Source organism: Nicotiana attenuata, chromosome 1 (assembly GCF_001879085.1).
Source record: "Nicotiana attenuata strain UT chromosome 1, NIATTr2, whole genome shotgun sequence".
Taxonomy (NCBI): Eukaryota; Viridiplantae; Streptophyta; class Magnoliopsida; order Solanales; family Solanaceae; genus Nicotiana; species Nicotiana attenuata.
In genome coordinates this window covers 59041881-59113969 of record NC_031989.1, presented here as the reverse complement: position 1 = coordinate 59113969, position 72089 = coordinate 59041881, and the positions used below count along the sequence as shown (strand labels likewise).

Below are 72089 nucleotides of genomic sequence, written 5' to 3'. Positions count from 1 at the left end.
TGGAACTACGGGATTGCACCCGGTAGATTCCCCAGTACTGAGTATTTTTATTTGGGACGACGAACTTGTATTTCGGGAGATCCCCCTACACGTTTATGAGTTGGACTACAGGACTGCATCCAGGAGATCCACCGGATATTATATCTGGGGACTACGGGACGGTATCCTGGGAGATCCCCCGGTTGTTATTTTTGCGTTGAACTGTATTTGTTTACCGTGATCACTTGTTTTCTGTTTCTTTACATCATGTGTTGCCCTTACTGCTGCACTCATTTATATTGCTCTATTTTACACTGTCGAACTTATATTATATTTAATCTCAGTAGAGCCTTGACCTTCCTCGTCACTACCCAACCGAGGTTAGGCTTGGCACTTACTGAGTACTGCTGTAGTGTACTCATGCCCTTCCTGCGCATGTTTTTCATGTGCAGATCCAGGTACCTCTACTCAGACTTACCATCCTTGAGGCGAGGCGATCTTTCGGAGACTTCGAGGTATATCTGCCGCGTCCGCAGACCGAAGAGTCTCTCTCTATTCTCTCTTGGAGTTACAGCCCTTCTGTATTTACTTTGTTTAGACATTCAGGAGTTAGAACACTATGTAATATTCTTAGCTTGTGATTCATGGGTTTCCGGGTTTTGGGAATATGTATTAGTTTTTGAGAGTTAACGATGTGTATGCCGAGCGACACTTTTAAACGTTGTTTTACTAACTCTATCTCTGTTTTAACTTGTTTTTTCCGCAAATTGGTTTATTTTCCGCATTTTAGGCTTACCTAGTCGTAGAGACTAGGTGCCGTCACGATGGTTCACGGAGGGCGAACCGTGGTCGTGACAAGTTGGTATCAGAGCTCTAGGTTCATAGGAGTCATGAATCACAAGTCGATTTATTAGAGTCTCGCTGATCAGTACGGAGACATCTGTACTTATCTACGAGAGGCTATGTAACTGTTAGGAAATTTCCACTTCTTGATTTCCTCATCGTGCGACTTGATTCCTTCAGGCTTATGCCCTTGTTTCCTTCCTACTCAATCTTACGCGATACGAACCGCTTGTTATAAATCGAGAATTGAAGAATTGTAATGGTACTACAGATGTGGTGCGGGATGTTTCTCCCGGTATAGTTGGGTGAGCTATTGTCGTCGCCTTGCGGAAGGATTTTTTCTATCATTTCAGCTCGATAGTTGTGCTTCTAAGAGCTTGGAGGCTATGCACAGGTTGCTATGATGCTCGCGATTGGTTATCGCACAGTATTGACTTGATGGTAGGAGACTTGCATATGTGTTGGGGCAGTGAATGAGTTGAAAGGAAATCTACTCAGTGCATGATTCAGAGATATGATATTTCACTTCCGGCGGAGGAAAAGCAATTGGCCTATGAATGTCAAGATTTGGGGTGATGGAGTAACGAGACTTGGTAATTTCGAGCGTGGTGGAATTTTTATCTGCGATGTAGTGTCGTCGTCCTCGATTGTATGTGTTAAGTTCGCCGGTGTTATGGTCTTGTGCAATTCGCCCTTGGGGTAGGATATTGTGAAATAATATTGGAGAAATGACTGTTGGATATCATGGGGTGCGGTGGTTCAGGATTGAATCGGTGCTTCTAATGTCGATGGCTCTAGAAAGATGATCTCCGGAATGATTTAAAGTTAGTAGCGATTTGTGGGTTCAAGTGCTACGAAGATAGATTTTATTAAGGCAACAACTGAGCAGCAAAGGATGAGGAAGGACATGTGGCGAGTGTCAGGCGGTGGTTAAAATTTCTAGAAGGCCAGGTATAAGAAGCAAAGGTCGAGTGGTCAATTAGAGGGGTGAGTTCCGCCAAAGTGGGAGAGTAGCGGAGTTGCATATGGGCATTGTGTTAGGATGACTACGCACCTTAAGGAGAGTTTGGAACGACTTGGGAATTTTAGTGATTGATGACTGGGGACTACGGATCTAATTTGAAGTATGCGCTATTATGCGGCAGGAGAATTGATATAACGGAAAGGAGCAACTTGAAATGAAGAAGGATATAACGTAACTTTGAATTGGAAGGGTGTTGCTGCACATTTAATTGATGTCCACGAGGGGTGAATGGACTTGTGCAGCTAGAGAGTGAGCTCGGACTCAGGATGGGTTATTGATGTCGTAGTGATTGTACCCCGTGTAGTAGCGTTAGAAGATGCCAGCACGTAAATTCCACAGGCGGGTTATCTCCAGTGAGCAGATCGGCGGTCGCATGGTTGGCAAAGCTTCTGCAAGAATTCTATTGGTTATACCGCAAAGAGGTCGGTCGTGCGAATGTGGTTGATGATTCAGAGTATAAAAAGGGGTTTTAAAGAAAGATTCCGAGAAGTATGGCGGTTGATTGTGCAAGGTTATGTCAATAAGAGATAAAGAATCCTGATGAATTTCATAGTTGTGTAATAGTGGCTTCAAGCTAAGTGGTAATTTCAGCAAAGGGATTGTTAAAGGTATGCTATGGTTGGCCTTATTGGCTCATGTTCAGACTTGGGGAAGGATTCAGGATTTATGCCTTGTATAGATGCGGGATTCAGGATTTATGCCTTGTATAGATGCGGGTTTCAAGGGAAGTGATTCTGCCGGGTGCTTCGTCGAGAGGGTATTCATGTGCTAAAAGATTCATGGAGTTGATTATATTCGGGGCCAAGTCAGAGCGGGTGGCTCTCAACAATGGTCCTAGTGGATTCAAAGGGGCAAAGCGTGGTGCCTAATGATTGCGAGCCTATAGGTACGGTTAAGAATCAAGCTTTGTAGTAGCTTGTGAGAAGAGGCACAGAATGTTCTATGATGTTTTGACTTGCAGTGTAGCATTTGGGAGGTATGAAATGGTTCGTGGGATTTGAGACAGCATGGTCTCGTGATTCAAGGTCACTCGGGATGAGTGCGGAAGGAGTGTGTTATGTGTTGAATGGAGTTATTATTATTTCTAAGGAAATCAAGAATTAATTTGGAAGAAGATAGATTGGTTAGCCATAGTTGAATTGGCATATTGGTGGTAGTGATCAGTTCCTTCAACGTGATCAAGTTATGCAAGTGATTTGTGACGGCACGTGTGAGGCTTGTCGACCGCCGTAATTGATGTTATTCAGAAGTATTCCACTGTTATGGCCTGTCATGTGTAGGCGGATCCCGGAAGGGCTATGGTGGCTTAGACCACTACTTAGAGATTTGCATATTCTACGGCTATGAGAATTCACCTGTGTGTTGCTATGGTTCTCCTGAAGTGAGTTAAGTAAAAAGTTTTATATGATGAAGTGTTAATCTATTAGTGGTTACGGAGTTATGATGAAAATCGCGTTCTATCGTATATTGGCATGTTGGGTGCAGTGAGTGGTATGGAATTTGAAGTGAGGATCAAGGTTGCAGTTCGGTGTTTACAAGGATGTCACGAGCTCGGATGAGTAGTAAAGGAGTTTCGATGTTCAAGTAAGTGGGTATCGTCTTCAGCGTCACCTGAGATCGGTGTTTTGTGAAAAAGGCCTTGCATCCTGGTTATGGATTCTTGAATGCTTTCTCAGCGTTAGTGCGGCTGGTGGTATGGATGCGCATACTTGTTGTCTGTTACGGAAGGTCGTGGGAGCGTGCCCTGCAGGAAGATTGTATAAGTGTGGCATGTAGTCACTTGATTGATTGAAGATTTAAACCAAGCATGAAGACGGTGGTGATATCATTAATTTGAGAATTTATGCTTGGAGGGCACTCGACTATTGGTTTGTGGACCCTGGAGGATTTCCCCGGTTATGATGGTAGTTCTCGTGTGTTTTCAGAAAAAGAAAGTTATTATGGACCTTCGAAAAGTTATTCGCCTAGTTCAGTGTGATCAGAATTAGCTTGAGGTCTGTAGATGGATCTAAATGTGAATATGGGCTCTATATCAGGCCAGATGTGTTCATTCCAGCAATGCGCTCCTTTGGGCAAGTAGTCGGGGTACTATTTCGTCGTCAGCTATTTCATGTAATGATATATTGCGCTGTATGAGTTGTGAGACGGCTTGGTGAATTTCTTATGTGTTGAGGTTCCGCGTAGAGATGATGTTATATGAGCAGGATGGCTCTCGAGATTCAAATCGTATATCGCACCTCAGTTGTGCTTGAGTTTTGTAGCCTATGGCACTATATGTCTCCCCAGGGATGGTGTTATGCACTTAGCGTGCTTGTGACCGATATTCGGTATTTTGTTGTAATGAGCAATTTAACTCGATGTATATCTCCTTATGGGAATTCTATGTGTAGATCAGGTGGCACGCCGCCATGGGTATGTCATTTGAATTGGGTTGCACGCCGCAACAGTGTGATGTTGAGTACAGTTCTCTATATGATATTTTTGTATGCCTTGCTTCCTATTTTCTAAGGAAAGTCCATATTAGTGCGTGAGTTGAGTAGTTCCTTCTAGAGATCGTTTTCCTTTTGTCACGTTCGAGTTCATAGCCTATTGGCACATTGTGGCATCATATGAGACTTTTGATCATGTCCGGGGTGGCTTATTGCCTGAGCGGTTCGTACTGGGTGAGACGAGATCATTGGATTTAGGATCAGTGCAATCTGATTATATGAAGTATATTAAGGAGCTAAGACCATTATTTGGTTCAGAATGAGGTGATGGTTCTTGTCAGGAATATAGACCCAATTATTTGTTGATTCGGCAGTTGGGTATGAATTTTTACACACCTCTTTCGTCTTGGCGGTATTGTAAGAGTTAGGGTAAGACCTATGTAGGTCATGAAGTGCAATGGGAGCATCAGATTCGTGGAATTTCGACTAATTTGATCAGAGAATGTTATTGTGGTCCTGTGAGCAAAGTGGTGCAAGGTGTGAATTCAGCTAAGGTATGCAGTCATGTTTTGGTGTTGCGGGTAGTTATTGATACGGTGAGCGTATGTTGGAACAGGCCTGGTAGAGAATTCCGGATGTAAGAATTGGGCTCTAAGGCTTATTTGCTTAAGTGAAAAAGGATATCTTCAGATTGATCGAGCTAGGGTACCCAGCTGAGTTGTGGTAGCACGGGTAGGTGCTGAAGGTGTTAAACAGTGATTTCGGACAACCCCAACACAGTTCTTAGCACGTTCGAGGACGAACACATGTTTAAGTGGGAGAGAATGTAATGACCCGACCGGTCGTTTTGAGCTCTAGCACGTCGCTCAGCAGTTTAGGGCCATGAGCAGCTTCACTTCAGGTATTATGACTTGTATGCATGGTCGGAATTGAATTCCAGGGAATTCGGAGTTGATTTGGAAAGAGAATTCTCAGTTCGGAAGCTTTAAGTTGAAAGAATTGACTAAGATTGGATTTCAGAGTAAACGACCTCGAAATCGGGATCCGAAGGTTCCAGTAGGTTCGTATGATGAGTTCGGACTTGGGCGTATGCCCGGATCGGGTTTTGGATGACCTGGGAGCGTTTTGGCGCCTAATGCAGAAGTTAGAATTTTGGAAGAAATTTCATAAGTTTGGGTTGAAGTGCTTTTCAGTGTTATCGATGTTCGTTTGGGATTCCGAGTCTGGGAGTAGCTCCGTATGGTGATTCTGGAGTTGGGAGCGCGATCGGAAGTGAATTCGGAGGTCCATAGGTAATTTTGAAGTCATTTGGCTAAAGATAGAAATTTGAAGGTTTTTGAGAAGTTTGACCGAGAGTTTGACTTTTTGATATCGGGGTCGGATTCCAATTCCGAAAGTTGGAGAAGGTCCGTAATATCGAATATGACTTGTGTGAAAAATTGGAGGTCAATCAAACGTGATTTGACGGGTTTCGGCATCGAACGTAGAAGTTTAAAATTTCAAAGTTCATAAAGTTTGGATTGGAGTACGATTCATGATTTCGACGTTGTTTGATGTGATTTGAGGCTTCGAACAAGTTCGTATCATGTTTTGGGACATGTTGGTATAATTGGTTAAGGTCCCAAGGGCCTCGGGTGGATTTCGGAAGGTTAACAGAATGAATTTCGGACCAAAGAGCTGCTGAAATTTTCTGCAGAAAGCTGTTTTGACAGCAACTAGTGCAATCACGGAGCAAAATTCGGAAGCTTATATCTCGAAATCTATAAGGAATCTAAACATTTGCAACACATAAAAGTTGTTGCCCTTGCATCCTATTTTTCAGAAAGTTAAACCATTCATGATTTTGACATTTTATCAGAAAGTTATGATCGGTTGAAGATGGCTGGTGGAGCAGTTTTGACAAAATTTTCTGATGCATGGAGTCGACTTTAGAAGCTCATATCTCGGAATATATAAAGAGTTATATGGTGTGCAACCTATCAAATGAAAGATCTTCGAGTCTAATTTCTAAATCATGAATCAGTTTGTCATTTGGATATTTCCATAAGGAGTTATGGGCGTTTTAACAGAAGGTGTACAGCAGGGAAAAATTGTAATAGGATGTACAACCTGCACAGCGCAAGGTACAACTCGATGAAGCCTGAGCAGACTGTTTTAATCACGGGTTTTTGCCCATTTCTTTCATTTCTTTCATTTGGCTTGGATGATTTTGGAGAGCTCAAGGAGGGATTTTCACCAAGCAACACTAGGTAAGTGATTTCTTCCTATTTTTGAGTTAAATATGTGATCTTACATGGATTTAGACATGGAAAATTAGTATAAATTTGGAATTTTTGGGGAAGACCTAGAATTTGGAATTTTGGACTTTTACCTTGAATTTGAGCATGAAAATTAGAGCAAATTGTATATTTGAGTTAGTAAAACTATGGGTAGAATTTATCTTCGAGAAATTTGTGAATCCGAGACGTGGGCCCGAGGGGTGTTTTGGTCATTTTACCTAATTTCGCGTATTAGCTTAGAGTTTATTTGTAGAATCAGTTACTTGAAGTATTATTTACATTATGCAATTGAATTGAATAGATTTGGGCCATTTGGAGTCGAATACTCGTGGCAAGAACGTGGTTTCGGGTTGATTATTGAGCTGGTTCGAGGTAAGTGGCTTGCCTAAACTTGTGTGGGGGACCTTCCCCTTAGGATTGGTATATTTGTTAATTGAAATGCCTTGTGCGTAAGGTGATGAGTGCGTACTTGTGCTAATTGTTGAAAAATTCGGTTTCCATTAAGAACTTAGAATTTGTTGTTTTCCTTTCCTATTTACATTACTTGCAAGTTAAGCTTGTTATTAGCTTAGGAAAGCATGTCTAACTGATTTAACTACTTATTTGCTCTACTGTCCTAATTGAATTATGTGCAGCATGCTAGGTTAGAAATACCTGCTTTACCTTGGTGTGAAATTGATTGATTGGGTAACTTGTTGCTGCTGTGTATTTATTTTGGGACTACGGGACGGTATCCCGGGAGCTCCCCTGTATGTTTACTTTGGGACTACGGATTGGTATTCCGGGAGATCCCCCTGTACTTTTACATTGGAACTACGGGATTGCACCCGGTAGATTTCCTAGTACTGAGTATTTTTTTTGGGACTACGGACTTGTATTCTGGGAGATCCCCCTACACGTTTATGAGTTGGACTACGGGACTGCACCCAGGAGATCCATCGAATATTATATTTGGGGACTACAGGACGGTATCCTGGGAGATCCCCCGGTTGTTATTTTAGCGTTGAACTGTATTTGTTTACCGTGATCACTTGTTTTCTATTTCTTTACATCTTGTGTTGCCCTTACTGCTGCACTCATTTATGTTGCTCTGTTTTACACTGTCGGACTTATATTATATTTAATCTCAGTAGGGCCCTAACCTTCCTCGTCACTACCCGACCGAGGTTAGGCTTGGCACTTACTGAGTATCGCTGTCGTGTACTCATGCCCTTCCTGCGCATGTTTTTCATGTGCAGATCCAGGTACCTCTACTCAGACTTACCATCCTTGAGGCGAGGCGATCTTTCGGAGACTTCGAGGTATATCTGCCGCGTCCGCAGACCGAAGAGTCTCTCTCTATTCTCTCTTGTAGTTACAGCCCTTCTGTATTTACTTTGTTTAGACATTCTGGAGTTAGAACACTATGTAGTATTCTTAGCTTGTGATTCATGGGTTTCCGGGTTTTGGGAATATGTATTAGTTTTTGAGAGTTAACGTTGTGTATGCCGAGCGGCACTTTTAAACGTTGTTTTACTAATTCTATCTCTGTTTTAACTTGTTTCTTCTGCAAATTGGTTTATTTTTCGCATTTTAGACTTACCTAGTCGTAGAGACTAGGTGCCGTTACGATGGTTCACAGAGGGCGAACCGGGGTCGTGACACATCGATAGAAAATGTTTGGTGTTACCCCGTAGTTGATATGAACGATGTACGAACTTTCTCGTGTGTAAACGAACTTTCAACTTACCTTTTTTCACATAAAAGCAATAGATAATAATTTTGTTAGTCAATCTGAACTTTAAGTGATCTAAATTTGCTCGAATTGATGTATTACCAATATAAATTTTCTTTATGTCATGTGCTTAGCATTGGAAAGAAACATCCGTAAGCACACTTGATAAATTTATAAATTTTGCCCACCCAATCCAAGATTTATATATTAAGAAGACTGGAGAAAAGTTCCAATGATTCAATAATCAAGATTCCTTTGGTTATCTCCTTATACTAACATATTTTGAAGGTGAGAACTTGTTTAGTTTTTAGTTTCTATATTCTACTAAAGTTGCTTCCTTTTCTCTATGTTATTTTTCAATCTCATTTTTATACAAACGTCTTTTTGCCAATCATTTGAACTGAATAAATTTATATAGGCTATTAAAAAGGATCGAGATCCAACACCAAGTGAGATACTTTTGCACGTCCATACACATGGTAATGATGGAAAATCTTTTGTTGGTGAGAAATCCCGAATCGTACATGTAAGTCAACTTTTTAAATAATTTTATTGACTTTACTTTCATATCTTTTTTCATTTTGTAAATTGAATACTCAATATTCTTGAATGTTTCAATTTCACTAATTATTAACTCTTCTACAGGAAAAATATCAAGAAATATTATAGCAACAAATACAGTGTCAATCTGATATTGATCAGTGTAAAGCATATTACAAAGCTGCAGGAGGAAAAAAGAAAAAAAGAGTATATGATCTTGGATCTCAAGCAAAATGCTACTACATGTCGAATCTTTGCGACTCTTTTGGATCTGATGCAACATCCTCAGCAGCACCTTCAACTGCTCAATCAACACTGATAGGGAATCTGGATGAGTTAGTGACACGATCGATTCCTGTACTGACGGATCATATAGTTCATGTAATTGTGGAGAGGGTACGCGAATGAGTTTCTTTACCCTCGCATTAGCCAAATATTGATCTTACCAACCACCCATCAGATGTGGCACCTACAGTTCCGACCTCTTCTACTGCTGCTAACATTGATGAGGTTCATGCATTGGGTTCTGATGATGACTGTGATTCTCCAGCCTCGCATAGTTAGCCTATTTTGTATAGACTTTATTGTTGGTGCTTGTGGATGTTTTGTACTTAACGATACAGTTATATGCATTATACTATATATTTTGGACCATGTTGGATGTTAATTTATATTAATATCAGTCACTTTTAATTAAGTGTATTAAATAGCATTTATGTAATATGCTTGAACAAGGTAAATTTAAAATAATAAATAAATAATAATTAAAAAAATTAGCGATAGTTATTTTTCATAGCTAAAATTAACTCATAAAATTAAATCTTACGACGGATTGGCGACAAAAGATTTTTATCGCTAAAACAGGAAGAACTAGGACGGATCTTTCTTTGCTAATAAGAACAATCGATGAATCTTGTTATGAATTGTAGCGACAAAATTAGTCAAAATAGCAACGAAGACAAGCAAAATAGCGACGATTTTTTGCGTCGCTAAACTTTGCTACGGATATATTTTGTCGCTAATCAGTCGCTAGACCGGTAACGGTTCTATATTTTTCGACACTATTAGCTTATCTACGAGCATTTCAGAGACCAACTTGAATCTGTCACTAGTTTACCGACGGAAATAAGATGTTTAGCGATGGAATATGTCCATCCCTAAACACTATTTTTTTGTACTGATAAGAACTTCTAAAAATACAATCGCGCATTAGATTCCTATCAAATCAACTCGGAATGATGCCAAATATTGTGGACAAGTTTCAATTAACAAATGGACCTATTCCAAGTCCCTAAATAGAAATCCAAACACGATAGCTATGAAGTCAAAATAGATCACTCATTAAAATAGATCTTGAAACATCCAAAAATCAAATCTGAACATGTGCGCAAGTTATAAAACACAATAAGATGCCACTCAAGACCTCAAACCATTGAACGGAACCTTAAATCTCAAAATGACCAGTCGAGTCTTTACAACAGCTCTTGCAACTGTTCCTTCAACTCCGTTGGTGCCATATGATATGGTGGAATAGAAATGGGCTGGGTGTCCGGCAATAAATCAATACCAAAATCAATATCTTTATCGGGCGGCATGCCCGAAGGTCTGCTGGAAACACATCAGGGAAATCTCTCACTACCAAAATCGACTCAACGGTAGGAGTATCAACACTAAATCCCTCACAAAGTATAGGTATGCCTCAAATCCCTTCTCAATCATCTGTTGTGCCCTAAGGAAGGACACAACCCTTCTAGGAATACAATCCAATGTACCCCTCCACTCCAACTGCGGCAAACCTGGCATAGACAATGTCACAGTCTTGGCGTGACAATCTAGAATAAAATGATAGGACGACAAATAGTCCATGCCCAAGATAAAATCAAAGTCTACCATACTGAGAAATAATATATAAACTCTGGTCTCAAAACCACCAATAACAACAAAACACGGCCAATACTCATGGTCCACAATAATAGAATCTCCCACATGCGTTGTCGCGCCCTTTTTTCCTCGCGGAGTCCGGGTTTCTACATTCGTGGGGGAACAACTCGTTTCCTTTTGGGAATTGGGTATCTGAATTTGAAGAGTCGCCACCTAACGGATTAAGGTGCGTTAGGGCACCTAGAGCGATTAACTCATGTAACTAGTTTGCATTACTAGAGATTAGGGTAAGGGCTCGAAATAACCTTGAGGGGAAGGTGTTAGGCACCCCTCGCGGTCCACAACGGTGGGTCCCGGCCAAACTTAAACTATGCGAATTAGTCAAATAACAAGTAAGCAGAATTTGCAAATGAAGGTAGTTTTCACAATCTCTATGATCAAGGAAATTTAGATAATGAAAGTAAAAGAGGTTTGGACAGCTTAAACACATATATATGTAAAGAAAAGGAAGTTTAGATAATTTAAGCACATATAGGAATTGGGAAAGGGAAGTCCTATGTTGATTAGCCTACACGATCAATTTGTGCAATACCTGGTAATCCTTCTCAACTAGAGGGGCTACACGTGACATTAGCGCGCAGGTCATCATATCCTTTTACTACCCATTACCCCCCCCTCCCCCTTAATAATCATATAAGCGAGTTTGATTAACGACCTCTAAGCGTGCTGCTACCCGTCCCTTCCTTGTGGCCCCGGAGGAGTTTAGGACCTCTAGACATAAGCAGTTCTAGACAATCCTAAGGTGTTTAAAGGGAAAGTCTAGGTGACAACGAATAACATATAGGACTGTCAATTAAAGAAGCAGGTAAAAGGCTCATGTTTACCTCCACATATACATAGGCAAATAAACAGCACGTCTCAAACAGCTGATTTTGAAAAAGTTCAGAAAGCCTAAGAGATATCTAGATGAATGTTACAGATACAGGATATGCAGAGTTTGTTTTAAGGGAGGAGGTAGAATCCTAACCAGTTTGCCTACTAGTTTTATAGCCTATGAAACTTAAGCAATTTAAACACGATCAGAACACAGTTTCTCATTTTTACAAGGAGATTAATTACCTAAGACTTGCCTAGGCGTGGGATTCTACACAATCACAGTCGCAGGAGCTGTTTGAACAGTTTGAGATTATTCAACCTATAGTCATGCTGGATCTAGGTGATATAGATTATAACAAGTGATTTATCAATTCGAGTCTAGAGACATGATATCGATGCATGAGTCTGTTTTTAAACCTTTTCATGGGCAGCTATTCATTTAATTGAAATACATGTGATTCAAACAGATGCAAACAGAGTTCCTAAGAACATGGTATCTAATGCATACAGGAATGACAGTTTTTATTAAGATTACTTAGTAGCAGGATGTCTATGTGACAGTACTTGCGAAGAACTAGGAATTGATGCATGCATGTGAAGGCCCTAAAAATAGGATATCTAATGCAGAGGTTCAACATGGTTTAAATGTAAATGAACACATCAATCCTAGAACATGGCTTCTAATGCAGATTTGCAGAATATAAAGCTTATAGCATGTTTTCTACCCAGTTTTACCCACAGTATCATACAACTACCCTCCCTTTCCACTAGCTACCCCAATATCTGTTTACAAATGATTATTACAGACTAGAATTGAATAAATTACATAAATGCAATATAGATTAAGCTATAGGGAGCCTGATACTGGCCCAAAGTAAACCTGGGGTACCAGGCCTTCAATAGTCTCAAATGCCAAGGGTTTCATTGCCAAATTTGTGTCCAGGTGTGTCAGAGTTCCCTAAGGACCTCAAGGATCCAGGGCAGTGCTCACACCCAGACTTTTCTCAAATAGAGACTGATTATGTGCAGTGTGGAAGAGCCAGCCCTGATATGCCAAAGTTCAGAGAGATCTCAAGGATCCCTAAGCAGTACACATACCAGAGGGGCAGAACTTAATAACCTAAGAGTAAGTGAGAGTGCTTGACATAGTTTGAAAGTTTTAAAAATAGTGTAGAGATGACTTCTTAGGAGTGAAAAGATTTTCTGGAATAGACCAGTTTTGAGAAAATACTAGGAATGGAAGCCAGTTTTTTTTAGAAGAATATCATATAGCATTTGAAAACAGTTCAGAAGAGAGCAAATTCAGTAGACAGTCAATAAATCATAAAAGGTTCAGATTTACAGGTACTATAGCAGGCAGGTTTGCACAGAGGGGTGAAAGGGATTGGGAACATATAGGAACCTCATTGGGGTACATGGATGGGGTGCAGGGAAGCATGTAGACAACAATATGCATAGAACACTTAGGAACTTCATAGCCTTAACAAACTAACCAAGATGGTAGGCAATTAAGGCATGGAGCAGAGATGTAGAGGACAGAATCAGACACACAAGTAGGATTAATCACATGCATTAAGTAACCAACATGATCATACAGTTAAGGGATTAAGCATAAATCAAACAGGTTGTTTAAGCATCAGATAAACATGTAAAGTGTAGACATACTAGTTGCACATTGAACAGGGCAAGAATTGAGACATGCTTTAACAAAGAAGTAAATAGGAGGATAGGTCAAATTCATGATCAATGAATTAATGCAGGAATGAAACACATAGAGTTTGGGTTTCAAATTTAACTAGAGACATACCGGTTGAGGAAAAAGAGTGCAGAATATAGAGCAAGTATAGTCTCACTATCTAGCCTTGGCTTTCAGCCGGCTAGACCCACAATAGCACAAGTAGCAAAGAAAGAGGAGAGTTTGAGTGTATGTGTGTACTGTGAACTGATGTTCGTGTAGAAGTGAGAATAAAGGAGAGTATATATAGTAGTTAGGAGCAAAATAGAATAAGGTAAAGGAGATCAATCAGTCAGCAATTAAGGAAGCTTACGGAATCAATTATGCACAAAATCAGTATAGTCGAACCAAGCCATTAAGGGGTAATTACCAAACGGTAAAGGGCAGGACAATATTTAAGGGAAGAAAATCGAGTAAGACTTAAGTACAAAGTGGGAAATTAGGGGTAAATAAGCAAGGGTTCAATTAAAGAAACAATCTTGAGAAATCAGTAAGTATCATGGTTAATCAAATAAGGTAAGAAACTAAATAAGGTCGCAAATAAAGGAATAATCAAGAATCAGCCCCTAGGTTTTTACGGAGCAAATCAGTGAATCAGGAATCCAAAATAGGAGAATAATATATGTTTCCACAAATACACAAATAGGCTAAGTATAAACACACAGAATCAATCGAGAAATCAAGTCAGAAACCTTAATAGAGGCATACTAGGGTAAAAATCACAAGACGTTTAAATTAGACTAAGGAGAAATCATGAGAATCAAAGCATAGAATGAAACGGTCCACAGGTAATACGGTAAAACTCAGAATCAAAGCAAAATGTCAAAAATTGGGGTTTTAGCATGAATCAACTAGGGATAAGGCAAACTTAACATAAATCGACCAAACAACGCATAAGAACAGAAGTTTAAACATTCAAAGTCAGAAAATGTTTGGAGAAAAGAATTTCCAGGAAACCCTAGCTTTAGCAAAAAATGGAAAATCACTCGAAAAAACAGAAGATTTTTTATGAAAAGCATGTGAAATAGGTCCAATTCTTCTCAGATCTGAGAAGATTAAAGACAAAAATTAGGGTTTTCAGAAGTAAATCAGAGATGAGAACATAGACATAGGAACCCACGGATTTAAGATGAAATAAGAAGTTCTTACTCAAAATCGAGCCACAACGGCCTGAAACAGGCAAGAAAGACCCAAAGGCGTAAGCAGACAGCCCTGGTCCCTTGAGAATCTTCTCAAGGACCTTAGAGATGGAAGTACCCAGCATAGAAGAGGCCATTAGGGGCCTGGGGTGGTAAAGAACCACCATGAACGGCAGTAGGTGAGTGACGGCGGTGGAATTAGGGTTAGAGTTGGAGAGCATCTGAGAGACGGAAAGGAGAGGAATTTAAGGCGGCGGATGTAACAAAATGACTAGGTTAGGGGGGGTCATTTGAACTAAAAGAGATCGAAGATCAACGGTCAAGATTGAAAGGGGTCTAGGTCGGGTTGTATTTAATTGGGGTTGGGTTAATGGGTTATTTGGTTTGGGCTCTGAGAATTGGGCTAGGGATTTGGGTGTTTGGGCCATTAATTTGGTCCGAAATTTTTGCTTATTTTGAGCCAGCTCTTGAAACCCTTGAAAATAATTAAAATAAATTATTAAAATTTCTAATAAATGGCAAAAATAATATTTACGCTGTGAAACTATTTTAAAATAGTAACTGATATTATAAAAATATAAAAATGATACTTTGACATAGATAATATAATAAACGCAACTACTTGTAGAATATAGGCCGTTATTGCAAAATTAGTTAAATAGCTTAATAATGCTAATGCAACTATAAAAATAGGATAAAAATATGTGAAACATGTATTATGGATGCAAATAATAATTTTGGGGTAATTAAGTCATCACAAAGTAATTTAAAGGATAATTACTAGATATTTATACAATTTTAAATATAAGAAACATTAATTTGAAGCTCTAAAAAATTATGAAAAATTATAGAAAATGCTTGTATAGGTTTGTAGACTATGTGATCATGCAAATATGCTATTTTGAAGTATATATGTATATTAAAAATATATGAGGGCAAAATTGGGTATCAACATGCGTGTACACATATACAGGAGAACTCAAAGAATCATGAGATATATCCAAATACGGAATAAAGTAAGATGACACATATGAGTAAATGGAGACTGGATCACATAAGACTAATGCGACTTTATGTAAAACTGGAACAATATCTGTGATGACTGTCTGATGCGACCGCCTCCGTCCTACCCGGAAAAGCATATAATCTAGCATGGCCTCCCCTTCTAAGGCAGCCCTACCCACCTGACTTCCATCCCTAGTTGGTTGTGCAGGTGGAGCGGCAACTGGAGCAACAGCCACGGCCTAAGAAGTCTGTGGACTTAGTGGAATACGTAGAGCCTGAGTAGCCTGTGGAGGTACACCCCTCCTGAGTCTGGGGTAGTCCATCACCATATGTCGGTATCACCACACTCAAAGCAAGCTCTCGGTAGGTGTAGTTGCTGAAACTAGCCCTGGGTGGTCAGCTAGACTGACCGCTGAAGGCACCCCGTGTAGGAGGTGAGCTAGATAGTGGTTGAGCAAAATAGGCAACCTGAGACCTCGGAGTAGCCGGAGCACCACTAGAAGTTGGAAGTGCTGAATGTACTAGACAGCTCACACAGCCTCTACCATGACGGGCTATAGCTGCAGCGTGGCCACCAATAAATCTTCCAGTACCTCGAGGTCTTTTGGCCTCCCTGTCCTCTCTCTCACAGGCCCGCATACCCCCACACCTCTATGCAATCTCTACCACCTGCTGGTACAGAGTATCTATCTCCAACTCTCGAGCCATACTGAATCTAATACCATAGTTGATCCCCTCGATGAATCGGCAGACTCGCTCTCTAACTGTAGGCTGGTGCATGTCTGGAAAACTTACTAAAACTGACAGCATACTCTAACACTATCATAGTACCCTAGTGTAGTTGCTCAAACTTCGTGCGCCATGCATCCCAAAGGGTATGGGGAACAAACTCACTCAAGAACATCCTTGAAAATTGAGTCCATGTAAGTGAAGTTGAATCATCTGGGTTACCCTCCTCGTAGGCCCACCACCACTAATACACTACTCTTGACAGCTAAAATGTAGTAAAAGAAACCCCGCTCGTCTATACAATACCCATGGTGCGGAGAATACAGTGTCACTTCTCTAGAAAATCGTGTGCATACTCTGTAGCTAGGCTACTATAAGTAGGAGGATGATACTTCTTGAACCTCTCAAGTCTAAGCTGCTCCTCCTCATACCACTGCCCTAACCTCGGGCTGAATCAGAACAACAGGCTGCGATGGCATAACCCTTGGCACCTGATCAACAAGGCCCCGCTGCTCTTGAGTATGGGCCACGTGAGTCTGAGCTCCTCCCCCAGCCTGAGATGTAGCTGGAGAAAGTGGAATCAACCCCGCCTGAGCTAGAGTACTGAACATGCTCAAGAACTGTGATAGGGTCTCCCGAAGTGCAAGGGTAACAACAGGCGCTTCGGGTGCCTGTCCTCCAACTGGAGCTACTGGTGGCTCCTCAGTCGCTGCTTAGGCATGTTCTCTAGCTGCACTACATGTCCCTCCTCGTCCTCTTCCTCGGTCCTGGCCACTCACGGCTCTAGCAGGGGGCGCAGATGTCTGATCGTCGGATCTAGCAGTGCGTGTCCTCACCATCTGTGAGAGAATAGAAAGAAAAAGATTTAGATTTTAAAGCCAACAAATTCGCACAATAAGGAAATCAAGAAGTGGAGTTTTCCTAATAGTTTTGTAGCCTCTCGAATATAAGTACAGACGTCTACATACAAATCTGCAAGACTCTACTAAACCTGCTTATGACTCGTAACACCTATGAACCTAGAGCTCTAATACCAACTTGTCACGGCCCTAATTTCCCACCTTAGGATCGTGATGACATATAGTCTCTAAGACTAGGTAAGCCTAATATCATAAATACTTAACAGAATTTAACAGTTTAGATAATAAGATAATTCGATAAACTCAATAGAACATCTGTAACCAAACTCCAAAAACAAGTGGAACTGATTCATAAGCTCTACACGAATATACTGTAAAATCCCTAGTACAACATTATCTAGAGAAAGAGTAAACAGTAGCAGAATAAGGACAGAGGGTGACTCCGAGGCATGCGAACATCGGGCAGGTATACCTTGAAGTCTCTGAACTGAATGATCCACTCACTGATGCCTAGCCTGAGTCGAGGTACTTGGATCTGTACAAAAATGTGCAGAAGAGTAGTATGATTACACCACAGCGGTACCCAGCAAGTATCAAGCCTATCCTCGGTAGAGTAGTGACGAGGCCAGGTTGAGACACCTACTAGTATAAGAAAAACTGAACAAGTTCAGTATAATCTAATAATGAAAATGAGGAAATAGTGGCAATAAAGCAATACAACAAGGTAAACTACAATTGAATTTAAAGCAATAAAGGCAACAAGAATATTCCAAAAATCATTAGTACCAAAGTTTCCATAACATATATCCCACGGCTCAACCATAATATGAACAAGATTTCTCAATAATAACAAAATAAAAGTGAATAGCTCAAAAATAAAGCTATCTCAACAGTTAACAACTTCGCCTCAATGTGATAACGACTTTTACAACTTCAACACCAATAGCTCAACAAGAAGACATTCCACTAAATAACAACTTCAAGTGAGTTTTTCAACAATTAAGGAAGTAACAAGACAATAAGAAGGGCAATAACTTCGACTAAAGCATATAAGAGCAAAATAACAAGTAAAGGTGGAACAAGTATTAAAAATGTCAAATAAAGCATGTAAGGGTAGATTAATGCATGTAAGGGTAGGCTAACAATGAAAGATATAACGTCTTATGACAATTCAACTAAAGGCATAAAAATAGTCTAAATAGCCTAAACTGATCAAATACCACATATAGCTCGTGTGCCCACTCATCACCATGCGTACACGACTTCCACATAACACAATCAACCCAAATCCTAATGGGTAGTTCCCCCACACAAAGTTAGACAAGATACTTACCTCAAACAAGCCAAAAATCAATCCTCTAAAAAGACCTTCCCGCGAATATCCAACTCTAGACGGCTCGAATCTAGACAAAATAACTAATACCATCAATAAAAACCGTAGAAAACTATTCCGGATAATAAAGTTGCAATATTTAAATAAAATCAAACAGTCAAGTCAACCCTAAGCTCGCACCTCGAAACCTGACCAAACATACAAAATCCGAACACCCATTCAATAATGAGTCCAACCATACTTAAATTATCCAGTTTCGACCTCAAATAGACCTTCGAATCTTCAATTTGTAGTTTAGGAAGTTCTCAAAAAAATCCCCAATTTTTCCAATACAAAACACTAATCAAATGATAAAAACAATGATGGATTCAGGAATATAAGCCCATCCAAGTTAAAAATACTTACCCGGATCCAATCCTTGAAAATCCCCTCCAAAATCGCCCAAAATCGAGCTTTTTAACTCAAAGTGTGAAAAATAACTCTAACCCTCAATTTTTCTCTATTTCTGCCCAGTTATTCCGCTTCTGGGAAATATTGATCGCTTCTATGATGCCGCTTCTATGGTCAAACATCTGAACCTGCGGATTCCACTTAGTCACCCGACCAAGCGCACCTGCGGCACCGCTACTGTGGTCCTGCCTTCGCTCCTGTAAGTATGCTTTTGTGGAAAGTCCACCTTACTGCGAAACCTGTGCACATGGCCAAATCTCGCTTTTGCAGCTCGGAGGCCACTTCTGTGGTGCCACACCTACGGCTCAAAGTGCACAAGTGCGATTGCACTAGAACTCAGCAGGCCTAAGAAATCCATCAAGTCTCCAATGAGTCCGAACTCAACCTGAATCACGCGCGAGGCCGCCGGGACCCTGTTCGAGCATACCATCAAGTCCCAAACCACATAGCGAACCTACTCGAGTCCTACAATCACATCAAACAATATCAAATCTATGAATTGCACCACATTTCAAGCCTATTGAATCAATGAACATTCAACTTCTAAACCTTTGTCAAATCATACCAGACAAAATCTAAATGAGCTAAAATTTTGCATGCAAGTCCAATTGACACAACAGACGTATTCCACTCCCAGAACCAAAATTCGGACAAGATATCAATGAAGTCAACTTTCGGTCAAACTTCTCAACCTTCCAAACCTTCAACTTTCCAACTTTTGCCAATTCAAGCCAAAACAACCTACAGACCTCCAAATCAATATTCGGGCATAATCCTAAATCCAAAACCACCATATAAAGCTACCAGAACCATAAAAACTCTATTCCGAAGTCGTCTTCGCAAAAGTCAAATTTCGGATAACTTTTTCAACTTAAGCTTCCAACTTTGGGACTAAGTGTCCCAATTCATTCTGAAACTTACTTGAAACCAAATCATCCGCCCCGGTGAGTCACATAACAACAATTTAACATAGAGGAGGCAATAAATAGGGGAACATGGCTAAAATTCTAAAAATTACTGACCGAATCATTACAGTGAATGAAAAGAGAAGAGGTACGGAGTGGAAAAGGGGTAGTTAAAGCCGGGATGAAAAACACAATTGTTCAAACGCATGATATAAGCGTTTAACTGCTAGGTCCATTGCATCCCAACATGCGAATTCCTATTCTGTTAAATGCTTTGAACTAATAATTTTGTTGTGTGTGCCCAAATTCAGGTTCTGTTTTAGGTGGTTGGTTTTGCTGGTATTCTGGCTTCTCATCCATACTTCACCCAATCAAAGGGAAAGATTCCAGTGGCCTCTAAAAGTAATCTTCCGATTATTAATCTTGAGGATAGCCAAGCACCGGCTATTCCACCGCCAGATTTAGCCGCGATTGAAGAAAACAGAACGGTATGCCTCCGCATGTTGGAAATATAGGATAACGGGAAAGAACCACCAAGTGTCATGCCTGGCTTTCCCGAGCTGATTTTTAGAACCGATGGGGCCACTAATATCCCTATCCCTATGACAAACCCATTCATCTCATATGGATACCCGCCTATCCCGACTAATAGTCCCCGAATGCCTTCTATGATTCACCCCCAGGCACCAATTGCAAGAGCACTACCAACCATGTTCTCTGCAGCACCCGTCTTTACTACAACACAACCAACTATACCCCGTGAGTATGTCGAACCTCCTACTTTTACATTCCTGGGTCCATAATTTCAACCAAAAATAACCTGTCACCCCTAGACGAATTTATTCAACCCCGTAATATGACTTCTAGGTGAACATGAAAGCGTGGTAAAGAATCCCGAGTAGGAGGAAATGGCTCGGATGATGAAGAGTTTGGTGCAAAGCTTGAAAAATATGCAAGGGCTAAGCGGCCAAAAAAGGGTCTCATACTATGATCTTTGTATGTTTCCTCACATACATTTGCCGGCAAGCTTTAAGACACAGAAGTTTGAAAAGTACGACGAGCACGGAGACCCGATCGCTCACTTAAAATGGTATTGCAACCAGCTGAGGGGTGCTGGTAGGAAAGAGGAGATATTAATGGCTTGTTTTGGAGAAGGTCTTGAAGGAATGGCTTTTGAGTGGTACATGGATCAAGAGATCGCCCATTGGCATGTATGGGATGACCTGGCCCAAGATTTCATCCGTTAGTTCCAATACAACATGGACATTGCTCCCGATAGAAATTCTCTGTCTAACTTGAAGAAGAAACCCATAGAAAGTTTCCGTGAATATGCCATCAGGTGGCGGGAGCAGGCCGCCAGGGTAAAACCTCCAATGGATGAGGAGAAAATGGTTATGGTATTTTTACAAGCTCAAGAGTCAAACTACTTCCAAAATATGATGTATGTTATGGGGAAGCCATTCACGAATGCCATTAAAATTGGAGAGATGGTTGAAAATGGTTTGAAAACAGGAAGAATACTGAGTCAGGCCTCCCTCAAAGCCACATCACCTTCCATCCAAATGGTCAGGGGGTACGGCGAACAGAAACAGGAGAGAAGAGGGAGCCATGATAGTGTCGAGCTCAAGGGGGCCCGCAGGTCATTCAACCAATCATATATGCTACCCAGAACCTGCAACATTACTACGCACATCATGATGCTGCATACGCCGTGGCGCCGCCCCACTATGTGGTTATGAACGCGCAACCTTATACATGGCCACAACATTATACACAAAATCGAGCTCTACCTCCCAGAAATGCCCATCCCTACCAAACTCCATACAAAATGTTCCCCAATACAACCACCGTTAAAGGGAGCCCCCAGGAGGAACCAGTTTACCCCTAATGGTGAATCATACTCAAGATTATTTCAAAAGCTAACCAAGCTAGGTTTGTTGCAGCCAGTGGCCCCGAACCAAACGAACCCCGAGTCCCCCTCACGCCGAGCTAATGCTAGGTGTGAATACCACTTTGGAGCAGTGGGACACGATACTGAGGACTATTGGACTCTCAAAAGAGAAGTGGAGAACCTCATTGAGGTCAATGCAATAGTTCTTAGGGAAGAAGAGTCCCCTAATGTGACGAATAATCCTTTGCCTACTCACAATAATAGGCCAATCGTTGGAATGATCTGTGATGATGGGAAATTTGATCCGGCGATGAAATCAATATTCCATCATCCATGAATGTCTCTTTTCTTAATCTTGTCAGTTTTCTTACTGTCTTTTCAATTATGCTAATGCAAATTTTAATAACATGACATGTTTGCAGACTTCATGCCCAGATCCTAAAACGCTGTCAGACTCTGAAATAATAAATCAAGAAGTAGAATGTGATAAGGAAATAAACAGAGAATTGGAACAGTAAGCCTAAATCAAGTCCAAATGAAACCGCCCTTACTTGTTGGTTTATGGCACTGAAGCCGTGATACCAGCAGAAGTTGAAATTCCCTCTCTTTAGATCACTATAAAGTCCTAGATTGAGGACGAAGAATGGCTCAAGATCCGATTGGAATAATTGACTTTGATTGATGAAAATCGATTAGCCACAGTTTGTCACCGGTAGTTATACCAACAAAGAATGGCCCGTCCCAACAAAAAGGAAGTGCAGCCCATGAAGTTTGAAGTGGTGCAACTCATTCTGAAACGTATCCTCTCGCATCGTGAAGAAGCTAAACAAAAAATTTCTCCAAATTGGAAAGATCCATACATTGTAACAAGAGTATTACCAAAAGGAGCGTGGTACTTGGGAGACATCGAAAGAAATGTCCTCGAAATAACTGTCAATGTAGATACAGTCAAAAGGTACTATGTTTGACCCATTACTTGGCATTCAAATTCTCTGGTTAGGATGATGGAAGCTTTCACTCCCGCTATCCAAATACCATTAACCCCCTTTGCCAACCCTTTGAGTCCATTACCTTTCTTTGATCACACTCTTTGGAACCTTGTATTTAAAAATAGAAACAAAAATAAAATAAAAGAAAAAAAGAGAGAAAAATAAAAGAAAAAGAGAAAAATAAAAACAGAAAACAAAAACAAAACGAAAAAAAGAGTTCATGTTAATTGAACTACGTCCGACCTGATTCCGAAAGGATACGTAGGCCGCATCCCTCTGGGGTTCGGTCGCACCAAACGAAATCCACATTTCCCAAAAAGTAAAACTGGGATAGCTGTTATAATAGCTCGGCGATAATTTTGGCAAAAGGTTCCAAAGTTGTAGTTCAATTCAAAATTCTTTTTACCCAAATCTCTTTCGAGTCCTTCTGATCAATTATTGTGAATGATAAGAATCAGAGGTCATGAGTCTTTGGATCGAATATTGTAGAAATGAGAGAAACAAAATGAGAAAATCGTATTGGTGAAAACCCTCACGGGCACCGTAAGGTGATGGTGAGCAGACAAAATAAACATGAAAGAGTCTTGTTAGTGAAAATCCGCAAAGGACACTATAAGGTGAAGGTGAGAAGAGAAATGAGAGAGATCAGCTAGTGAAAACCCGCAAAGGGCATTACTGATCGAAAAGAGGAGTCACATTGTCACGACATTAACACAGTCTTGGGCAAGGTTTCTCGGTTTCAAGATAAGAGTTGTGATGAGTTTTTGAGGATCAGACAGTTTTAAATGGATTGGGCATCTAGTCCAAGAGGCATGTCCTGCTCATTGAAGTCTACATTAACTCCTAGATAAGTCCTTCTTTCCGTTCTCCAAAAAGGATGCCTCTTATTTAAACTCTTCTTCTCTCCATTTGTATATTCACCTGAACAACTAATGTTTTCTTGAATCTCTTTCGGTCTAACTCTGTGTCAAAACAAGGCAAAGAAAAGACAGCAAGGCCGATTGCAGGGCTCTCATTTGAAGCGAGCTAATATATTCAAAAGGCACCCAGCCTCCACAAAGGCATCAAGTTGATCCTGACTGACCATGATTAGTTGATGCTCTGAAATTGAAAACTACGGAATAAGGAAATCAAATTGAAAGGCCCACAAAGGCAACATAAAATTGGAGAGATTAAGTCTCATTGTGTGACTAACCATCATGGTAAAAGTTTGAAAAGCCAAAGGTTCTCCGAGGCTAGAATGCAAGTGGTATTCAGGAAACAATCAGCCGTCGTTGAAATCATTCAAAAGAAAATGGGCCGCAATCAAGTGACTGAAGCACTCAAGTCCACAAAACCAACCACCAATTCAAACTAACAATTGTTTTTTGTTGAAAAATAGGAAAACTCACAATGTAGGAAAAACAACCTCGCAAAAAGCAGGTACCACCGAAAGAAAAATCCTGCGGAGACTAAAAACAACTCTGTAATAGCAAAAAACACTCAAAAGGGGAAGTCTTCTCAAAATTATTTCCCGCATATAGGGTACACCACTCCCTAATTTCCTTAGCAATATAGGGTACACCAATCCCTAACTGCATTTTCCAACATAGGGTACACTACTCCTTTGTTGATGATTTTAGGAACATAGGGTACACCACTCCCTAGTGTCATTTACTAGTATAGGGTACACCAATCCCTAGCTGTGTTTTCCAACATAGGTTACACCACTCCCTAGTTGATTGATCTTAAATGCAGGGTACACCACTCCCTGATATCTTTGCTAATATAGGGTACACCACTCCCTAATCTCCTTACCAGTATAAGGTACACCAGTCCCTAGCTGTGTTATCCAACATCGGGTACACCACTCTGTAGTTGATGATTTTTAGGACATAAGATACACCACTCCCTAGTCTCATTTATCAATATAGGGTAGACTAATCGCTAGCTATGTTTTCCAACATAGGGTACTCCACTCCCTAGTTGATGATTTTAGACATATGGTACATCACTCCCTAGTCTCCTTGCCATTATAGGGTACACCACTCTCTAGCTGTGTTTTTAAACATAGGATACACCACTCCCTAGTTGATTGATCTTAAATGCAGGGTACACCACCCCTTGATATCATTGTTAATAAAGGGTACACCACTCTCTAATTTCCTTACTAGTATTGGATACACCAATCCCTAGCTGTGTTTTCTAATATAGGGTATACCACTCCCTAGTTGATTGATCTTAAATGTAGGGTACACCACTCCTTGATATCATTGCTAATGTAGGGTACACCACTCCCTAGTTGATTGAACTTAAATGCAGGATACACCACTCCCTGATATCATTGCTAATATAGGGTACACCACTCCCTAGTCTCCTTACCAGTATAGGGTACACCAATCCCTAGCTATGTTTTCCAACATAGGTACACTACTCCCTAGTTGATTGATCCTAAATGTAGGGCACACCACTCCCTGGTATCATTGCTAATATAGGGTACATCACTCCCTAGTCTCCTTACCAGTATAGGGTACACCAATCCCTATTAGTGTTTTTCCAACATAAGGTACACCACTCCCTAGTTGATTGATCTTAAATGCAGGGTGCACCACTCCCTGATATCCTTACAGTAGACCAATCCCTAGCCTTGTTTTCTAATGTAGGGCACACCATTCCTTACTCGCATTTTCCCAACATAAGGTGCATCAATCCTTAGTTGAGGCAGCATTTTGACAATGAGGGTACACCTTCCTCAAAGAACCATGATGTTCCCAGGGTACACCATTTTCGACATTTTATTGATTTCAATAAAGAAGTAGTTGAGAATTTTTGTTACAATAACTCACGAAATTTTCCTAGTAACAACTAGAGCAGAAAATTTTGTTCATTTGTCTGTCTTGGTGTCTAGATAGGTCTTACCTCAAGGCACAAGGTTTGAGATGACCAAAAGAAGTCTCAATCTAGAAAAAAAAAAGTTGATTCCAGATGAAAGGCAGATAAAAGAAGAACATGACTCGCTCAAGACATGACTGAAGTCACGAGCATTACATCCTCTATTTTGACCAAAAGAGAAGCCATAGAAGGATGAACTAACACCTGCAGCGAACAGGTATCGGGGTTCAAATCACAAGTCTGTATGAAGAACTAGTCAAGACTCAAAACCGAGCTTCATAGAAGACTTGTAAATAGGAATTTTGTAACTCTTAGTTGATAGGTATGTTTAATTTATTCTGATTTTTGGTGTAATAAAGAGTTCAACAAGCAGTAACAGCAACAACAGTGAAGTCACAGCTTTTCGGAAGTCCCAGCTACCAAAACTTCCAGAACTATACTGACATGATTCCTTTACAGCCATGGATATGTCGGCAACCTCGGAAGCAAGGTTCGGTCAAACTTGTTCAGAGTGATTCTCAAGGAGTATCAGATGGGCGAAAGTTGACTTATGATTGCTCACTTTATCTTTGCCCGATAACTCTTCAAGTACTCGAGCAAAGAGGGGTGATGTGAGCACATATTTTTTTCCCTATGATTAAATTACTCCTAAAAATTCAAAAATAGTCTTCTAATTAGTGTTGATATTTTTTAAGGATTTTTTAATTAGTTGTTTGCATTTTATTGCATTTACTTATATTTTTAGCTTAATTAGGAATATCTGAAATCACAAAATGTCAAAATTACTTTTATATTTTATTTTTATTGTATTCTAATATTTTAATTATATTTTTTAAGGTTTTAATTACATTGTTAAATTCATAGTTAGTACATAAACATCACAAAAAATCCATTAATTATCTTGTTTTGGCAATCTTAGGTGAACTAATTAGTTAACTAGTTCATTAGTCAATCATTAGGTAAAATAGATAAATAGGTTAGCCGTACAAAAATTGGATTTAATTAGAATTTGAGTGGTTAATTTTGCAAAGGCTAATAAAGAAGGAAAAAAGGGGACATTTTCTTGCATTTTTGGACTGGGCTAAGCAATTTTGGCAGCCCACTACACTAAACCTGCCCAATACCCGTTCAGCCCATACCATCACCCGGTCCAACTCTTTATTCAAACCAAACAACGTCATCTTAGTCCCAATTGATCTGCACCCTTCATTTCTATGATCAGACAAACGGGAACTCAACACCCCTTTTAAATAAAAATTTCCTAATCTAGTCAAACCCTAACCCCATTAACCTCTCTTCTCATCTCTCTCACAGTCCGCATTCCGTCGACGTCAAAAATTGCCCATGGCGATGGCTGTAACGACCTGATCGGTTATTTTACTTTTCAGATCCCTATCCCCTAATAAAGACTTTTCGTATGTGTTTTTACTATTTTATGACTTGCGGAAATGGTTGATTTAGGTTTGGAAGGGTTCGGGTCAAAATCAGAACACTTAGTTCCTTAATAGTGGCCTATACTATCCAAGTTTGACTTTAGTCAATATTTTGAGTAAACAACCTGGAAATTGGGATTTGATGGTTCCAATAGGTTTGTATAATGATTTTGGACTTGGGCATATGTTCGGATAGGGTTTCGGGTGATCGAGGAGCGTTTCGACGCTTAATATTGAAAGTTGATTCATTGAAGGTTTTCTAATTTTTTAAATTTGGTTTGGAGTAGACTTTGGTATTATCGAGGTCCGTTTGGGAGTCCGAGCCTGGGAATAGTTTCGTATGGTGATTTAAGACTTGTATGCTAAAATTTGGTGTCATTCCGAGTGGTCTAAGTATGATTTGGTGTGTTTGGAGCTAGTTTAGAAGTTTGAAGTTCATAAGTTGATTCAATTTGGTTTTGAGGTGCGATTCTTAGTTTTGTTGTTTTTTTACGTGTTCCGAGAGTTTGAGCATGTCCGTATTACGGTTATGGACTTGTTGGTTTATTTGGACGGGGTCCCAGGGGGTTCGGGTGCATTTCGGACCCCCCGGAACTGCTGGTGTGCTGGTTCTGGTTTCCTTCCTCACGAACGTGGAAGGACCCTCACGTTCGCGATGAAGGATTTGGGGGCTGGGGCTGGGGGCTTTTTTCTTCATGTAAGTGAAGAGGAGGCCACATTCGCAAAGCTTCAGGGCCTCTGGCCTTCGCGTTCGTGATGGCCTAGTCGTGTTCGCATAGTAGAAGATGTTCTGGGGGTCGCTAGCCAATTGTCCTCCACATTCGCGAAGGTAGGGCCGCATTCGCGAAGCTTTGGTCGGGTAAGCCTTTGCGATCGCAGGGCCTTCTTAGCGTTCGCGATGTGCCTTTTTCTGGGGCCTGGCAATTTGCCTTCGCGATCGCGAAGAAGGATCGTTGGATAGTAGACTTTATTAAAAACGGGACTTTTGCCTATTTTTGCTCATTTCACTCATTTCTTGGCCAATTTTAGAGCTTTTGGAGAGGGATTTTCACCTAACTATTGGAGATAAGTGATTTCTATACAATGTAAGTTAAATACATAGATTATGGGTAGATTTTAACATGAAAAATATAAAAAATTTAGGAGTTTGTTGAAAAACCTAGATTTTTGATAAAAATGAGATTTGCCCACGAAAATGGGATATATAAATGAGTAGAAATTATATATTTGTGTTCGTGAGGTTATGGGTAATAATTATTTACAAAAGTTTCCAGAATCTGGGCATGTGGGCCTGTAGGTGAATTTTAGGCATCTTCCAAATTGGATTAGGTAATTACTCTACTAGTTAAATTATGAACTTATGAGCAATTATTGATTAGTTTGTACAACCTTTGGCTTGCTTTGGATTTGTTCGGCACCGACTTGAGACTCTTAGAGTGATTTGTGGATCGGAAAGTGGAGTTGGGAACGAGGTAAGTCTCTTGTCTAACCTTGTAGGAGGAAATTAACCCCCTAAGTGCTTAAATTTGTTATTTGCTACTAATTGTGAGTACTACATATGCACGAAGTGACGAGAGTCCGTGCGTAACTAAAATTCATGTTATGTCCGGGTAGATATAGGCCTTTATTATGCTATTACTTGCACCATTTGAACTCAATTTGCTAATTTAATTGCTTGAATTAATAAATAAAATTTGGTTAGAGATTACGTTAAATGAAGCTTCATTACTCAGACATTTGGCGGAGTGTTTAGTCATTGATGGAAATTCATATTCTTTTATGGGCTTACCTTGAAGTTGTAAATACAAAACTTGTAATACGAAGAGTTTTCCTATTCATGTGGATCGGGCCGAACGCCTCGGCAATATTTATATATACTACGGGATGCATTCATGGATTGGGACGGACGACCTCGGTAGTGTATGTACACGATTATTATGGATCGGGTCGTACGACCTCAGCATAACTCGTGCGTATTGTCACTCGGGGTCCGATTATACTTATATGTCTTTCATGACTTGAGGATTTATAAATACATGTTGAGCCCTTACTTGTTGAGATTAACATGTGATATTTGGGTACTTTTAATTATTGTTTTAATAAATAATCATTTAATTATTGCCACTTATTCCATTATTGATGTTGTATTTTATGCCTATTAAATATTCTTGTACATTCTGTAAATTGCCCACTAGTAAGTGTCGATGTCGAACCCTCCTCACTACTTCTTCGAGGCTAGACTAGATACTTACTGCGTACACATTATTTATGTACTCACACTACACTTCTGCAGTGTGCAGGTTCTGAGGCAGGTGCATCTGGAGTTCGTCCGGGCGCGCATCTGCATTACCCGAAGGCTTAGTGGTGAGCTGCTTGTCATGCTTCGTTCTGCAGCACCCGGAGCCTTCTCTTCTTATGTTTTATTATTTCTGCCTATTTTGTTTCATACAGTAGCTCTTAGAGAGTTTTGTATATTCTTCTAGATGCTTGTATACTTGTGACACCGGGTTTTGAGAATTCTAGTAGACCCTCAAGGGTTTTGATTATTTAATTCACTTTCTTACTTTGCCATTTAGTTTATGCTTTGCATTACCACTCTCATTTACTATTTATTCCGTATTAAATAAAAATCAAAGACTTTGAAAATGTTAGAATGAGAAACTAAATGGGTAGTTCATCGTTGGCTTGCCTAGCGGCGACGTTGGTCGCTATCACGACCTCTAGTGAAAATTGGGTCGTGACAACGGCCCGTCACCAAATGACCCCAAATCATCACTATACAATCTGCAACCTCTCCTCCTCCCTAATTTTCAATCATCTTCCCCAAAAACCCCACCAATCGCCACTTATAATAGATCTAGGAAATACCCAAAACCCTAGTCCGCCCAGTTTCGATTTTTTAGTAGTTATAAGGTCGATTTGACCTGAAACTCACGTTGATCGATTTTTCTCAATAAGAACAATCATTTTTCGCTAATTTCGGCTCATTTCAAGGACATCAAAATCCGTCTAGATCGTCGTCGACCGGCCAGAAGTCCAAATTTCCCACATCGTTGGCCAAATGTCATATTTTTCGTTGGCAATAGTGTTTGGTAGGTAACTCCTCGTCCTCCTCTTCTTAACTTCTCTTTGTTTTTTTAATAATAGTAGTTTGGTTCAGTTTTTAGGTGTTGCATGTTTAGTTGGGTCCCTTAATCTTTATTTGATGTCATATGTTTAAAATAATAGCCAATTGTATGATTATGTTAGTTGATTACATATTAAATATGAAAATATTTATTCAGTCCTTTATGCCGAGTATGAGCTTGATTGATGGTATTGACTTAGCATTAAGAAAACTTGGGCCCGTCTTAGTAAAACAACCAAGTGCCGAAGGGTGTGGAGACTAATTGGGTCGAACATGGGTCATGGGCCTGCTGGCCAAAGGCCCAGACATTTGTTTGCTTAGCTGATAGTAATTTCAGGGACCTAGAAGGGTAATGTAGGTTTTTAAACGGAAATATTTCAATTAACTACCTAGAAAAGTTCTGGGAGAGTGAGGGAGGGACTCTTTAGCAATAAAGAGAAGAAGAAGGTCGGGTCTGGGAGCAAAAAAAAAAAAAAAAAAAAAAAAACAAAAACAGGATTAAAAAGAAAAGAAAAATAATTGAAAGATGCTTTGAAATATGTTATGAAAGGACTACCTCACTCACTCACACACTGGACACCACTCACTCACATGTTTAGAAACATGCAAGAGCAGCCTGAAACTTGAAATTCAAATTCCAGATCTGGAGAACCAAAAGGTTCCAAAAACCCAAAACCAAAAGCCAAAAAAAAAAAAGTAACTTTGATTTATGCTGGACTGTTTCACTAATTTCTAGGTTTCCAAGTTGTTTCTGAATTATGAAGTTGAAGCTGTGAGTTGGTTCTGCTTTCAAATATGTTGTTCTATTAGCTGAGCATTCATCTTCATCTCTAGGCCTTTATTTGGTCATTCACTTATTATTTCCTGCTATTAAGTATGTGAAACTCCCTCTGCAACTCTCTTTGAATGTATAAATAATAAATTGAATTACTTGTTGTATCCATATCTAGTATAGTATGTTCATGGTGATCAATTACCAAATTTGTCTACATTTGATTGATCTGTTATAACATAATTTTAAATGTTCGTTTAAAGCTGAAAATCTAAGGTGAATTTGTCGAGTATTTTGATGCCATATCACTTATTTTAGTTTGTGTACTTGTTCACTGCTATTCAAGTGACAGATTTAGTTTGTAATGAATCTGAATTTTAGCTGTACAATTCCTGATGTTAAGAGTTAACCGATATTTTAGCATGACCATTAGAAAATCAATTGAGCTTATGAAGTTCTGAAATAAATTTGAAGTGTTTGGTGATTTCATGATAACAGTATTGTGCTTGTAATTGCGAATTAAGAATCAGATTGGGAGGTCGCGAGTACTGGTGGATTATTACTGTTGTTTTTGCAATTGATCTCATTAACTGGAAATTTGTAATTAATTCTAGATTTATGAAGCTTCTTGTGATACCTCGTGGAACTACAAGCTAAGATCGCAGTTAGAGCAATTCAATGGCACGTTGTCGTAGGAATTAGTGTTTGAAGAATTATTATTTGTCTATGAACAAAAGGCCATGGCAGAAACCAATGATAATTGTGATATAATCAGCACATTTGATCGAATTTTTCAACTCTCTTGGGGCAATTGATCCGGAGCAGAGGGAAACTATAGAGAAGGTATAAAACGACATAAAGTGGAGGCCCTTTCCCAAAAAATATAATGGTCAAATATGCTACTCTACTATTCAAAAATATCCACTTATACCTCCGTTATACTATTGGTCCATCATAGCCTCCAATGTCATAAAACTGGTGCAAAAATACCCCTCTGTCGTTAGGACCCCACCATGGCAAAATTATCCCACGTGACCTGACATATCGCTGAGGTGGATGCCACGTGGCATGCCACCTCATTGCATCTATCCTATTTTAATCCCTCTCCTATTTCTTTTTCACCATCACCTCCCTCTTCACCTAACCACCACCAACATTATCTCCTCCTTCACCACGCACCTATTCTTTCACCACCCGCAAATCACTAGTCTTGACCATCATCAAACAACCATTCTTTCACCAAAAATTAAACTGAATTGAAAATTTTCAGTAATACCTCCTTCATAAAATGATATTATTGGAGTTATTGGCCTATAGAAGAGACCTACATGCTAATGATAATTAACTTAAAGCCCACATCGATACAAAAGGAAATACACAACTGAGGAACAACATTTGCCTGTGAAATCTACCTAAATATCTTTAAGCATAAATTCCCAAAGGAAACCTGCTTCCAAAGGCTTCCTCCATATATTCAGAGTCTCCAGTACTTAGTTCAAACATGTATATGACTTCACTGGTTGTTAATTAATTATTGCAAATTAATTAACAAAATTATTCATGTAACAAACAGATAATAAACTAGAAAATGAGATTCTTTCGATCAATAAACTCCGATTTATTTTCCACATTGTCTACTTACGACCCCTAATTGAATGGGATAGGTGCGAAGAAGAAGTAGGGGAGGGAGTAAAATGGGATAGGTGAGATGAGGTGGCATACCATGTGGCATCCACCTCAACGATATGCCAGGCCACGGGTCCTAACGGTAGAGGGGTATTTTTGCTCAGTTTTATGACGGGCTATGGTGGACCAATACTATAACGGGGGTATAAGTGAACATTTTTGAATAGTAGAGGGACATATTTGACCCTTTTTCGTAGAAAGAAAGACTGTCTATTTTTTAATAATAGAAATATTTTAAAACCTTGAATTAAGCTACAAACCTTCAAATTGGTAAATAATATTTTTATAATAAGATTTAAGGTAACACGTTGTAAATACGTGACTAACATCTTATTTCATATTATATTTTGTAAGATAACTAGATTACATACAAAAAGAAAGAAAAAGAGAAACCACTGTAAATATTAATATTATATTTTGTAAGATAACTAACTTATAAACAAAAAGAATAAAGAAAAGACTCTTATTAAAATTTGACTTGAGGCCGCGGTTTTATTGAGACGTACCCGAGTCAAAATATTTCCTCACAAGTACAAAAAAATTAGAAGTGTTGATGAGGGAATTTATGAGGATAAAGTTGTAGTTTAAGGACTCATGGAGTTGAATTATAGCAAACTCATAGGTATTAATACGATTCTTAAAATATTTGGATACGCACATAAAACGCAAAATAGAATCTATAGGAAGTCAAAGAAGCACTTCCTCAAGAGGTTGAGAGACGGAATCTGCGAATGCAGTCTAGAGCGTTGATTTGGTCTAGGCTACGGTAGCAAAAGTGAAGAGAACCCTAAGTTGAATGCATATTGGGAGTTCTGGAGCGCTGAACGCTAGGGGTTTTGTGGGCCAATAATTTAAAAAAAGATTTTGCCGATTAGTTAAAGGAAGAAATTAGTAATAATTACCTTTTTTATCACTAATCAAATTTTAGACTCTTTTGACATGGCTATTTTTTGAGGAATATATACTATTAGCCGCTATAAAAATAATAGCGAACAAAATGTAATTTTTTTAATATACTTTTTGGCTAGCGAATGCAATTAATTCAGGTCGACCGAAAATTTTGTGTTTTGCACAAAAAGTTTGGAAATACCCCCAACATTAAAACACGAAACAACAAAGTTTTGACAAGTGAAACCCAGTATATTACGTTGGAGTTCAAAAACCAACTAATGTGAACTCCACCACCGATATTTGGAGTTCAGAGCTCTTAAAATTAGAACCCCAGCATTATGGAATTTAATCTAATAAATGGAATTTAATCTAATAAGTTCTTCCGTGAAATTTTATATTCGTGGCTATTTCCTTATTACATTTCAAATAGTGGCTAAAAACTCATAGCAGGCCCAATATATGACCATCCCACCCAATTTTGTAAAAATTTCCTGTAGCCGCTTTGTCTTTCTGTTTGCACTCGTACCCACTTTTTAAAAAACTTCAGCTTCCCTTTCTCCTCCCCTTCTCCTCTTCTTCTTCTTCTTCTTCTTCTTCAATACCACAGTTCTTGCTCTTCACTGTAGTTAGTGTTTGAGATAAGCCTTTACAAATAGAATATGAGATTGGAATTTGCTAGTTTCATGCTTTGCGGTAACTGAAGAAGATAGATTTTCTGGATTTAGCTTTGCACGATATGTAATCGTCAAATTTTCATTGACCATTCTAACAAATTTTAACGGGAAATAATATGTAGCTACTTAAACATGATATTTCAAGACTATCCGCCAAAAATTGCTAGATATTTCCATGTAATTCCTTTGACGAATGTACAAGAAACAGTACAAGAAACAAAGACAAAAACTTCAGCTCTAGAGCTGAAGTTTCCTAGTTACAACATAGAAACTTCAGCTCTAGAGCTGAAGTTTTTATTTTATAACTGGTAAACTTCAGCTGTAGAGCTGAAGTTTTCCGGTTACAAAGACAAAAACTTCAGCTCTAGAGCTGATGTTTTCCAGTATAAAAGAAAAACTTCAGCTCTAGAGCTTAAGTTTTTATTTTATAACTGAAAAACTTAAGCTCTAGAGCTTAAGTTTTTATTTTATAACTGGAAAACTTAAGCTGGAAAACTGCTTAAGTTTTTATTTTATAACTGGAAAACTTAAGCTCTAGAGCTTAAGTTTTTATTTTATAACTGGCAAACTTCAGCTGTAGAGCTCTAGAGCTGAAGTTTTCCAGTAACAAAAGAAAAACTTCAGCTCTAGAGCTTAAGTTTTTATTTTATTACTGGAAAACTTAAGCTCTAGAGCTTAAATTTTTTATTTTATAACTGGAAAATTTAAGCTGGAAAACTGCTTAAGTTTTTATTTTATAACTGGAAAACTTAAGCTGGAAAACTGCTTAAGTTTTTATTTTATAACTTAACTGGAAAACTTAAGCTGGAAAACTGCTTAAGTTTTTATTTTATAACTGGAAAACTTAAGCTGGAAAACTGCTTAAGTTTTTATTTTATTACTGGAAAACTTAAGCTCTAGAGCTTAAGTTTTTATTTTATAACTGGAAAACTTAAGCTCTAGAGCTTAAGTTTTCCGGTTACAAAGACAAAAACTTCAGCTGAAGTTTTCCAGTACAAAAGAAAAACTTCAACCCCGTGGGCTGAAGTTATGTGAAAAAGCGGGTACGCTTGCAATTTTTTTTGCAAAGCGGGCACAAGTTAAAATGTAGCACAAAAAACGGGTATAGATGCAAATGCCCCCTAATTTTTTCTTGTTAAAGTGGTTTATTATGAATATTTTTAGGGAAAACTGGTAGGCATTAGCTTATAGGACTAAGATGCACCTCCTAAAGCGGAATGGAACAAAGAGTTGTTTACTAGATGATAGGGGACCTTTTCAAGAAGTATTACGGTAAGCAAGCTTCTTACATCTTTCAATATAAAGTAAGGTGTAAGCAAACATCTCTCCGGTCATATTTATGGAGATTTTTATGTGTAAAACTAATTCATTATGTCTTAATCTGTTTTCTTTTTCTTTTTTTGGTTTTCTCGATATTCGATACTCGTTTTAGGGCCGACTAAGTCCAAATCGCGTGACGGATCCCACTTTGGGGTAAAATACTCATTAACAAAGGCGACTCTATTCCCAAAGTTCGAACCGAGCCTTCTGGTTGAGAATGAATGATACTTCCCATCCCACCTCAACCTGTAGTGGTGAATCTATTTTCAATTTAACTAGCATTTGTCTGTAATCCAAGTGTCCTCCACTAGCTAAAATGTAATGATTCATTACCTTGTGAGTTTGGTTTCACCTTGAAGGACATAATTTTATCAGTTACATCCTGCCCTACTTGATGGACGAGTGTGCTGCTTCTGGGTGTTTTGGTTCTTGCAGTCATCAACCGCATGCAATCATTCATGAAGCTGAAACTGCAAAGGGTTAGAGGATAAATCTTCGGAAATATACTGCCATGAGCTACCAAAGAATTAAAGCTCCCATGACTCTCTGTAACTACAACTGGTTAAACTACACTGATACATTGATATTGTGAATACTTTACATTATCCGTATATACAGCCTAAATGGTAAAAGATATGACATGCTTATCCTCCTGAGATAAATTTTTTATAAAAAAAAAAGATATTTTGATATTGGTTACATGAAATTGTGTGCTTCATTGTAGAGGCAAGAAGTGAAGAAAGATCAAATTTCTCCCAGTTCTTCATTCTTTGCTGCCAACTTCCCTAATTCATCCAGCTTACCCACCAGACAATAAATTCAACGAAATAACCTTGACTGCAGTGTGAGCCACAGCATCCCATAAAGCCATTTCAAGAAAGAGAGAATTGACATCGACATGTGGATGGCCACGAGCATTCAAATCACAAACCGCCGGGTAAGTACAGGTGAGCAGGTTTTGTTGCCTTTTAGTTGTTCATACCGGAACAGTTGTCCCGCCTGGTATTTCTGATTACCTTTGCGAGAAGTATGGGTGTTTTAGAGCCTCATCGACACTAGGTCGATCTTCCTGAAATGACGATGCAGTAAACAGACCACAGAATCAGATACTAATTTCATCTCAGTTAATTAACAAGGAGAAATGCCAAATAGACAACATATGCGTCAAATGTAGGTTTTAGGCGTTAGACTTTTTGAAGACAGAGCTTACAGGATTCCATTGTAATAATTCACGTACTAGTCGCAGTGCCCATATGTTTGGGAACCTGCACCAACAAAAAGTATTCTCAGTGAGCTAGCAACTTGAAACTTTGTTGCCTCATAGTTTGTCCTTTTGATCAGGGTAAAAGGCATCGGGATTCTGGTAGGGAGTCCAGAGAGCAGACATGAATACAAACCCTATCTTCAGAGGATCCCTGTTTTTTATTTGACGAGAAAAGAACTCTTCAGAGCATTTCCACGGAGCTGGTGAAACTGAGGCCTGAATGAACAAATAAGAATTTAAATGAATGTAGATGAGCTCTAAACACTGAAGCTAATCATTCCCAATCTCTAGAAATTATCACGGCTATAACACAGTTTAGTGGTATACCTCAAACATTGAATAAGCTCTCAGAATAGACGGTGGAAAGATGTGAAATGTGAATAATTCACTCCAATAGTTAGACTAAGAAACTAATATCATAAAAAAACAAATAAAAGAGAAAAGAGCATATTGACACATAAAATCTGAAAATATTGACCGACACCAGCTAGCTTTTCAACTGCAAATGTGGAGAAGTGAGACTCGACTAACTCAGTCTACTTATCAGACAAATGATGCGTCACAAAACCATTAGGCTCAGAAATTTGAGAAAAGCATTTCACGGATTTAATGTGAAACTGAATCACAATATTCCACCACCTAATACTTCCTGTTACATGTGAGATGTTCTTTCACACGGTATAAAACTTCCAAAACTAGTCAGCTTCAGAAATGTGGGGAAAGCATTTTTCACAGGTTAGATATGAAAATGAAATATGTTTCCACCACCTAATATCTCCTGCCATAAACAGGTATAAGACTTGCACCACCATGGAAGTGTTCGAATAACAAACATCCACTATATTGGTAAGATACGGAAAAAAATGGAAAAATGAGATAGAAGAATAAAGAATCAGTTGGATGACATTGAATAAATCTAATCTGTATTGGTGTAACTTGAACATCATTGCAAGAGCTTGAACTAAGGTGATCTTTAATGACGTACTGATTGCTCAATACAAAACTAAAACAAACCCACTTTGCAATAGTTCCAATTAAGTGTCAAAACTTTATCACATTGAAAGTGCCTAAGAAATACTTGTCATTACAACAACAAAAAAAAAAAACCAGTATAATCCCACAAGTGGGGTCTTGGGAGGGTAGATAGTTCGCAGACCTTACCCCTACAGTGAATGTAGAGAGGTTGTTTCCGGTGGACCCTCGGCACGAGGAAAAATGAAAAAAGAGCAGTAGCAACAAGCAATAACAATACTTGTCATTGTCATTGTCAAACATAAATCTCTCAGACAAAACCCTGGCAACACATAGGATGTGTGTAGACCAATAGATTTAGAAAGAAGGCCACTCACCTGGTCATATTTTGCTCTAGTTTGATGAAGTTTTGAGGTAACTCCAGGGCTCAGAATACACATTTCCATGAAAGATCTAAGCCTGTCAAAAAATATATTGCAGCGCTATATTTAGCAGAATGCCAACCTAACTGGAAAGAGTAAGAGCAATCCTTCAAACCAAAATTATCTTTTTCATGCTCCCATCATCAGACAGACCATGTACATGTGTAAAGCTCCTTTCCTCTATTAATTGATACAAAGTAAAAAACCTTTCCTCTCCAATGCAATGACTAACAAGGAGTAGCACAAATTGATTAGAGCAAATCTCCATCGAAGAATCTTATATAAATTAATACGAGTGGGAAAAAATTGAAAGTCATTGTAATAAGACTGTTGGTGATTTGAAAGGAAAAAGCCCTAAATTTTGTGGGGTTTATGGATGAACTTTTCCTTACAAATACTCAATCATATACGAAGCATAATATGATGTTTTCCCTTAACAGACTTAAGTACCAAGCACTCGGCACCTGCTAATTGGCTTAAGATCTTTTCAGGAATTTAACTTCCTTTTTATTTTCTAATGAATCGAAGTCATTTAAAATTTGAAATCTAAATCAGTTGTTATTAGCTACCAAAATAACACCACGTATTTCAATCAAAATTCCTGGCTGTGTCTTAACATGTGATTAAGGTACACACAGCAAGTCAACTACAAAGAAGAGTAACTTCAGATTCGTGTTAGAATGTAACTGTTAGCGATATAATGTCAGAGTATTAGAAGAGTAATGTAATGGTGTTAGACGTCCCACATTGAAAAATATAACATGTCTTGTATTTAACACCTATAAATAGGTGTGTCTTATATTCACCAAATCATCAGGTCTTTAATACATCTTCTATTCTCTTAAAATTCTCTCACACTACAACTCTATTCTTTCTCCATATTCCCATCACCTTATACACAGATTGCTGCAGAAATATAAGTCATGGTTAAGACATAGTTTCATCAACTTTTAATCCTCAAGATTCTGATTTCAGTTGTGCAGAAATCAGACACCTTGTCTTCAGTGGTACTTAAGGCAGATCGACCACATCTTTTTGTGGACGATTAACTGAAGACAATGTAATACTTATATATACTACCATATTGTAAAACAAGATACCAATCACCTTCCACGTGGAAAAATAATCAAAATAAAATGCAACATATATGGTTAACATGTGAATTTTTCTCCAGGAAGTCGAAAAAGTACTCTATCGAGTTGGCATAATCATTTCTAAACTGGACTTACTTGTAAGCTAGCTCCTTCAAGCTTTCGTTCCAATCCTCTAGGTGCTGATCTAAAAGAGCACGCGTCCTAGAACTCACCTGAAACACGTCTGGAGTACCCAAAACCAGTTCTAAGATCACTACACCAACACTCCACATGTCATACCTGTTCAACACAAACATAATGAGAAGCTCTGTGAGACTAGTGTATGTAACATTTACAATAAACACTTATGATTAAGCTGATGTTCTTGAGTTTTTATTTCGTTTTTTTTTTTTGGGATAACTGTGGTGTCTGGGCCAGCTTGCGCGCACCTCGACTAATTTCACGGGATACCTGCCACCTCCCTCCAGCAACAGGTACCAAGTAACTCTATCCACCAAGGCTTGGATAGATGGGAAGAAATCACCTAGTGTTTTTTGCCTCTGCTGGGATCAGAACCTGAGACCTCATGATTCTCACCCACTTCATTGACCACTAGGCCACACCCTTGCGTGCGCTGATGTTCTTGAGTTAATGAATGAATTTACATTAAGTGAATACCAATCATAATGATGAATAAAAATCTGGTTGCCTTCAAGAGTCATTCAGTTCCAAATTACACATTAGATACTGAAAAGACGCATATGACGAATGCACAACTTATGTTATACAACTGTGGAGACATAATAACGGGCATAAAACCAAAACTAAAATTCAGAAGTAACAAGAACCTGACATACTTCATACTAGTGAGAGTCAGCCCTTGATACCAACTGGCATTCAAAAGAGCTTCAGGTGGAGTATATTCATAAGTTTGTTCAGCTCTGTGAAAAAGAAAAGGAAATAGAAATGAGAAAAATAAAAAATGTAAGAATATAAAAAAGTGGTGAAATTCCTCTATATCACAGAAAAAATGGCTAGGAGCAGCAAAAGAGATCATATAATTCTTTAAGTATACATTTCTCAGCACAAAAAGTAGAAGACAAACATTCCAGCATTTGGGTTATCAACAAATATACGGTAAAAATCAGAAGGCCCGATTTTATGGCCAATGTAGCGCTTCGCAAGCGCGTCTCCAAAGGCTCGAGGCATGGCTCGAGGTTCGACCCCGAAGGTTCCTAGCGTTTGACCTCGAGGCAGTGCAAATCGATGATTACCATGAAAGAGCGGGAAGTACCCAAGGCATATGATCAAAGCTGACAAAATCTGCAAGAGAAGCACTAGTCCATACCAAACTAGCGAATAGCTATACCAGCTATATTTCTTTGTAATAAAAGCATCCGCACTATGTTGGGATTTCCCCTCATATATAAAGGGGATCCTTGTCATTTTGTAAGAGGAGGACACACAACATACAACGTTCAATACAAGAACATTCTCTGCTCTCTAACTTAAAGACATTCTCTGCTCTCTAACTTAAAGACATTCTCTCTTTGTCCTATTACTCACATTTATTGCTAACATTTACTGTGTTCTAGTAATTGTTCTTCATTTATTGCTTATTATTGATCATAATGAGCCTTCATCAAAGCTCTCAAAGCTGTTAGCCCTTCATCGGCTGTTCACAGCTTAGTGTCTAGCTCGACCTCGAGGCCCCGTATAGGCCAGCTCGAGGCCCCGATTCTCTATCATTCGATTTGCTCAAACATACTGCCTTCAAAGTTTTTACCTTATTTTCTAGTCTCGCACTTAGCATCTACTGCTTAACAACTAGCATAAAAACAGATCACGTATTTTTAGAACCACAAAATCAAATCTAATTGTTATCACCATTTTCAAGGTAAACAGTTTGGCGCCCACCATGGGGCTAAAAATAATAGTGGTTGTTTTTTTGCTGGTTTACTACATAACGCGAGTTATCTTTCACACTTTTTCTTGTCCAGAGCATCTTTGATTTCAGGTCAAAATGTCAAACTCAATGAATGCACGGGAGAACAACGGTCCTGAGGACCATGGAGAGAATGGTGTAGTTGTTCCGGGTATTGGTGTACCACCGCGAAACCCTGAGGATGCACCAGAACCAATTCTCGTGAACGTGGTCTCGCGCAACGCCCAACACGTCAACATAAGCTCCCATACCGACATGAGTATACGCCAAGAGAACCAACAAGAAGCTCAGAAAACCCTAGCTCAGGAAGAGCGAGAGGTTAGCCTTCATGTTATTTTTGAGATGTTGCAGGCACAACAGCTGGCGATTGCTCAACTACAAAGCCACCAAAAAACTCCAAGCGCAGCAGCACCAGGGGCGGCTCCTCGAGCCGAACAAATACCAGAAAGATCAAGCAATAACGGGTCAGCAGCCGATCCTGCTATCATAAAGATGCTCGAGGACCTCACGAAGAGGATTGAATCGGGCGAGAAGAAGATAGAAGCCAATGACAAAAAGGTGGAGACCTACAATTCTAGGGTCGATCAAATTCCGGGCACACCCTCGATCCTGAAGGGTGTAGATTCGAAGAAGTTCGTACAAAAACCATTCCCACAAGATGCTGCTCCAAAACCCATCCCGAAGAAGTTCAGAATGCCCGACCTTCCGAAATACAACGGAACCTCGGACCCCAACAAGCACGTCACCGCTTACACTTGTGTAGTGAAGGGCAACGACCTAAAGGACAACGAGATTGAGTACGTCCTACTAAAGAAAGTTCAGAGAAACACTTTCGAAGGGGGCCATGATGTGGTACCACAACCTCGCCCCGAATTCAATAGACTCATTTGCCATGCTGGCAGATTCTTTCATAAAGGCACATGCCGGTGCCATCAAGGTGGCTACAAGGAAATCCGACGTCTTCAAAATCAAAAAGAGAGAACGAGATGTTGCGGGAGTTTGTGTGTCGCTTTCAAATGGAGCGAATGGAATTACCACCAGTCTCCGACGACTGGGCCGTACAGGCCTTCACTCAAGGTTTGAACGAGCAAAGCTCGGTAGCTTCGAAGTAGCTGAAGCAGAACTTGGTCGAATATCCCGCCGTGACCTGGCCGGATGTCCACAACTGATACCAATCGAAGATCAAGGTCGAGGACGACCAACTAGGAGCCCCCTCGGGCTCAGTATATCCTAGCACGCTTCTAGCAAATGAGCCAAAACCAAACAAGGAAAGGTACCAACCATACACTGAAGATAGAAGAAACGCCCCAAGATGTAACATACTCCGAAATGACCGAAGGATAGATCGAGGTCACAATCCTTGGGGACTCGTAAGCAGAGCCGAATTCGACAGACACACAGGACCGACGGAGGCACCCCGATTGTCCGAATACAACTTCAACATTGACGTTTTAGACATCGTCTCTGCCATCGGTAAAATCAAAGAAACCAGGTGGCCAAAACCCGTACAATCAGATCCGTCACAAAGGAACCCCAACCTAGTGTGCGAGTTTCACGGCATGCACGGTCATAGGACCGAAGACTGCAGACAGCTCCGAGAGGAAGTAGCCCGACTACTCAGCAAAGGGCACCTCCGAGAGTTCCTTAGCGACCGAGCCAAAAATCAATTTCGGGAAAGAGAGGCGAACAGAAAGAATGAAACAAAAGAACCACAACATGTCATCCACATGATTGTTGGAGGAGTCGACATCCCACAGGAACCCATCGTCAAACGAACAAAAATATCCGATCACCAGGGAAAAGCGAACTCGGGGTTACATACCCGAGGACGCTCTCACGTTCAGCGACGAGGACATCGAGACCCTGTCTCAACCTTATAACGACGCACTGGTAATCACTTTTCTTGTAAATACATTTCAAGTTAAACGTGTACTTGTGGATCCAGGTAGCTCGGCCAACATCATCAGGTCGAGGGTGGTGGAGCAGCTCGTACTGCTCAACCAGATCTTGCCCGCCTCTCGAGTCCTCAACGAATTCAACATGGCGCGCGAGACAACAAAAGGAGAAATCACCCGCCCGGTCAACGTGGCCGGCACAACCCAAAATGTCAAGTTCCATGTCATTGAAGGAGACATGAGGTACAACGCCTTGCTCGGAAGGCCATGGATACACTGCATGAGAGCAGTACCATCCACCCTCCATCAAATGATGAAATTTACGACAAAGGACAGAATAAAAACCGTCTACGGAGAACAACATGCAGCGAGAGAGATGTTCGCGGTGCACGATGTGGCACCGGCCTCAACACCTCCAGCATCGAAGGAGCCAAAAGATAAGCAAATAGTGAGAAAGCAATAGCGAGATATATTCTCGGCTACACCCGACTAAATGAGTAAAGGACTGTACCGCGTCATCGGAGCAAACGGCTGGAGCATATCGAGGCTCGAAGCGCCATCAACACTAAGGTATAATCATTTCCCTTTTTCATTTACATTTTACACTAACCTGTGCGCAGATATCCGATTGGAACAGTCGAAGCGATCTCCAGCTTGAAGACCTTAGGTTCCAAAGCATGCGTTGCACTATTTTCCTTCGATCGGGTTTTATCCCAAGAAGGGTTTTACCGGCAAGGTTTTTAACGAGGCAACATCTATGTGCTACCTAAGGAAAACTCAACAAGTATTCAAGGCTTCTCTTCAATCAACCTCGAATACTGGGGGCATCCCCCCCGAGAGGTCACCTCGTCGGAGAAGTCAAGATGTGCTAAAAAGGGTTTCGATAGGAAAATGATGTATCGGGCCAAACGGTCGAACGAACCGTGTCCGTATAGAATAATCGAACCCTTGACAGCGAAAACATGTATACTTGTGCCAAGTAATCAAGAAATATTTGTTCCATCGAAACGCTTTGCGCTTCGAAGAAATCTGCTATTTTTTCAAGAAACGGCTCCAGAGCCAGAAAATTCCCGAGCACTCGGGGACTGACGTCAAAAACTCGAAGTCACATGACCTCCTGGCCAAAAACTTCGAACAAATAAGCCTTCAATGAGGCAATTCCAAGTTTACACAAAACGGTTCCAAAGCCAAGAAACTCTCAATATCTCGGGGACTGTCGCCGACTACCACCCCATCGACTTATCGAAATCCCGAGGCTATAAGACCCCATGTGGGCAACCTCGAGCTCGTAAGACCTTTATAAGGCAAAACCAAAATGTGTAAGACCTCAAGCAAGGCATGAACTACACTTGTACCAAGTAACCAAAACTGTAAGACCTCAAGTAAGGCATGTAAAAGTTATAAGACCTTACAAAAAGGCATAATCCCGGTCTTAAAGCTAAGGCTATATATCCGAACTTGTAAGACCCCTAAAAAGGCATACCCTCGATATAGACACCGAAGTTACTTCACTCGGGGACTAAAAGGCTCCGACCAAATACAATGACTATGGTCACAAGGCTGTACCAGCCAAACTAACGCGACTCGGGGACGCTCGACCGTTGCTATAAAATCACAGGCCTTCAATTACTTCGAAAAGAACCGGTTAAGCAGGCTACCCTCGGCACAAGAGAAAGAGCTTCGATCATATCAGCTCCAAACAGTAGGCTTCGAAACAATTCAGCCATCGAGCGAAACCTCCCGAGGTGATCATTTATCGCTACATAACGGCTCACAATCGAGGCTCTTATCGAGCCGTCGAAAAGTCTGGCGAACACAAAACTTCAAAAAGTCTTTAACGAGGGAAAATAAAGCCTATATTAGAGGTCCTACCGACCCAATGCGTAAGAGCCACTGCCGCCAGCCCATATTAGAGGTCGTACCGACCCAATACGTATGAGCCTAAGGGCCAGCTTGAAATTCAAAAACTTGAGGGTCAGTGAGCTCGAGTCGAAATCCGACTCGGAGACCGAGCCTGAAACAGTTAACTAAAAAACGCCTAAGGGCAAATACGTAAGAGCCACTGTCGCCAGCCTAAATTAAAAGGTCGTACCGACCTAACGCGTAAGAGCCACTTTCGCCAGCCTAAATTAAAAGGTCGTACCGACATAACGCGTAAGAGCCACTGTCGCCAGCTTAAACTAAAAGTCGTATCGACCTAAATGCATAAGAGCCCTTATCGCTAGCTTAGATCAGTGGTCGTACCGACCAAATGCGCAAAAGCCTACGGGCCAGCCTAACGAGCCTCAGAGCCGAATTATACACCTGAGGTCATTACTCGAAGTCCAGTTCGCCGGGCCAATCATCGACCAACGTATAAAAGAAAGACATGCGCAAGCAAACAGAAATTCATGGAAGGAGAAAACCGAAAGGTTTCTTTACATATACGCACGTATGAAACAATGCAAGGCTACACTTAGAAAGTTCTCTAAGAACACTGTACAAAGAATCAAAAAGGAAAAGCCTAGCCTAATTTCCCCTCGGGGACTGCGGCCCCGTCGGCCTCTTCTCCATTATCTTCGGCATCAGATACGAGGAATTTGGCGTCGCATTCATCCGCCTTGGCCTGTGCTATCTCTTCCGAGAGATCGAAGCCTCTAGCATGAATCTCTTCGAGGGTTTCCCTCCGAGATCTACACCGGGCATATTCATTGCTTCTGCTCTCTCAATCAGAAGCCCCTCTCAGCTTAGCCCGAGCTTCGGCGGCGTCTTTTAAACAGACGGCCACTTCCTTATCGGCCCTAGACCGAATCCCTTCAGCTTCAGCTCGGGCGTCCACGACCTCGGCCTTCATCTCCAAAAGGTCAGACTCGAGCCTTGCAAATCCTGCTCGTCTGAACCGAGCTGTTCCCACAGGCGTTCCGGAGCTGCGCCTCGAGGGCAGAAACCTCGGCCAAAGCATTCTTCATGGCCGCAACATGGGCATCTATCTGAGCCCTTAGTCCGTTGCACTCATACCTAGCCTGGCCAACCTCGCCCCAAAGGCGTTCCAGATCCTCTGTCTCACTCTGCAACTGGAATATCAAAACATTAATCTCCGAGGATAGAAGAAAAAGCTTGCATTCTCTCAGAGCGAAGGTTACCTATTTCTCAAGGTGGCTTTGGTAGTTCAGACTCCGATTCGCCTCGTACCGCAGGTATACCAACTCATCTCCCTTTTTATCACAAAGAAGCCTGAGGAATTTCTCCCCATCCAAGGCTCTCCTCAACATAGATTCACGGCGGAGCAGCTCAGACTTGAGCTTATCAAAGGCCTATGAAAAAGAAGCTCAATAAGAAAATAAAAAAGTGCAAAACTAAAAAGCCAAAATAGTCGATCAAAACTCACTACAGAACTGAGCCTCTAAGCCTCCTCAAAGGTTGAGAGCACATCTACTGGCCTGGTCTCATCGACCCCAGTAGAACCACTCCCAATGGGAATATGATCACTCGACACCCCGCCTGGCTCAGGCGGCCCCTGGCCTCGAACATCCTTCGAAGTACCTTCGACAGGAGATGAAGACAACGGCAGAGGGGGACCATTTTTTCGGGGTTGAAAGCCCCAGGTGCTGTAGGCTCGGCCGATATATCTTCTTTAAGCCTCCGGGCAGGGCTGGCCTCGCTATGAGCACCTTCGTCCTTCGAAGGTCTTTTCCGTTTGTTACTATTCCTTGGCCCCAAAATCGATGATCCTTCCTCCTCTCCGAGAGGGCATGATCTCATCTCAGGGAATTCTCCAATGCCTGCAGTAACAGAGTTAACACACGAAAAAGAAAATACCTTACAAAGGGAATGAACCGCACAACGCATACCGTGGCGTTTTGCCTCCCATCTATCCTTCGACAGGCCTCGCCACTTACGCCCATCGTAGGTCGCGCGAGCTGCCAGCTTCAGGGTCCAATCCGCCAGGTCTGGGATCTCGTATGGCATCCACGGGATTGCTGTAAAAAAGAAAGGAAAACATCTTTACGGAGCCCGCCTCCACCATGAACAAAATGATAAAAGCGCGAGTGTACCACTTACGCGTAAAATTCCATTTCTCAGGAAATGGCAGGAACTCCACAGGGATAATATCAACAGTCCTTACTCGGACGAATCGATTCATCCACCCTTGGTCCCCATCTTCTTCATCATCGACAACAAAGGGCCTGACGGATCGGCATCGCAAAGCTGTAAGGCCTCGGCAATGAAAGGGTCGGTAAAATTTGATGAGTCGGCTAAGGGTGAACTCGAGCCCGGCTTCCTCCGCAAAGAACCTCATCATCAGCACTGTCCTCTAGAACGACGGGTGAACCTGTGCCAGGGTAGCCCGATATCTTCGACAGAAGTCAAGCACAACTCTATCGAGAGGGCCCAGCGTGAAGAGGTACGTGTATACGTGTAAAAAACCCTCTGTACGAGCCGTGATGTTCTTTTCCGTGGAAGGTACCTGGAGTACCACCTTTTCTCCCCATCCGCAATCTCTCCCCACTACCTCGAGGCATTCCTCTCCTATTGATGAAGTGAACCTCGATGCATGATCCCAATGGTCCTCGACGTGGGGAGGTCTCTCCAACGAAAGGTCCCCCCTCGAGACAAAGCATCTCGAGGCTGGCTCACCAGACGCCGGCGGTGTACCACCGATTGAGCGGGAAGAAGAGACGGAACCCTCCTTTTCGTGGTGAACGGATTTGGGCATAGCAGCCATGACCACGATAAAACAAGAGAAGGAAAATGGAAACTCGGGCGAAAACTTTGAAATAAAACGGTGAAAAAGCTGAAGTGAGGAAGAAGAATTCTATGAAAAGGGATAACTGCTCAAAATAGCGGAATCCTCAGAAAAGAGGGAAATAAACTCATATATAAAGCAGGTGGCGACTGTCCGCCTACCCTAAAGGCCAATTAATTCCAACTAGGTCGTTATCGCCTTTGGGGAGATGGCCAGCAGGGTCACTTCGAACATTTCATGACCATGTCATACGATTGGCGATACCGCCCAACGTTCGAGGGATCAAAGACCCCCATATCAACCTGATCTCGAGATGGTACCTGGTCTCGAAGGATTTCGTTGCCACAACAATGGACTCTAAGAAGCTACCCGCTTTAACCAAGCCTCGAGATGGTGTCCGATCTCGAGGACCTTTCTAGGTCCGAGTCGGTGTTCACTGAAAGGTTATCAATAAAGCCTCTGGGCTATTTATGCCTCCGGGGCTATTTAAACACTCCCTCGGTTATTTTGGCCCATGGGCCATCCTAGTTCGAACGTATCCTCATTCAGGGTCTATCTATAACGCCTTAGGGCTAGCTTCATTTTAAGTTCAAAGCAAGTTTGCAAGGCCGCCCGAGTTCAGAAAACTTCTCACTCGGGGACTGTGCGAAAAGGCCCGAGGACTATCTTTATTGTCGAGTTATCAGGCAAATTCGCCCCTCGAAGACTATCAACAAGGCCTATGCGGGCTAAGTTTTGTCTTAAATCCGAGGCCCCACCCTCGCTCAATTCGAAGTCGCCAGTTTCGGCGGCCCAAGTTTGCATCGAGTCAATCCGGACTTGGTCCGAGGAACGGCAAAGGATTTCAGGGAATATCATATTTACCAATCAAGAACCAAGGAAATTCTTACGCCCAGGCTCGATATTCGGACCGATCAATAGAGTCACATGCTCAGATTCTTTACGAACGCAGGCAAAGGGAAATCTAGCACAAATCAAAGACAAAATGAAGAAACATTTTTCATTAACAAACGATGATTACAAAAGCCCACGAAGGGTCCTTACACAGAAACAAAGAAGCAAAAAATAACAGCTAAAGTCTAATCCACTCTCGGAGGTACATCCTCGGAAGCAATATCTACGAGAACCATTCGTTCGGGGACCCTATTTCAATCTTCCAACCGACGTCTTCGAGAACCTCCTTCGAAGCAGAAAAAGATGAAGAAGAAGAAGAAAAAGATAAAGAAGAGGCCGTAGCCCGCCACCGAGCAAAAGCTCTTAACAGGCCGGGAAAATTGTGGATTGGTGAAAAATTTGGCTAGTATGGATCTCGCCATCACTACTATTGTGAAGCCACTTCTTGAGACGTTGCACCGGTGTGGGATGCAACAGTTAGTAGATGAGGCCACTTCACTCCGAAGAAAGCAAAGGGAGTGAAGTGCCACACCAAGTTGAAGTTAAGAGAGATGAGCAGCAGTTCAGGGACCACATATCCTCTGATGTGGGAACAATTTGAAGCCCCTCTCATCGTTTCGGGCCAACAACAGCAACAACAACAACAAACCAGTACGATCCCACTCAGTGGGGAAGAGCTCTGAAAGGGAGCCATGGCATAACTGGCAAAAACCGCTGTCGTGTGGCCTTACGGTCACGGGCTCGAACCATGAAAAGTAAAGTTTGGATGAGGAAGAAGAGAAGAAAGGAGTTGAAAGCTATTGAAGAATAACTGGATGGAGTTTGATTCAGGAAACCTCCCATTTATAGAAGGGCAGTAGCATAACCAACGGCGCAATCAATGCCTTTGGGAAATGTACCGCTAGGCGCAATCAATGCTCTTTGGGAAACGAATCGGCGGCGATATGACCGCCTTTGGGGAGAATAAACCGGCAGTGCAATGAATGCCTCTGAAGATGGATTGACAGGATGTTTCCAGTCGCTTGGAGCACTGACGTCACAAGCGTGACGACATCACAAGATGTTCAAGAAAGTCAAGAGTCGGGACCGTTTCTTATCATTTTCATTCTAAGAAACGCGGGGACTATCTGTATACGGCAAAAAATCAGAAGGCCCGATTTTATGGCCGATGTAGCGCTTCGCAAGCGCGTCTCCAAAGGCTCGAGGCATGGCTCGAGGTTCGACCCCGAAGGTTTCTAGCGTTCGACCTCGAGGCAGTGCAAATCGTTGATTACCATGAAAGAGCGGGAAGTTCCCAAGGCATATGATCAAAGCGGACAAAACCTACAAGAGAAGTACTAGTCTGTACCAAACTAGCGAATAGCTATACCAGCTATATGTCTTTGTAATAAATGCATCTGCACCATGTTGGGATTTCCCCTCATATATAAAGGGGATCCTTGTCATTTTGTAAGAGGAGGATACACAACATACAACATTCAATACAAGAACATTCTCTGCTCTCTAACTTAAAGACATTCTCTCCTTTTGTTCTATTACTCACATTTATTGCTAACATTTACTGTGTTCTAGTAATTGTTCTTCATTTATTGCTTATTATTGATCATAAAGAGCCTTCATCAAAGCTCTCAAAGCTATTAGCCCTTCATCGGCTGTTCACAGCTTAGTGTCTGGCTCGACCTCGAGGCCCCGTATAGGCCAGCTCGAGGCCCCGATTCTCTGTCATTCGGTTTGCTCAAACATACTGCCTTCAAAGTTTTTACCTTATTTTCTAGTCTCGCACTTAGCATCTACTGCTTAACAACTAGCATAAAAACAGATCACGTATTTTTAGAACCACAAAATCAAATCTAATTGTTATTACCATTTTCAAGGTAAACATTTACCTAATGAATTCATGTTCAGCCCATACTGGTTATCCCAGTGCTTGGATCAAATGGACAACTAGTAACCTAATGCTAGGCGTTAGCAGCATAACTGGAGAACTAGATTGATCAGTGATACACTGAAACAACAATACATTTTCCACATGGCAATGTCTTATTTGGGTTGCAAGTCCCGTGATATGTCATCCTTGTTGTTTTTGATATACCAACCTTTTCACCTTTAGATCAACCGACTTAAAATTACTTTAAGTGCCGTATATGCTCTACGGCATAGGCAGACAACTAGAGCGGGTGGGGGAACCACTGATTACAGTGTTTGTTTAGTTCAAATATACATGCTACTATAACACTCAGCCAGCAAACTGGGAGGGAGAGATCAACAATGCTCCTCATCTTATATCAACATAATAGACAAGGGTTACAAAGACGACCGTACCATGATCGATTAGTGGGAGCAAATAAATATCAATAATATAAAGAACTCAGTAGTGTCGTCAATCAATAGCTGCATAATGCAGATGGTATACAAACACGATAGGAAATGACATCTCAATTCTATATCAGGTGACAATATTTGATCTTAGTTGGTGGGCATAGAGTCACATGACACTATAGACGGCTCACCCAAAAGAAAAACCACCACTCTATACCTAGGATTCACAAGTAAATGTACACTACAAGTTCAAGTGACTAGATGTCATTCAGTTAAAAGCAAAAAGAGCCGAAAAGAAAGATTCAGCAAATATGATACCTTGAAGGCCCAATAGACCCATACAAGTGCTTCAATGTGAAATCATCCACTGCGCTACCAAAGTCAATAATACGCCTGAAAATTGGTCAGGCTACTCAGAATAGGCAAGAAAAACGTTAACTATTATCCATCTACCAAACTATTAACTCATAATATCCGAGTCAGTGTGAGTCAATGTCCAATATGGGACAAATATTTTATTGAGTAATGACTAAACTTTAGTTAGAGGCTGGGAATATTCGTATTTCCTCTTCCCTTTTGATGACTCAAAAAATACAACTTTAACCTTTAATCAAGGTAGAGAAACATCCTTTCCAATCCAAAAAGACAAGCTAAAGAGAATCCTCTTCTTTTTTTTTCTTCTTCTTAGCCCATTCTGTCCTCTCCCTTCCCAAATTCCATCATCTTCACCCTGGCCTCTTTTTCCTTCTTTTTCTTGCCAGACCTCCCATTCTGAAGAAACAAGTACTTGATACACACAATGATTAACTTTCACTGAGACTAGAGAAGTTTCTTGAATCAAGGGAAATCTCTGAATTAGTGGAATAAGAAATTCCTGAATGCAGGAAACAAGAGTAGATTGTGTGCATACACTTCTCCACCATTACAAGGAAACAAGATACTTTTATGTACAATCAACTGTCATTAAGACCAAAAAAAATTCAGAAAGGAGATATTAGAAGTGATGTGTTCCTGTGCTAGAACTATAAGAGCCATTTTAGGAAAGTTAAGTTCTTAGGTTGAGTATCATCCCACATCGATAAATATCATACGTGTTGTGTTGACACCTATAAAATAGAACATCTTGTATTCAGTAAATCATCAAATCATCAATAAATATCTTCTATTTATCTATTTTCTCACAGGAGCAAATATTTATGTCAGAGAATTAAGAAACTCCTGGAAGGAGGAAATAAGACCACGTTGTCTTCATGGAAATTAGTTTCTCAACCATTCCGAGGAAACAAGGCACTTACGAAGAGAGACTGTCACTGAGACTAAATCAGTGAACTTAAATTCCTGGAAGTAGGAAAAAGAGTACATTTTCAGCACATAAATTATTTTCCCAGACACTTGATGACGTATCACGAATTGGGAACCCAAAGGACGCAAATAAGAAAGCTACTTTGCTGCAACAGGGTTTCAACTGAAACATGAGGTCATGTATTTGAGATTTCACTCAAGAATCTACAATAAACATCCAGCAGTATTAGAAGTTGACTATAACGTAGAAGACAACTCAACACAAAAGATGTGGAAGAAATAGATAAGTTGACGTACATCTTAGTTATATAATTCTCATCTTCATTTGGATGCCCTTTCAAGCACCTCCCAGAATCTTGATCCTCAAAGCAAACGACCATATTCTCTTGCATAAGACAATCAGAAAGCATACTAGTATAAAATTCCATCCTATATATAAAAGACTCTTTGATATGTCATAGAAAACTTAAAGTGGAAAGCCTAAGTCCTAGAACAATCAAAGAATTGACAACTGTACTTCACATGCATATAGACAGTGGATACTTTAAACAAAGCTAAGAAATTACATAAACCAGATTCCTAAATAAGCTGAGAAAGAAAGAGCGAGATCAGCAATGTGTATAAGCATGAATTTCATGGATGTTTAATTTAGCATCAGTGAGAAAGTGAGACTCAAAACCTGGGATCTCCAGGTTATTACTCCTATGTCTCAACCACCCAGCCACCCAGTCAGGAATCAAAGCTCAAATGTAACTTAAGAACCATAGAAAGATAAACAGAGGAAATAGTACTGTTCTTCAATTCAATTTGGTTAGAATAATCAAGAGCATATATTGATTTTGTTTCTGGTACTCCTTTATCTTCACTCTTTGTTTGAGTTACATTGAATGATGTTCCAAAAGTTCATTAGTTTTGAAGCAACATCATCCTGTTCCAACAATAACATATCTTCTAATATCCGTAGCTGTTGATCTCATCAGTTATATTGCACAAAGTTTAGATAAGAAAGGCCAGCAGAAAAACAACTCCTGTAGTGCATTATAGTCCATGTCGGTTAAGTGTATGAGATGTAATCTTCTTATATGGCCTTGTATTTTCATCAATTGAGCTAACTTTTGGGATTGAGTTAGATGTAAGGTCTGTTTTCAAAACATAGTTTTGAAGCAGACAGAGGTCTTTGGTTCAAGTCTAACCGTCACCTTTTATTAAATAAAAAATTTCACGTGCTTGACCCATGAAAAAAAATTCATTCTTGCACGTGAGATGTGTCGAAGTCATAATTAAGTAAATAAAGGTGTGTCTTCATTTATCAAGTAAATAGAGGTGTTTCAAACCTTGCTTTCTACACTTTTCCTTATCAAAAAAAGGTGTGCCCTATTTAACAGCTTAATCTTTTAGATGAGATGGTCACACAAATCAACATGATTTCAGAACCAGACCTACCCCTGGTGTTGGACTACCCAACAATGGGGCACCCGTTACTCCACGCTTCCAGATTTCCAAGCCTTAACGTGCAGCGTGGCATTAAATGCCACACTGGTTAAGTGTGTGTGTCGTAGTCTCCCTATATAGTTTTGAAAATCTTCACCACTTGAGCTAGCTTTTGGAGTTAAGTTAGGCTCAACATACATTTTCTTAGCAGATATTATACTTATAGGGATACATGATGTGAAGTGATACCAAGCCTTGTCATTTGGTAAAATCTTTGTTTCGGACCACTCTGAAGCTGAGAAGGGTTTTCTCCCCGAAACGAATCAGTTTATCCTCTCTTTTTCCTTATTTTGTTACTCGACCTAAAACCTCCGAAAATATGGCTGAGGTTGATTGAAGATGATGTTAAGCAGCATGCAGAACCAGTGCTAAAGTGATTACATTGTGAAGCATTCAGAATTTCATTGTGGCCTTAGCTATGTGTAACATCAGATAAGTAGCCTTTACCACTATCCAAATAAAAAATCAGCTGTTATAATTATAAGTTTATAACTCTAGCGCGTATTTTCCGATCCTTTTTGATATTTTTGTACAAAGCTTTTTCAATTCTTAACGGGCAAAACGCAGCTGAAGTTTTGGACATATTCTGGTGACACATAACCCACAGGTATTTCAACCATCAACTGATGTGTAACAGAGCAGAAGTAAGACCCCTTTCCACAGTAAACTGTGAGTACTACACATAGGACTCTTGGCATGCAGCCTCTTGGTCTATTCAGGACAGTCCAAGTAAACAGCTTAGATAACAGATAGCTACCACAAAGACAAAAGTGACAATATCTTTTAACTTTTGGAGAGAAATTAACTATACAAAATTACAGAAGTGCATGTAATGAAAAACTCTTACCAGGTTTTATATCTCTATGGGTGATATTACGATCATGACAAGATTTAAGTGCCATCAACTGCATAGAACAGAAATATTGAAATGAATAGCTTCATGAGGAAATGGAAGATCATTCATCAGGATGGAATAAGATACTTGGAGGAGCCTTTCAAATAAGAAAATAGTTATGGTGCAAGCAAAGTAATCAAAAACATGATATTCCGATTATTAGTAGTAGTTACTTTCATATGCCGCAAGGCAAAACCCCAGCTTTCATTACTACATGACTAATTCCAGATGATTAAACCTGCAGAAGATGACATTTGGAAACAAGAACATTCTAAGTCATTAGACTGGCGATGTGGCAATCAACCGAACAATGTTTTGCAAGAATGTTTAGCACTTTAGATTAAACTTGCAGATGATAGTGGAAATAAGAACATTTTGGCCCGTTATGACAGACAATGTGGCAATCAACAGAAAAAATGTTTTTGCAAGCATGTCTGGCACTTCTGTGGTTTGCAGCCACCTCAACATAGGAAATCCCAAAAATTTCCAGCACGCTCCTGACTATAATCATAAGGAACAGAAAAAGACTAACTATATACAGTAGAATATAGCACTATAGCTGCATATACCATCGTCTAGAAAATGTCAAATGGAAGATCTTATTAACAACTAAGCCAAAGTCAGGATGAAAAAAGCTACTAGAACATAAGGAACAACATTTCAACAACTATTTAATGCAGAGAGGAAAAAATGATAAAAAGAAGGATTGGAATAGCACATCAAGGAAATACCAGTTGCCAAATCAGATTACGCATTTCCTCTTGCCCTGCTTCTGTTGTTTTCAACCACTTCCACCATTTTGAAGGATGCAATATCTGAATATGCTTTATATTTTCATTTCCTTCCTCCGAATTATTTATCACTTCTTCAGCAGTATAGAGAAGCTTTGATAAGGATATCCCTTCATGGCGAAACACAAGCCATATATCATTGGATCGAGACTCAAAAGACTCGACATATCTGGCAATGTGATTAAGACCCTCCTCAGGAGCAGCTCTCAGCGTTTCCTTCTTTTTACCATATACTTTATCGAACTTCAAGGAGCCCTGGATCCCTAGATCCACTGCTGAATTTCTTTCCACAGGATCATGAAAATCTGGTCGTATATTTAACAAGAGGGACTTTGATTCTTCAGCTCGCAATGAACCTCCAAGAACAGTATAAGCATTCAAGAAAATTTCACCAAAATATTTCTCCCTTAGCCCACTTAAATAGACAGAGGTGCCTTTCTCCACCTGTTAGCAGTGGTTAGCCTTAATAAACAGAAATGCTTAGATAACAATACAGCAGAACAAAACACCAGTCTCATGCTAATCTAGGTGTACACTAACCAAAACAAAAGAAAATTTTCTTAAAATCAAGATGTACAGCTAGCCAGAAAAAACAAAAGGAAAACAACTTAAAAATCAAGGTGCAAGAAAGGCATAAGAAAAGAAGCCTAAAGGTCTGATAGAAAAGATCACCACATGCTATACACCATAGCAAGGTTCTGAGAAAATATTAGAGAAATTCGGAAACAGATGCTTAGATCGCAAAGTTGTTCAACATTAGTGGTGGTGCTTTTTTATGGATTTCCACTTCAAGGATTTCTCCCGTTGGACTTCAAGATTTGGAATATGAAAAGCATGTTGTTGCTAGAATCACGACGCCATATTTCTTCTAAAGAATCTGAGATGTGGATCATCCAAGGCACATTACCATGATGTAGTCCTGTTAGAACCGAGGTTTGAAACCAAGCTCCCACTCAGAAGGATAGATGGAGCAATTTGGTGAGATCCAATGTAATCCAACTTTCGATTTCACTTGTGGGATACAGTGAACTGTATCTTTTTGTGCTAGTTGACTTACGTCGCAAACTTATTGTTGGGTGGGACTTCACCTTTGAACCGGACCGGACAAGTTTTTGTCTCATACAGCAAAGGCCGAAGACCAGGGTAAGTTTAGAAGAGATGGAAAACCTAGCTCCTGCAAATTAGGACGCGGATAAGCTTGTAAATGCTGGACATAAGCCATGTATCTATTTTATTTATTCATTTATTTATTTCTTTTGCATGTTATCTATTTTATTTATTCACTTATTTATTTATTTTGCATGAAGGGACTTGCCGAGGAAGTTTATACCACAGGTTTGTCACTCATGGAGAGTTTGGGTTAGTATGTCGACTACATCAATCCCTATATAGCCTCAAATAATCTCAAGAGTATGGTTCGCCGATTTAGTTCTGTTGTCCAGCAATTTGGCATGCTTCAAAGTGAGGAAGATCATTCAGTATTGGCAATTCTATTTTCTTAATTGTTTATTTTAATGACATTGTTATAACATGTGAGAATTATGAAATTACCACTCAATATAGACATCTCATTTGTCAACTCCAGACCAAGAAGACTCATAGAAACTGAAATACGTCGAAGGCACCAAAGTTGCACAATCTAGAGTAGTACTATTGGTTCACATGTTGGTTTCCAAGGAAAACATAAATTGGATATGCCGAAAGAAACTGGTATGCTGCATTAATAAACTAATGATACCCTTATAGATCTAAATGCTAAACTTGTTCCTAGAAAAGGAAGCCTATATAAGACCCAGGTTAATATCACAGACCTACAGGCAAATCTAATTATCTTACGGCTATGCGATCCAATATCTCATTCTAGTTAGTGTGGTTAGTTAATTTCTCACCTTGTGAATGTCATTAGAATGCTGTAATCCGTATTTTAAAGTATACTAAGAGGTCTCCTGGACAAGAACTGTTATACCAGGACAGAGGACATGCATAGATTATTGGGTATTCTGATACAGACTATCTACCTTCGGATAGTGCAACTTGTTTGGAGATAATTGATTACTTGAAAAGGAAAGAAGCAATATATGTTGGCAAAATCAAGTGTGAAAGTTGAACACCAAGCCACAGCTCTAGCCACATATGAGCTTATATCATTAAAGCAGCTTCTTTAACTATTCTCTTAACCAAATCTTCCAAATCCAAACCCAAATACAAATTGTTTTCCGAAAACCAAAACCTACCAAATTTAGAGGTGTTTAACGGGCGGGCTAGGACGGGCTGAACAAAAAAAAAACCAACCCGTTCGTTAACGGACGTATTGGTTAGCGGGCTGGGGATAGCGGGCTGATAGCGGGTTGGGAATTTGCGGGTTTTTGTGGGCCCGTCCGGGTTCGGGCTTAACGGGCTCGATTGGGCTGTGCTAAATTTTTTTTTTTAATTAAATTTTGTTAGCAACGGTACACAAATTAAAAAAAATAAAAATTTAACCCATTAACGGGCTGAACCGGGCTGCAGCCCGTTAACAACCCGTTAACGGGTTAGCGGGCTTAGCGGGTTCCGGTGCACCGGTATCCAAAATGTGTTCGTCTAAACCCCGCTCCCCGTCCAACCCGTCCCAGCCGCCCTATATGCTACAGTGCAGGGCTGAATCGGGCTGAACCGGGCCGAACCGGGCTGAAAACGGGTCAGCCCGGCCCAATTAACAGGTATGGTCCGAATTAAACCTACTCTTTAATCCAAAAACCACCTAGGTAGATACAGCCCCAACAAACGGCTATTACTCATTTAAAATCTCAAACACACCTTGAGTTCTGTCCACTGAATCAACAATAGTGGCACATATGAACAACTCACACGCTGCTGTATTTCTCAATATTGTACGTTGCTTGCTTGTAGTTGTTCAGTCTGCTGCTCAAACATTCAAGTTAAAACATGATGTACTCAACAATTTTTCAATTTCACTCTGTGCAGTCTATTGTTTCATTGATGCATATCTTTATGTTACTTGTTTAAGTGATGCAAAATAAACCTTGGGAACCAATTCTAAGAAACGAAGAGCACTGCATATACCCCGGGGGATGGAGGAAACAAGAAAAACAAGCAAACAGGTTAAACACTCCTTGCAGACATTGTACCATGCTAGAGTATACAGCTTGAAATGATAAAACAGAACCAAGATTGAAACATTAACTAAGTTAAAACATTTGGTCTTGACTTCACAAAGACAATTTCCGCACAAAGACTATCATTTATCGAATCATCCATAAAGGATTGTTCTTGAACAAACGGGACAAAAGAGCTTGTGAAGGTCAGTTACCTGGAATGTTAAAGAAGGGAAGGGGAATACGAGGGAAAAATAAGTTCAAATGTGAATTTTGTTGTACCAAATCGACATGAATGTCACCTTTGATAAAGTTCTGATGCTATCAACCGTCATTAGGTAAAGGATAAAAGAGGTAACCAGCACGATACAGCAAAACCAATTCTAAGAAATATTCTGAAGATTCAATACCAGGATAGCAACATTACCATGATACGCTTCAAAATGAACATGCTTCCTTCAGAAGGGCCATCATCACAGACATCAGCAGATGATGAATCCTTCCTTCTTTCATTATTCGCCCCTCTATCCGTAATATTAGCTGAGAAATTGTTACTTTTTGAAGACTTGATGACATGAGAACAATTCCAGTAAAAAGCTAGCCAAACTTCACCATATGATCCACGATCATATTTCTTCTTTAGAATGTACCTAATGACATAAAATTAATTTGACATAAAAAGAAAGATACAGATCAAGCACTTATCATAAGGAACAAAAAACATACAGAAAAAAAGTAAAGACCTGCACGTACAGCTTAGGAAGAATAGTAGGATGAAAACACATTGGTCAACAAGCCATCAAGAAAAAAGACTGAAGCAGGTGATAAGGAAGCCATATGTTCCACAGGTGGAAATAGAAGAAGTATAATAAGAAAAACTCATGCAACTATTTTAGCATGTGAGAGAGTACAAGCATAAGTTTATTTCCAATCAATCCAAGTAAAATTCTCTGTGAAATCACATATATTATCATTTGAAGGTGATACATGAGCTAGTTACTGATCAAGCAAAACAGCAGTCGATCCACTTGAATAGAATATGCTAGTCATTCCAGGGTCCATTTTGTGTCATAAGGAGCAACACACGTAGTTTATCCTGCTAGCAGTCCATTTCAAACAGAGACTAATATATCTGCAGATCAGTTTATAAGGATTATTATATAGTGAATGCAACATGAACCAAAACGATTTGCTGAAAAGTACCTTGAATCTACTCTGGCATGATCATTTGTACTGCTATCATTGAACGGAATAGATTCAAGCAAACCAAGGAACCTAGCAAAGCCTTCAGGATTAATGCACTGGTCCTTGTTCTCACTAAAGTTCATCCCAAAATGAACACACATGTGCTGATCATTATATAAATCCAAAGCTCCACCTACATTAAACAAGGCAACTGGAAAATTAGTTGTTGTGGTGCATAAGCAGCTTTACTGATAGCAGACTTCACATGCAGTCTTCAGAAAAGTGAAGAGCCAAACTGCACTTAAAAGAAGAGGGGCTAAATGATGTGTAAATATCAAAAGAACAAAGCAGTTTTCATACAGATTCACACAGGAGAAACAACCACATGATGAAAGGGCAGGAACTTCACTGCTTACCTGGATTCTGACCAATGCTATCAGGTAAAGCATGAAGGAGCTCATGTTCATATTCATGGATGTCCTTCTGAACCCAGAATGTATACTCATCGTTAACATCGAGGCTCTCAGATAGATAGAAACATCCATAATTGCTGTGTTTTCCTTCAACCTGAGACGAGTAGAAGAATTCATGTAGCTGTAAGCATCCTTTTATATGAGCCAAGAAATGCTTGCAGATCACACATTTGTTTAATGCTACAGTGAATTATACATGAAAAATTGCCCCTACGGTCACAGCAGATCTCCTACCCATGCCCTTCCCCTGTTCTTTCACCTCATTGACAAAGATTTCACGCTCCGCACACCATTAAGTTGGACTATTGATTGCTGAATTAGCAGACCGCCCGGAAATCCCCACCCAGCCTCAACAAGCAAATTATAATGATATGTCATAAAAAAGAAGCGAATGCATCAAATCATACACAAGTATCCTCAGTTCCCAGCCCCAAGGTCAAAGAGGATGCATTAGTAAATAAAAAGATCAACCCAGTTATTTTCGGTCTTACCAATAATCTGCCAAAATTGGAAACAAGAGGATGACCATGCTCCTCCTCAGTAAGCACTGTTAATCATTAATGAAAATAAGATGAGCTAGGTCCAAGAACCACACTAGGAAATGATGATCTGAAGGATCATAATCTTGACAAGAAAAAGGAGGCCACTATATAAATGCATACACGACAATAAGAAATTGGAGTTCTAAAATACTATTCATCTCGTAAGAATTGTGCACCAAGGAAATCTACAATCATGTCAGGAATACACCTGATAAAGGGTGATTCCACAATATGAAATGACTAACTGAGTTTCAGTTAAGCAAAATTTGCAGCTCAAACTACAACATTAAAGAACATACTGCAATATAATATTTGTAAAGTCATTTTACTCCAAAGGATGGAGTTAATAATCAATGTTAAATCAACGGTGGAGCTCCTGCATTAAATAAAGGGCATGTCTGAGTATGATCCTTCAGAAACCAATACAACGGACATGAAGAGAGAAGACAGACCTCGAAATTCAGAAAATTATCAACTGCAGAATTAAATTTTGAAAATATAACCCAATGCATGAGTCCCGTTTTTCAAAACACACTGCCACGATAGGACTCTCTTTTATCTGTCATACATTGCTTCACAAACTTCTAAACTCCATTGTCTAATGTCTATTCCCGAATTTCCTGTTTCTATCTGATAGCCATTTTAGGCCTCGTGAGTAAAAAGCAGAAGAGCACTCAATTTTACCTGAATGTTGAGAAATATAATTGCTATCCCCTGAAGATGAGCAATCGAATTTTCTCATTCCTGCATGTGTTTTCTTCGCCAACCTTTGCAATGAACCATTCAATCTAAATGGAAGGACAACAGCTGCCATGTTGTCCATACTTCCCTTTTCAAAAGCAGCACTTACTATGCAATCAGCTAAGGAATATGAACATGAATAAGTGAGTTCCGATCGCACAGTGAAATCAGCATGTAAATTCCACAATATGTCACAAATATCCTGTGAGCTAAGCTTTTCAAAAACGCCATCAGAAGCAGCCACCAAATAGCTGTCATTGGCTGTCAAAGGTTGCCAATCGGTGACCTCAGGTACGGATATAACGCCATAACTGAAAACACATTAAGTTGTTGATAAGTCATTTCTCAGGTTAAAATAGAAGTCTTTTGAAATTTTCAAAGATTTTACTAGCACTGCAGGAAAACTAAGCAGATGAATTCATGCATGTCTTCTAGTTCAACAGTTAAAAACACAGACGACTCAAAGCATGCGTCCAAGTTCACCAATTAAGATGCACAAAAATTAATGCATGCGTCCAAGTCCACAAGTTAAATCTGCAAACAAAGCAACGGGGGGAATGACATACCAATATAGATACCCTCCAGCATAATGTGCACCTCACCTTTTAAAAGATACATCACCTATTGCTCTTGAAACAGCCAATTGACCATTAACCCTAGCTACGCCACTCCATTCAGAGACATGTCCTCCTGCAGTCTCCACTCGAGACCTCTCGTCATCCCTATCTGGGTGGTGGTCTCTAGTCAATTCCTTGGAAATCAGAAAAGGCCACTGGTCAGAAGCTGCCAACTTGAAGCTATTGAAGTTCTTCACAGGTTCGAAAACCCCAAAGCCTCTTGTTTGCCTATATAACCTCAATAAATTAGCTGCAACCAAAAGAGAATTAAAATAACTATCTCTTCGAATTGTCCATGTAAAGCAACTCATACTTTATATAAAATGTTATTTGATAAAGACATTACAAATATGATTCTACACCATGAAAATTGTTACTTGACATAGAGCCAAAAGGGGAGAACTTCTGACCTTTAGCCTCTTCTTGAGATTTATATTCTTCAGAACATAAAAATGCCTTTGAATCTCCGATATTTGCAACTAAAATTTGATTTTCTGCCATAAGTATAACTGTGGCGGTAGAGCCAGAATCAAAATTGTGTCTAAATGCATCCTTCAGAAGCAGACAAGTTAATATTAAGACAATGCGTAACAAAGATTTAAGTCTGATTGGCCTAACGAAAAAAATGCCACTTGAGAGGTTACCCTTGAAAATGCAGAATCAATATCATCAATTGCCCTTAGCAATGCCTCCCTCAATATTTCCAAGTGAAAAGATCGATCAATGATTGAAGACACAGTCAGCTTGAGCCTACATAGAAGAAATGACAATTTTCCCTGGATATTTACATCATGTAAATTTTTTTGGACAATAAGAGATGCTATTAGATAACTAAATACAGATGGATGACACCCTGTAATAGCAAATCAAATCAAAAAGTAGACTGTAGCCTAAAATATCATTCTTTTATGAGTAGACTGTAGCTTATTTATCATTTTACAGAATCACTTTAGTTTGCAGTTAAAGATACATATATATAATAAATATATTCTTCCCCTTGACATAGTAATATTGAGGATCTAAGCAAGGACGGGCATCTACTCTCACTGTTCCTGTATACAGGTGTAAACTATCAATGATGTGATAGCCTTCAAGAGCTAAGTTGCTCCGACATGGCAGTTTAGGTGCCGCACCCGTGGAACACGACACTAGTATGGGTGTGGGTATGGGATCCGTACCGGATTTCGTCAAACAATTTTGGGTACTTTGACCACGACGGACGAAAAAATTCGAGACGAGATACAATTTGATTCCCGAAATCAGAATCAAAACTAGGGTAAATTTGAAGAATAAAAAAGAAATCCACACTTGACAAGTAATACGTAGGTATTCCACAAAATTTCTCATAATTTAGAGATATTTTTATATGTATATATTTTCAAATATTTTTAGCCAGATCCCCCCACCCGTATTCGCACTAAGATCCGTATCCCCTAATCTTGAAATTTACATCTAGAAGGATCAGACCTCTAGATCCGCACCCGTGTCGGACACCCGCACCCGTGTCCAAGCAACTTAGTTCAAGAGACTCCATAAAAGGAATCAGGAACTTTTGCTCATCTTAGTGTAAGCCTTGGATATATTTTAAACAAACAAAAAAGACATGATTCCCTACCTTCTGTGCTTTTCCTTTCTGTGGGTTTTCTTTAGAGTAGTGGGAAAGAGAGGGGAGTCCTTAGCAATTCTTAAAAGTATGTTTGTTGTTTAGCATGTGTTAGCATAAAAAAAGGGAACTTAATGGCATGTTGCCAAACAAACAACATTTTCATTGTTTTTGTTATCAGAACTTGTAGGAGTTAGTTTAATTTTTAAAAGAAAAAACATTTACTATTTCAAGAGGATGACGAGAAGGAACAGTGTAGGAGACACCTCCCCAAGTTCAACTCATCCGGATTCCAGTTCAGAGTACTCTGTCCTCTTTCATTTGGCAAGAGTCCAATCATTTTCCTTGAAAGAACTGAAAATGTTGCATCAAGAAGAAAAAATGTGTGCAGTGTGAAATACTGCAGTAATAGCTTTGATGCCATTTCACTTGCTTCAGCACCATTATGACCATCAAATACTGCGACAACACCAACTGTAACCTCAGTAATACCTTTAACACCTGCACCATAAAGATAATTTAGAGACAACAGTGCAACACAAGGACAAGTAAGACTCTATGTGCACCCACCATGGTAAGTAAGATGGGGTCTTACAATAGGTTAGGGTCTGAGTCTGATACAGCTATATGGAGCTGTTACTGCTGGGTAGGGTCTAGAAGTTACAACCGATTTATTGAGTCTTTAAACTGTTAGTGCCTGGGTTAAGCTCAAAAACATACCATATATATGCTTAATCTAGAACTGTAATAGTTCTAAACATCTCTGATTTACTGAATTCATCAAATAGAAAGTCCACTTGTCTTTTTTGGTCCATGCCAAAATAATTTTTACTTTTTGTTCTAGAAGGATATGTTTTTTATCTTTTCAACTATAATTAACTTTACAAAAATTTGCATCGCATCCACATTTAGTTTCTTTGCATTATTTCTTTTAGCATGATCAACATTTAGTCTTCTCAATGAAACCTTGTTGTACTCCATTCTTCAATACTAGACAAACACCATGTTGCTCCACATATTCACATATCAAATGTTTTCATAAGACTTTATACCATGTGTGGAAACTTTACATTTTTAGGGGAAACAACAACAACAACAACCCAGTGTAATTCCACAAGTAAGGTCTGGGGAGGGTAGGATGCACACAGCCTTATCCCTACCCTGGAAGGGCAGAGAGATTGTTTCCGATAGACCCTCGGCTAAAGAAGATGAAAGAAGCACTGATAGCAAGTAATAGCAAGACAATATATTTACAAAACTAAATCCAAAATAGCAACAGAGAACATGAAAGAGGTACTGATAGCAAACTAAAGAAGTACTGATGGCAAGTAATAACAAAACTAGATATGCGATAATAGCAAACTAAGGATAAAAGGGGTACCACACTAACAATAATACTATCGAACTAATGAAGACAAAGGGAAACGCACGACTACCTACTAACCTTCTACCCTAATCCTCAACCTCCACACCCTCTTATCTAGGGTCATGTCCTCGGTTAGCTCAAGTTGCACCATGTCCCGCCTGATCACCTCTCTCAAGATTTCTTTGGCCTACCACTACCCTTCCTCTTTCCCAAGGCCAACCTCTCACACCTCCTGATTGGGGCATCTGTGCTTCTCCTTTTAACACTCCCGAACCATCTCAACCTCGCCTCTCGCATCTTTTCCTCCACAGGGGCCACTCCCACTTTGTCCCGAATAACTTCATTCCTGATTCTATCTAACCTAGTATGCCCAGACATCCATCTCAACATCCTCATTTCAGCTATTTTCATCTGCTGGAGCCTGGACATGGGAGTTCTTGACTGTCCAGCACTCTACCCCATACAACATAGTCGGTCTAACCACTACCTTGTAGAACTTACCCTTAAGACTCAACGGCACATTCTTATTGCACAAGACACCGGAAGCAAGCCTCCATTTCATCTACCCTGCCCCGATACGATGTGTGACATCCTCATCAATCTCCCCATCATTCTGAATTACAGACCCAGATACTTGAAACTCTCTCTCCTTGGAATGACTTGCGTATCAAGCCTTACATCCCCGTCCGCTTCCTGGGTAAAACAGCTGAACTTGCACTCCAAGTATTTTATCTTGGTCCTGCTCAACTTTTGAAACCCTTAGACTCTAGAGTACGTCTCCAAACCTCCAGTCTCTCGTTAACACCACCACGCATCTCATCAATCAAGACTATGTCATCTGCAAATAACATGCACCAAGACACCTCCCCTTGAATGTGTCGCGTCAATGCGTTCATTACTAAGGAAAACAAAAACGGGCTAACTATTGATCCCTGATGCAACCCCATCTCAACCGGGAAGTACTCAGAGTCTCCTTCTACTGTCCTAACCCGTGTCTTAGCTCCATCATACATATCCTGAATCACTCTAATATACGCTATAAGCACTTCTTTGTGAAGACGACTCCGGAATGGATTTTTGTCGGTTCCAATGGCTCAGTATGGTGATTTTGGTCGTAGAAGCGTGTCCGAAGGTTGATTTGGAGGTCCGTAGGTCATTTCGGTGTTAATTGGCGAAAGTTGGAAATTGGTGGAACTTTGGGAAGTTTGACCGGGAGTGGACTTTTTGATATCGGGGTCTAATATGACTTTTGTGCAAATTTTGGGGTCAATCGGACATGATTTGATAGGTTTCGGCATCGAATGTAGAAGTTAGAAGTTTATAAGTTCATTAAGCTTGAATTGAGGTGCGATCAGTGGTTTTAGCGTTGTTTGATGTGATTGAAGGCTCGACTAAGTTTGTATGATGTTTTAGGACTTGTTGGTATTATTGGTTGAGGTCCCGGGGGCCTCGGGTGTGATTCGGACCATGTTCGGCGCATTTGGAACATTTTTGGAGTTGCAAAAATCCTGGTTCCTCCAGTTCTGGTTTCCTCTTTTTTTTTTTTTTTGATTTGCACCGGGTGTCCGAGTCTCTAAGAGCCCGGACTAATCCCGGGGGTGCACAGGCCCTCGGCAAGGAGTTTCCCTCAAGTGCACCACGGTTAATTCAGGTTTTACCCAGTCCGATGGCCCTCAGAAATTGTTTGCACCCAGTGGGTTTCGAACTTGAGACCTTGAAAGGGAGCAAACCCCAAGGCTCAAGTCTATTGCCACCAGGCCAACCCCTGAGGGTTCCAGTTCTGGTTTCCTCTTATGTGATCGCGTAAGAGGGGACGCGATCGCAAAGATTTGAGTTATGGCAGTCATATTTTGTTCTATGCAATCGCAGGTATGCATACGCGATCGCGAAGCTTGCATGGGCCAGTGAATCGCGAACGCGTGGCCTTTGCCGCGTTCGCAGTGAAGAAGGAAGGATCTGGGCAGCGGAAGGATTTGCTCTAAGCGGTCGCGTGTGGTGTTACGTGATCGCGTAGCTTGGCATGGCAGTGGTTCGCGTTCGCGACCAGTCTTCCGCGTTCGCGTATAGTGTTTTTAAGCTGATGGAATTTTGTTCTACACGATCGCGTGGGAATTTCCGCGATCCAATAGTGTAAACACCTTGGCAGAACTTAAATATTCAAAATCGTGGGTTTTCTCTGATTTTCATTTTTGGGACCTTGCGAGCTCGGATTTAGGCGAGAATTTGAGGGATTTTCAGAGGAAACATTTGGGTAAGGATTCTTGACTCATTTTTTATTATATTCCACTAATCTATCATTAGTTTCTCCATTTAATTAAGTATTTGGGTTGAGAAATTTGGGGGAAAAGGTGTAAAGTTCTTAGATCGAATTTTGATGTTTTGATCGAGGTTTTGGTATCGGATTTGTCTAATTTTGATATGGGTGGACTCGCTTGAACGGGTGTTCGGATTTTGTGACTTTTACCCGATTCTGAGACGTGGGCCCGAGTTGACTTTTTGGGGCGATATTCTAATTTCTTGTTAAAGTCATGATTTCATTATGTAGATTAGTTTCTTATAGTTATATTTATAGTATGTACTTGCTTTTGGCTAGATTGGGTTGTTTGGAGTCGGAAAGTCGAGGAAAAGGCATTCTTATTGACTGATTGAGCTTGGTTTGAGGTAAGTGACTTGTCTAACCTTGTGTAGGGGAAATCCCCTTAGGATTTGGTACTGTTGTAACAATTTGTGATATGTGAGTGCCGTGTACGCGACGTGACGAGTGCGTATATGGGCTAAACATTGAAATTCCGGTCCTTGCTAAGTAGTTTCCTTTTAATGCCTTAATTGAGTTATTCTAGCACGTGTAGTCATCATGCTTAGCCTAAGTTCACATGTCTAAGTGTCTCATCTCTTAGTTGCAATTTGTGCAACGTGCTTAGTTGATTACCTGCTTCCTTGATTCCGTATTATTCTTTAATTGTAGGATTCCTTGCTTGTAATATCATTGTTTCATTTACTACGTGTTGACTTTCGTGATTCTTGTTGAGATGACTGTTTGGTTGTGGCACGAGGTTTCTTCCGTGCAGAGTGTTATTGGCACGAGGTTTCTTCCGTGCAGAGTGTTATTGACACGAGGTTTCTTTCGTGCAGAGTGTTATTGGCACGAGGTTTCTTCCGTGAGGAGTGTTATTGGCGCGAGGTTTCTTCTGTGCGGAGTGTTATTGGCACGAGGTTTCTTCCGTGCGGAGTGTTATTGGCACGAGGTTTCTTACGTGTAGAGTGTTATTCGCACGAGGTTTCTTACGTGTAGAGTGTTATTCGCACGAGGTTTCTTCCGTATAGTGTTATTGGCACGAGGTTTCTTCTGTGCGGAGTGTTATGTGGCACGAGGTTTTCTGCCGTGCGGAGTGTTATTGGCACGAGGTTTCTTCGTGCGGAGTGTTATGTGGCACGAGGTTTCTGCCGTGCGGAGTGTTATTGTGGCACGAGCTTTCTGCCGTGCGGTTACTGTTTTCCTCTATTTGCTGTATTGTTTGTTGTTGTTGTTGTTCCTTACTTGTAAGACGTTCGTTCCCTTACGTGTTGTAATTGTCTTCTTGTTTTCCCGTGTTGTTGCTTTTCCGTGCATTCTTATTGTTTCATTAACCTGCCATTTATTTTATCATTTTACCTTCTGCCTTAATTTCTTATATTTCAGTAGGGCACTGACCTGACCTCGTCACTACTCTATCAATGTTAGGCTTGGCACTTACTGGGTACCGTTGTGGTGTACTCATACTACGCTTCTGCACGTGTTTTTGTGGAGACCCAGGTACCTCTTATCAGCCTCGATAGTAGAGTGTTGTGCTGCTGCTTGGAGACTTCAAGGTATATCCGCCAGCGTCCGCAGACCTCGGAGTCCCCCTTTATCGTTATCAAGTCGTATAAAGATATTTAGTACTTCCTTGAGTTTGTGGCTTATAACTACCGGATTTTGGGAGATGTTCTTACTCTGAGTTGAAAATTTACTTATACATATCAAGCGGCAGTTTTCAGTTTTAAATATATATATATATATATATATATATATATATATATATATATTGACATTGATATTTTAGTCGTTATTTCAGTTCTTTCCGCATAATTGTTAGGCTTACCTAGTCTTAGAGACTAGGTGCCGTCACGACATCCTAGTTGTACTGGAAATGACTTTTGCACATAAGTGAGGGAAGTCATTTTCCCTCTTTTGATGGAAAATATTTTCCTACTGCTAACTTAAACACCAGCAAATAGAAAATGAGCTTCATCAACATGAAAATAAGTAAGGTTTTCAAGTATAGGTTCTTACTTCTTATGTCATTATCAAATTAAAAATTGGATTCATACAATAGAATTATAGAAGTCAAGGTACTTGCTAAATTATCCAAAGATAACAATAATAAAAATTAATGTAACAGTTTCAAAGTGTCCACCTGGATCCAAACACATACTTTTAGAACAGAAAAGAGTAACATTTCACATATTTCACATGATGAGGGTAAAAGTTGAAAAAGGAAATTTACCGGGGAAAGGGATGCGAATATCGAGAGCACAGAGAATTCGATCTTCTTGAGACTTGCGGCGACCTTGATGCAAGGCTGTTTGGCACCTCGCATTCGGCGATTTGGATTCGGAACCATGATCTGGAAGTTTCCAGCGAGGGCATTTTGGAGATTGAAATACGGCAGGTGCACCGCCTTCTTTGTACACCGTCAAACATGTCGACGATTCTCCGGAAGTACAAGTACTCACGCAAAGAACAAACCCTAACACGAAGGCGAGAAATTTGCATGAATTCATTCTGTTTTCTGGTTTCTGTTCATAGAGAAATTGAAATTGAAGAGAGGAGTTTCATGGCATTGAGAGAAATTGAGACAAGGTAGAGTAAGAGAACAAGATTCGCGCGGTGAATTTGAACAGACGATACTTTATAAGGGTGTGGGTCTTGGGGGTTATTTCACATAATCAAAATACGTTGGGTCTGTGCACGGAGTGCAACCGAAAAGTAATCCGTCCATCTAATGGAAACTATTTCCGGAAATAAAAGTTCGGACTTCGGAGTATGAAGTACCAAATCATTAGGTAGAACTTTATGTGAATTATTTACAAATTTAAAAAGTATTAGTATTATAAATCCTAAAATCTATAGTTAAAGAGAATTTATTAACTTCCTTAATGATACCACTTCTATGGTTGAAATAGCACGGACTATATGAAATTACGAGGTTTGTTTTTCTGGGCTTTCTGATAGTGAGGTTTGAGTTCGTTTTTATAAATCTACTATTTTACTTTTATTTTTTGTTTGCTTTTTCTGTTATTATTATTTAATTGCGTGGAGTCACTATATCATATTCTATTAAGTTTAACATAATGGTTTAAATAAAAGAATTATTAACATGTTTTATTCTATGTGCCTCTTAAGATAGAACCTGTTATCTCACTCGATACTTATTATTCTAAATGGTTATCGCACTTTCACTATAATTAGGTTCTCAAATTATACTCATCACTCTGTTAGATGTTTACCTTACTTAAAATTGTTATTATGTTTTTCCTTAACAAATTGTATATTTAATTTGTTAATTTAACTTATGTTTTGTTTTGTTTAAAAATGATACTTTTACTCAATTTTATTAATTTCTAAACTAAACCATCTTATACTCTGTTTTGTACAAATTGTATATTATTTTACTTTACTTGATTTCTAAAATAAACTCATTATTTCATTTAACACCTTACTTTATTCAAGATTGTTATTATATTTTATAGTGTTTAAATATATCTTTTGTTCATCTAAATTAATATTTATCACGATTGCAAGTTCATGGTAGCACGTGGGCTTTGTCGTACGAAGGTGATTGTTATTGTGGGCACGGGGTGCCATATGTATAAGATTTGGAAATTGTGGTCCATGACTTGTAGTTTATGAGGTATGGTGCCTCGGGGTAATTCTTGTTGTAAGTCCTGTGAGCACGTGATTTTTGCCCTATATGAATTACTCCCATAATTTCAAAACAAAAAATATTTTCTTTTTATTATTTTTCAATTTTGTGGTTTTTCGTGGCATTTTCTGTTAATTGTTTGCAGTTGTTTGCGCATTTTTAATTCCTATAAAATACAAATATGTGCATTGCATTTTAGGGTTTAATTTTGCATACTTTTTGGAATTGATTGGTAATTAGGAGTTTAAAAAATACAAAATCACAAAAATAGTTTAATTTGCATTTTAATTTCAATTTTGAGTAGTTTTTCCTTTTAATTTGTTGGTTAATTACTTTTGATAATTTTTATTTAGGTTTAGTTAGTGTTTTTCAGGTTAATTTGGTTTTTAGGATTTAACTTTGATTTTAGTTTAATTTTTAAAAAAAAGAGAAGAAAAGGAATTAAAATAGAAATAGGAGGAAATTGGAAAAGGGAAAAGAATTAGAATCAGATTCTGGGCCAGTCTCATATCAGTTAAGCTAGGCCCAGTCCGTTTTCCCTTGTAACCCGTTAAGCCAAGCCCAATCCGCCCCTAACCCGCCGGTTCGACCCGCCCCAATCGCCCAATTCATAACATAAAGCCCTAATCTCCCAACTCAGGCGCGTACTGTTCTTCTTCTCCGAAGAACACGCGAACCAAGCCCCAAATTCTGTCCAAATTCAGGCGAGTGAGTCCCAAATCCCTAACCCACGCGTTCTCCCCATCCCTCCTTTCACCGTTCTAACGGTTTCTGACGCGAGATTCCCTTCCCCTCTCACTCGCTCGATTTAGATGTATCTCACAATTGGAAAGTTCTGGAGGCGGATTCGCTGGATGAGTGTGAGGCATTGGATTGAGTTCATTCAATCTGAGCCCTACATTCATCAAGGGATTCGTTTTCAAATAAGGCCAGTTCCGATTTTGAGAGGGGGGGCTGGAGAACGAAAAATTTGAAAAAAAGTTGAAAGGCTTGGACTATTTTCTGGTTTTCTGATTCCATTTTCTTCTTTGAAGAGTACTTTCAAAGTTTAAGAGAAACATATATACGAATTTTTATTTTCTGAATCCGTTTTTGAGTTCCGAAGAGATGAAAAATGAATTGAAGTTCAAGCTTGGTTTCTCTACTGTTGTCCTGTTG

At 40.0% G+C, this 72089-nt stretch overlaps 1 protein-coding gene across 4 annotated transcripts; it reads right to left on the bottom strand.

Annotated features, from left to right (window-relative positions):
* Positions 35929-70064, bottom strand: LOC109227359. Of its 4 annotated transcripts, none has more exons than XM_019392496.1 (20): positions 69513-70061; positions 63887-64121; positions 62662-62767; positions 62428-62569; positions 62003-62267; positions 61344-61711; positions 60609-60664; positions 60061-60211; positions 59663-59837; positions 58887-59109; positions 55305-55808; positions 54526-54583; positions 52485-52572; positions 51204-51278; positions 39955-40047; positions 39263-39406; positions 37989-38070; positions 36773-36855; positions 36586-36640; positions 35929-36444 (listed from the first exon to the last, which is right to left on the bottom strand). In XM_019392496.1, the coding sequence occupies exons 1-20, from the start codon at positions 69787-69789 to the stop codon at positions 36388-36390; spliced, it is 3237 nt and encodes a 1078-aa protein (XP_019248041.1). In that variant the 5' UTR covers positions 69790-70061; the 3' UTR covers positions 35929-36387. The 4 variants fall into 4 exon arrangements, with proteins under 4 accessions (XP_019248041.1, XP_019248049.1, XP_019248057.1 ...); XM_019392504.1 differs by having other exon boundaries at positions 39964-40047; positions 69513-70060; XM_019392512.1 differs by lacking the exon at positions 51204-51278.

Excerpts from the sequence above, each read along its gene's own strand:
- LOC109227359 (XM_019392496.1), bottom strand. The coding sequence starts at position 69,789 with ATGAATTCATGCAAATTTCTCGCCTTCGTGTTAGGGTTTGTTCTTTGC. Across the intron at positions 60,212-60,608 it reads CCAATTTTGGCAGATTATTG|GTTGAAGGAAAACACAGCAA; the intron begins GTAAGACCGAAA and ends TACTCGTCTCAG. Across the intron at positions 39,407-39,954 it reads ACTAGTATGAAGTATGTCAG|GTATGACATGTGGAGTGTTG; the intron begins GTTCTTGTTACT and ends TGTGTTGAACAG.